The sequence below is a fragment of the Alosa pseudoharengus genome, unplaced genomic scaffold (genome assembly GCF_046254945.1).
Source record: "Alosa pseudoharengus isolate Yale_2024_CS ecotype anadromous, Long Island Sound unplaced genomic scaffold, YU_APseudo_1.1 YU_APseudo_1.1_scf_8, whole genome shotgun sequence".
Classification (NCBI taxonomy): Eukaryota; Metazoa; Chordata; class Actinopteri; order Clupeiformes; family Clupeidae; genus Alosa; species Alosa pseudoharengus.
The window spans coordinates 1,299,123-1,371,211 of NW_027468870.1; the positions used below are offsets into that span (position 1 = coordinate 1,299,123).

General features: G+C 42.3%; 3 protein-coding genes and 1 long non-coding RNA gene across 4 annotated transcripts in view; all 4 read left to right on the forward strand.

Annotated features, from left to right (window-relative positions):
* LOC143111998 (uncharacterized) overlaps nt 1-8,782 on the forward strand; it is a 20,988-nt gene extending 12,206 nt beyond the window's left edge. The window contains exons 2-5 of the mRNA XM_076274250.1: nt 6,492-6,709; nt 7,110-7,257; nt 7,372-7,481; nt 8,296-8,782. Of these exons, the coding sequence (XP_076130365.1) occupies nt 6,492-6,709; nt 7,110-7,257; nt 7,372-7,481; nt 8,296-8,604 (785 nt within the window). The 3' untranslated portion in view covers nt 8,605-8,782. The remainder of the gene's footprint in view (nt 1-6,491; nt 6,710-7,109; nt 7,258-7,371; nt 7,482-8,295) is intronic.
* A 5,309-nt stretch (nt 8,783-14,091) lies between these two features.
* On the forward strand, nt 14,092-40,884 carry LOC143111749 (carbonyl reductase [NADPH] 1-like). Its single transcript, XM_076274006.1, has 4 exons — nt 14,092-14,453; nt 39,007-39,187; nt 39,402-39,525; nt 40,184-40,884. Exons 1-4 carry the CDS (start codon nt 14,165-14,167, stop codon nt 40,421-40,423), a joined length of 834 nt encoding a protein of 277 aa, XP_076130121.1. The 5' UTR covers nt 14,092-14,164; the 3' UTR covers nt 40,424-40,884.
* On the forward strand, nt 23,540-25,712 carry LOC143111751 (uncharacterized). The gene is made up of 2 exons (XR_012984608.1): nt 23,540-24,498; nt 24,919-25,712. It is a non-coding gene; the product is annotated as an uncharacterized LOC143111751 (long non-coding RNA).
* A 3,286-nt stretch (nt 40,885-44,170) lies between the features above and the next one.
* Nucleotides 44,171-57,249, forward strand: LOC143111750 (carbonyl reductase [NADPH] 1-like). The gene is made up of 4 exons (XM_076274007.1): nt 44,171-44,600; nt 51,933-52,113; nt 52,336-52,459; nt 56,866-57,249. The coding sequence occupies exons 1-4, from the start codon at nt 44,312-44,314 to the stop codon at nt 57,103-57,105; spliced, it is 834 nt and encodes a 277-aa protein (XP_076130122.1). The 5' UTR covers nt 44,171-44,311; the 3' UTR covers nt 57,106-57,249.
* The last annotated feature ends 14,840 nt before the right edge of the window (nt 57,250-72,089 follow it).

Consider the following 72,089-nt stretch of genomic DNA (forward strand, 5'->3'; position numbering starts at 1 on the left):
GATGAGTTTTGAAAAGGCTACCATCCACAATGTCATTGAGAAATCCATCTTTGTAGCAATTTTCTGGAGGAGTACTGACCATACTGAGAATTCTTGGGTTGGACAACAGCTGCTCTAGACTCTTGATGAGGGGAACATAGAAAAAAACCTTGTTTTTCATTTCAAGAACCCTTGAAGAACCTCTCTTAACTCTACACAGTCTTTGTGATATTATGACCTCCTCAGGCTCAACTGGAGTAAAAAGTTCCTTAATAGTTTGGTCCTGCATGTATGTTGTGGTCAACGAGGAGAACGGATCGATCTGGAAAGTCATCAAATGTTGCAAGTGCCTCATTCCGGAGGTGCTCAATGTTGTCTGAATGGCCTTGTCTGTCAAAGACATCCTTCACTCTTTCCCTCAAGGTTTCTACAAGATTCAATTGAAACTGTTGCACTTCTGACACAATGCTGTTGACATTCCTCTGTAGAAAGAGGAACAAAATAAACAAATCACTTATTTAATTAGGTTTATCATTAAATCAGTAAATTCTCAAGACTGCAAACTACAAAATATGATTACAGTAGTCTACCAATATTAAATGTTTCTCTCTACTCTGTCTTTGTAAGACTGTAAAATGCTAAGTAGTATTCATGGTTAGTCTTTGTTAATATGAATGTGACAATATGGTTTCTCCTCTGTGAAGCTTCTGAAGAAAGTCTGCTAAATTACTAAATGCAAGTAGCTTACCCGAGAAAGACAGCATCTTTCACGTACATCCACAGTGAAGGCAGCCGCACGTCTAGACAAGTCCTGTCAAAACAAATACATTCAGCTGTATAACTGTGTTGTGCCCTTCAAATAATCAAACCATTCATTTTGAGAGGAATTATTATTTCCCCATTCCAAAATAAATATCTCATCAACATTTTTCCATGACTAATCCTTTTATTATATGTGCAATGGCTTATTCTTTTAAGGTGTATCAGAATAGGCCTATCGGACCAAACATGGAGTCATGGAAAAATTGTATCCTACAAATTAAATGAGCAAAATCATAGCCCATCATAAGGGCATATCCTATTTTAGCCAATAAACAAATAGCTATAAGCACCATCTCACTCTAATTGAGCTGCATCACAATAAAAGCCAACATGTTGGACTTTGTAGCCTTCAATATCAGTGCCTACCTTTTCATTGACATGTTCGTGATTGTGGACTTGGTCCTGGTTGGACATTCCCGCTCTCTCATCACCATGGAAATCATCTTCTTGCAATAAGACGCCCTCGTTGCGAGTTGCATCCTCGCTAGTAGTAACACTATTTGAGGTCGACTCTTCAATTTGGTTGCTGGTGGGTGTAATACATTTTGAAAAAATCGGTATGTCGAACCTTTCACCTCCAAGACAGCCTGACCGAAATGGCATGCACTCCAAGGGCGGACGTCCATTGGCCAAGTACGAGGCGTGCCTGCGTCTGATGTGATAGTAGAGCGAATTGAATACTCGATATTGTTCTCTGCAGTCATCAATTCCACAAATTGCCCTAAAGTTCTTACTACGTCCATGTGCCATATTAATATGGCTTAAGAGTACCTTCAACGTTAATGCAATAAATGCCCAACAAATAACACAGCGCCAACCAGCCATGCTTCGGCCTGGGCTACTCTAGCACTTTTCACATCGGAATGGCAGTGGCTTGGCGCTACCTCACGACTTTTCCCGCGCGACAATTCCATATCAAAACCGTAGGGGTGGCTTTCATAATGCAAATTACTTGCTCGTAAGGTTTCTTTACTAAATAGTAGATCTTCTTTACTAAAAAACATATATGTACTGTTTTTGACTGAAGACATCTTATGCTTTCCCTCAATAATTCGTAGGCTTTGTTTAATAATTGTATACCCCTCCCAGATCTGGGCTACTTGGAATCGCCCCCTCTTTACATCCTCAATCTATCGTTGATTTGTTCTTTTGAATAGAGGGAAGAGCAAGTGAAACAACAGCTAACAGGTTTGTATTGTCTGAACTTTTTTACAAGAAATGAATGTAATTACGAGTAAGATATTATTTTCTACAATCTTAAGAACTAGTTATAGGTTTAAAATCAACGACCGTTTGCAAGTTGTTGTTGGCCCAAGTCCGTTTGAAAAACATAGCTACGCAGTTCACTCAATCGTTAGCTAAGGCTAACTTAACTATTTCTCGCCATTCCTGGTCCCTAGAAAGCACACACGGTTCTTATGTAGTAAAACAAATTATATTTACGAGCTTGAATTGCTTGAACTGCCATAGGGAAGCTATGGATAGCAGGCATAAAGTGAATTATTCAAGTTGTGTAAGTGAAGTTCAAAGACATACACCATCCATCACTCAACCCCTGTGTGTCAATGTAGTAGGGCACAAATTGGAAGGGTTTTAGCTTGAGCATTTTCAATGTCACTCACCCTCCCGACTATTAAGAAAGTAGCTGAGTTAACAATACTAGTACAGACAACAGGGGCCCTGCACTAATTTAATCAACAAGTATCACATGTTACACCTATGTTTCTTAGCTCAGCATAAATATAAATAATTCCTACTGCCATACATGCATGTCCTGCTTTAACTCATAAGATTGATTATTCTGAATTTGATTGATAAATGATCATAAATGAGACAAATACTGAAGCTATTTGGTCAATTCTAGCCAAGGTGTATTGTATACAATTAATTGTTTCTTATTTCAACAGAAACATGAATACTTTTGAAAAATTGGACGATGTGGCCATCGCGATTTTAACAGGTAAGAATGATGACATGATGATTATTGTTGAGTCCTTTGTGTTTAACCCTTAGCCCTTTGTCCTTTGGTCTTAACTGAAGTTAGTGTGGAGATATTTTATTGGCACCTTTTTGGTAGGCTTACTTTACTATAAGTTTTAGCCACGCAGGGAGTATTGTGCTGGGCATGGTAGTCATGATTTTAGGTCTAGCTATTCATGGGTTTCATCAGGTCCCTTTCCACAGGTGTATTAAATCAAGCACCTTGATTATCAATACAGACTGCATGATGCTTGATTAATACGCCTGCGGAAAGGGACCTGATGAAACATATCAATGGGTGGCTCATAGCCTGGGTGAACCCAGGTAGTTGACAGCACACTACCTGCAAATCACACAATCACACTCAAGCTTTAATTGTACAGCATGTGATCTTAACCAACACTGGAGTAAATTTCAACATCAAAGCAGGTGAACCTGATTCACAACCACCTCTGTTACATAACTGGCCAGATCAATATCCCACAAGTGGGACTCACTTGATGCTATACTCCTATGAACCAGTGTTCCCTTTATGTTTTTGAGGAGTGTATTTGCAATAGTGGTGTTTGAAAGATGCATTTATCCACTACTTAGGGATAATAATCAGGGATTTTGTGCAGCTGTGTCTACCCAGTCAGTAAAAATGTCTGCAAGATGTCTTTGGATGTGTTCGGAAGGTCGTATACGTATCCGAGACGTCTTGTTAAGATCTTCAAGCTTAGGCTTCAGCTGGAGATGTCAGTACGGAGAGCTTATGGATTATCTCTATAGTTTTATCACGGTTTCACTGCAGTTAAACTCAGTGTTTTTTTGTTTTTTTTTGTTTTTTTTGTCAAAACAACTTAATGAAAAAGTTAGTTATCCCTTACGAAAATAAACCATGATCGTTTTTTTGGGTTACCACGATAACCATGGTTTATCATTACATAATCTCTTGGATCATCTTAATCAGTCATTATTATTCTTTAACTGCTTCTCCTTTGTCTCTATTTTTGACACAGCGGCGCAAATTGATGCAGATGCTCTGCAGACACTCTCAAGGGATGATCTGCGGGAGCTTTTTCCAGGGCCTGAACATTTTCTCCGGAGAAAATCCATTTGGGAGGTTGTGCATCCTGTGGTACGACAAAGTCTTTGTCTTATAAGATTTTCTTAAAACTAAGGCTAGGTTCACATCAAAATGCTTTCAGCAACTCTAAGTTGTTTTTCAGACTTAATATCAAAGGTAAATTTGCCTTTCATGGATTCATTCACAGGAGCAGGCCTCATCCAGCTCCTGTACACCCAACATCACAACAACAAGCTACGACAACAACAAGGAAAAGGAAACCAGTCCAGCCAAAACAATTGAAGTGCCAAGCCACCAATATGTAATTTACATAGACAGTGAGTTGGAGCATGTCAGAAAGCACTATTTTGACTTGAAGAAACTTGGGAGAGGAGGAGAGTGTGAGCTCTCTAAAGAGCTGTCCTGTAGGCTCATAAGAAATACAGTGACAAACATGGTGTCAGTATTGAGGGCCACGGATTCCGAAGACTACATTAAATATCCGACAAAAGAAGACCTGCAATCAATGGCAAGACGACTTGTTTTGTACTACCCGATGTTATCTGACAAGCTCGACATGCAACGTCCATGGGTATGTAAGCATTTTGACATGAATGTAATAATTTTATAACAAAATTAGGGGTGGAAGGGTACAATGAAGTTGCGTTATGTATCTCTTTTTGTCGTGATTATTCTTAATATGAATTGACTACATGGATACACCTTCAGACATTTAAAGGAACCATATGTAAGATTTTGGCTCAAACTGGTACTGCAATCACTTTCAAAACATTAGACATTTTTTATCCGACATGTTTATAGCTGCAGCTGTGGTAACTAGAGCAGAGCTGGCAACCCAGATACCGAAACACTACTGACTTAGGGATTAGTAGATAGGTGGAGGGTGGCGCATCAGGCCAAAACATAACATGACAACATCAACATCAGTTGAGGGCTGCAACTTCACTTTTAAAATGACAATATCCTGGCCGGACTACTGCTGTCAGTGATATAAGTATTTGAAATTAACATGATTTCTTAATGTCAACATATCAGGGCCATTTTGTGATTAATTGATATACATTTCTTACATACGGTTCCTTTAATATGTTTGAAGGGATTTTAATTGGTTTCCAGTCCATGGATAGAATTGGTATAGATAGTAAGCAACAAAGTTTGATAAATACATCAATGAACAAATAAAAACATATTTATCACACACTTGTATTGAACATCTTTGAACTTGTGTACCCTTGCACCCCTAACCAACTCAAGTACATTGGTAGTTTATCTATCGAAGAAAGAGTTCGAGGTCAGTTGTATACTTTTATACTTTTTTCTCCCCATTATTTTTAACTTAGAAATTGTGGGTATTTGGCAGCCCTTTTTTGGCAAAATAAATACCTTGATTGTAAAAGAACCTTTTTTAAAAAAAAAAAAAAAATGTTTGTTAGTCCATGTCTTTTGTCCTCATTTTTTTTGTTTGCTCATGGTCTTTGTATTTCATGTTTTAGTTTGAAGTCTTTAAGCGACTAAACAAGAGGCTGCAAAACATCAGGACTCCACGCAAATCCCAGGGGGCTACTCCTGCAAGGGGGAAAAAGAGACGCCTTGAGTTTGCAACCACAGAGGAAGAAGACGAGGGAGATTTTGACTCCAGTGCATCCACTACCATTCTCTCCTCAAGTAGTGTCAGTTCCCCAGAGGCAGGGGTTGACCCACTGATAACCAGCACACCAGTGAAACAGGCTGATGCTCTTGGTAAATGTATTACCATTTTCGCAAGATTTGTAATGGAGGGGTGTTGATGTTAGGGCGAATGTCATAGGGTGAAAATTATTAGTCCCCTTCCTTAAAATTGCACAAAACACAAGACCATAATCAGCACCGTACATAGTTGTATTTTGTCCAAAAGGGCACAGACAAAATCTTTAGTTTTTATTTATTAAGATACAGTGGGGAGAATAAGTATTTGAATCCATGCTAAAGTTGACTAAAAAGAGAAATATAAAATCAACTTTTGGAAATTGATCTTAATGCCTTATTTAAAAAAAATTTGAGGAAATATCCAACCTTTAAGGACACCAATTTTCTTTGTGAATGAATAATGTACAATAAATAAAGAAATGTTCTTCCTTAAAATAAAGGATGCATAAGAATTTGCACCTCTATGTTAACCCCTAGTTAAATTCCCATAGAGGCAGGCAGATTTTTATTTTTAAAGGCCACTCATTTCATGGATCCAGGATACTATGCCTGATAAAGTCCCCATGGCCTTTGAAATTAAAATAGCCCCATATCATCACATACCCTTCACCATATCTAAAGATTGGCATGATGTTTTTTTCAGTTAGCCTGTTTGCATTGAGCACAATGAGCATCAAACAGGCTAATAGGCTAACTGAAAAAAACACCATGCCAATCTCTAGGTATGGTGACTACTATTAATTGTCAGGGGGCTGAGAATTTTGACATTGTCATTTTTGCCTTTTCCTGTTTCTATTCAACACAAGTAATATTAATGAATATCTTCATAAAATGTAGTGGATATTTTGTCTTTGTTCCTGTGGAAACAATAGGAGCATGAATATTATTAGCTAATAACAAGTAATGCTGACCTCAACTGTTTGTGTTGTAATGTTTTCTATGTTGAATCTTTTAGTTGAATGCAGACAGGACAGTCGGAAGGCCCAGGCTAGACATTACACAACTCTACAAGAGCTATATCGCAAGACCAAACAGAACAAAGATGATGTTGCGCAACTTCTTGACCTGGAATTTGAGGGAAGGAGGGCCTTCATTGATTCGGACGCAATAAGGGAACAAGACAGACCAGCAAAAATATTGGAGGCTTATCCATGCCTAAGAGAGATTGAACATGTAAGTAGGATCACAATTCACACTTGGATTCTGAAACAGTGAGATTTTTCTATTGAGCATTGGAAGCATACTAGTCTGGCTATCACCATACTAAGCTCAATCTTATAAGACTGAACATTAGTATGGGGAGTCTGCACTTTATTTCTGCTGCACGATAGGTGTGCTCTCTCGGAGGAGGGGCGGGACTGTCGAGCTCTATTGCCATCGTTCAAAATCAAAATTCACCAGCAGGTCAGGCAGGGTTCACCCAGCCTAGAAGCATACTGCTTTAACAAATGAAATAGCTGTTATATAGAATACCTTGCTACATATACATGTGGTCTTAGAGTGATGCTTAAACTAAACTATAATATGTTCATTTCCATAAATTGTTTGTGTGTGTGTGTGCCCCCCACCAAAGGTTCTTGATGAACTTAGACGAATAATAGAAAACAACAACTCCAACTATGTGAAGGAGCTGAGGGAGCGGTGGCTTGAGTTCAAATACAGGGTTACCTTCTATGGGGTTTTCAAGAAGGCCATGAAACCACCAATGACACTTTCTGCCGGTAAGGCCAGCCAACATAATACCAATAGAATATGTATCTTTACATGTATTTGTTACTTTTTCATGCTGTACTCAGAGAAACAAATCTCTGATTTTCTCTCCTTCTTTTTTTAAGAGGAGCAAGCGATTAATTTGTTGATGGTACTGCCGACTCTGTTCCCGTCCAATGTTGCCTTGCCCAAGAAGATGGCAGCCGCCTCTGAAGCTCTCATCCATGTGCTTCTGGTAAATCATAAACTTTTTCTAAATATAAAAATAACCTGCTGAACTTGCTCCAATATAGCTGCTGGTCCACTATTCAGTTCATTTTATATCAAATGTTCTCATTATTCTACCTACTGACAGCACGCAGTGACCTTGAACAACTGAAAACAATGCCAGTCATACATGTAACAGACTGAATGTTTGATTTTTTTTAAACAAGAGGTGTGACTTTAACCACCATAGCTGTTTTAAATAGCACTTTAACTCACTGCTTGTGTGGCTTAAGTCTTCTCTATAATCGTTAAAATCATTCTTTCAAGCTTTTGTAAAATGAAGACACGTAGGGTTCCTTTATTAGAATGGTTGACATGCAAAAGCATAGCCACTTAAAAGGAACTGTATGTAAGAAATGTATTTCAATTAATCAAAAAATCATGCTCATTTCAAATACTTATATCACTGACAACAGTAGTCCGGCCAGGGTATTGTCATTTAAAAAAAGTGAAGTTGCAGCCACTGATGTTATTGTTTACATGTTGGCGTTTTTCGGCCTGATGCGCCACCCTCCACCTATCTTCTAATCACAAAGTCAGTAGTTTTTCGGCATCTGGGTTGCCAGCTCTGCTCTAGTTACCACAGCTACGGTGTACATCGCTCTACAGTATTTTGAAAGTGATTACAGTACTAATTTTGGCCAAAATCCTATACGGTTCCTTTAAGTGTTGATTGGAACAGTAACATAGTACAAAAAAACTATTAAAGCTGTTTGTTGTGTGTGGGTGGGGGATGGAGGGTTAGGGTTGCTGATCTACTGATGTTGTGTGTTTATGTTCAGCCCACAGAGGACCCTGACACATTCTTGAACAGAAGGCCACTTGCCACACCTCTCCTTTTGGTGGATGAAAACAAAGACTCCTTTCTCTGCCTAGGAACAGAAGCGATATCGTTTCCCAAAAGGTGCTTAGGGGATGCAGCATTATACATACTTGCCTACTACTATGCACTACACATGACTTATCCGAAATGTGTGGCCACTGTTCTGTCGATGTTACAAACAGAGGTCCTGGGGGACTCCATCCATGAGAAGGATGCCACACCGTCTTTCAAAAGAGCGAGGGCTGACTGGAAGGCCTTTCTTGAGTAGTTGTGTAATGCAGCATCCCCTAAGACACACACACACACACACACCTACACACACCTGACTATGACCCTCTAATGCGTGTGTGTTAAGTTCAGTTTTGAGCTTCCAGTTTAAACAAAATGTTCAAAATTAGACTAAAAAGAAGGTCTGTTGTAGACCAGTGAAGTTGTTTTATTTTTGTTTTGTTTGTGAATGTCCAATGTAATATTGATTTACTTTTCTTGAATATCAAATGATATATTTTATTTAATTTTCTTATTGCCGTACAGGCAACAGAGTTAAAACAAAACATGTTGACCTTACACCTGTATTGTCATTATGCCCAGAAAGGCAGAAAGGTTTGTGCTTTGTTTAGCTTGTGTCCTTTGCAAAAAAAATAAAACTTTTGCATTAAATCTATGTGTATCTGTTTCAACCTCAGGTAGAAGGGATGCCATCATGCAAGGTGTTAAGACCGTGGTGACTCATCATTCGGTCTCATAGATCCATAGTTATGTACATTACTCTACATTATGGTATAGTATACCTAAACTAGACAATTTCTTAAAACAAGACTTCCTAATCTAGGCATTATTTACTTATAAGATTTTGATTTTTTAATGCACTTAATACAAGCAAATTCATCTTGTTTTTGTCCTCTTGCTGACTAGGTAATAATTGTTAACTTATTATGAGATTTTTTAATGCACTTAATACAAGCAAATTCATCTTGTTTTCATCCTCTTGCTGACTAGTTTTAAGCAAGCTTGCACTAACCCAGTTGATTTCTAAGTAATTATTCTCCATAACAAGACCAAATATCTTAAAATTAGACTAATAAATCTTAACAAGAACACTAAATATAAGTATTTCCTACTCAAAATAAGATTTTGAGCTGTCTTGTTCCTCAGGTATTTTTTCCTTGTTTCAAGAAAAAACAAGTGCCATTATCTTGCTGCACTGGCAGATAATTTTGCTTGAAAAAAGTAATTTCCCCCAAATAATGGTTATATTTTCTTGTTTTTTTAGAGGCATTTTTTGCAGTGTAATTCGAGAGATACTCTGGGACGTATATGGAGAAAAAGAACTGTCCCTAGCTTTACATGTTGCAGAGAGTGAGTGCAAGAATGTCTCCTCCACCCAGCTAGACATAACTCTGGAGGCATATGAGTTTATGCTGACCCACTTAGAGAAGTTGGTACTCAAGGCAAAGGAAGCACACCAGAACTGGAACCGCTGGGCTCCGCCTGCCGAGCAAGGAGACGCTGATGGCCGTCTAAGACTTCCCTCTAGGAAATCTTCCCGGATGTTTCCCTCAAGGACCTTGCAAGACCAAGTGAAATACAACTCCTGATCAGCCACAAAGAAGGGCAGCTGGTGCTCTGGGACGGCCCACTCGGCAAAACCATTGGAGGCACGCACCCGGACCTCTTTGAAGAAGTCACCTTAATGGCCCATACGTCAAAGACACACTTCGCAAGATCCATGAGAACTGCAGCAGTTAAATACACTGAACTCACCTGTAAAGATCCAGTCTCCTGCCAGTCCCCTGACTATTCCAGCACCCAGTCCAATACAGCCACTAGCAGCAGAGACTTTCTGAAGTGGTGGAAATGGGAAAGCATCGGAGCCGCTTGTGAGCCGAGATGTGGAGGATGTCGCTGCGGGAATTGCCAACCCGGGGGGAAAGAAATGACGCTGGCTGAAGAAAGAGAGATGGAGATAGTGAGAAATGGCTTGACGTATGTGAACGGAGATCACCACAGCCCTGAACCACACTGGCACGCCAAGTATCCTTGGACAGAGGATCCAGCATCTCTACCCAACAACAGGAGAGCGGTTGAAGCCACATTCCACAGAACAGAGAAGCAGCTGGCGAAGGAAGCAGAGTGGAAAATGGCTTATGCTTCGCAAGTCCATGAAATGGTTCATCGCAAAGCTGCAGTGAAGCTGTCCAAGGAAGTTCTGCAGAGCTGGACCGGGCCAGTGTGGTACATAAGTCACCTGATTGCACCAAATCCACATTCAGTCTCCACCCCAGTGAGGCTAGTATGGAACAGCAGCCAGAAGTACAGAGGCCTGAGCTTGAACGACATACTGATCAAAGGTCCTGATGTTCTGAATCCGATCAGAGCTGTACTGCTGAGGTTCCGAGCTGGTGTTTTTGCTGCCCTTGGTGACATCTGCAAGATGTACAACTCTGTCTGGCTGGAAGAAAGAGAGGTCCACCTGCACAGGTTCCTGTGGCGCGACACTGAAGATGCAGCGATAGAGGATTTCACCATAACAAGAGTCAACATCGGGGACAAACCTGCTGGTTGCATAGCCCAAGTCGCCATGCGAGAGACCGCAAACTTGCCTCCATTCAGCCACTTCAAAGAAGAGAAACGTGTGCTGGAGGAAGACGCATATGTCGATGACATCCTAACCTCTCACAACAACCTCGACCACCTGAAACTCCTCACATCCAACATCGAGCAGATCCTTAAAGCAGGAGGATTCTTCATGAAGCCCTGGGTCTACTCCGATCAAAGTGGGAGGAAAGGGTCGAGAGGTGAGAAGATCTCAAAGACCATGATCCTGCCAAACCAGCTTACTGAAGAGGATAACAAAGCCCTCGGCCTCGGTTACACCATTGTTGTCCCCCCCCTGTTGGCAGCCGCTAACATTGCAATTTAACAACAAGCAGAACTATTCAGAGGTTTGGGGCTGTCCAGTTTACCTCCACATAGTGTGTGGATGTGCTTATTGTCCAAACGTTTGCTTTCTTCTGAGTGACTCACTATTAAACAATAGCTAATTAAACACCTCCACCAAAAACGTCACCGCGGTGGGTCCGTTTTAATAAGACAACGTTCAACTTGTCAGTTCTGACAGCTCACGTCCTGATATCAAACATCTGGAGACATTAAAACGATAAGTGAGTCACTAATATAATACAAATTGGAAATAGTCTATAGATGTAGTAATAGATGTAATGATGTTAAAATAAATAGTTGTGTTGTATGACACGGAAAAGTTTATTTTTTAATAATTTGGGCTACACAGACGCACAAAGGCCACACGACCTAAACGTTTGTTACCCTTGTTGCTAAATGTGAAAATTAGCAAAAAGAAGTGCAACCATTTTTTTAAATTTTCTAACGAATTAGGCTACAGAATGCTTAGCCTAGGCCAGGGGTGGGCAAACTGCGGCCCGCCGAGCATTTTCATCCGGCCCGCCGAGCATTTCATTTGGTTATCAGGCTGCTCGCTATTTTTTTCCTGCGATAGAGACGACGTTGGTTAGCCTTACTGCAAACTGCTTTTCAGTCTCCTTAGAGAACGTTTGCAATGTCAATGTCAAAACATCATGTTAAATCGAGATAACATCATGTTAAACTAAGTTAACTCCTTTGCAGCAGATCTAACGTGAACATTATGTGATCCATTTAATTGGGAAAGCGTCTGCACTCACGAGAGGGAGAGAGAGCCGCAGGTTCCAGCTGGCTTGTCATTGTTGATAATTGATATCTCCTTCTTATAAGAAACTTTTAAAAGGAAATCATGAAGGCAACAGTAGTTCCCACTACTGACCATTTAAAAACTGTGAGAGGGCCCAGCCGTAGGTACAGCACTAGCCATAGCGGAGCAGGCAGAAGATCATTGAGAAATTGAATTAAAGCGACAGTGCACAATTTATACATTTGTTAAACTGCATAAAATTAGCAGCATTTTTAAGCAATTAATATTTTAAAAGAAAAATAGGACTGTCATTGCATTGTTATGACACATGCTGTAAAAACGTGTTATGTGAATAAGTTAACACTGTTGGTTATTCAAATATAATGAATCATTATTTGATTAATAATATCCAAATAACACTATATACAATATGGTAGGAGGGTTAAACTCGCTAGCCAAAGGATAGGCTACAAAATGAATGAACCACGTTGTATGCAGGAAAGACAGCATCAAACCACAACAGATGGATGGCAGGTTGAGGAAACAGCATCAGGGCTTCAGGTGAGGTTCTAATTAGCCTATTAGCCTATGTCAAATTGTCAATTCAGTTGGATTCAGCAGCATTGCTGTACAATATAATGAGATGGAGTAGATTCACTTCTGATATTCTGTAGCCTATTGCCAACAGTCTGAAATAACAAAGGAAATAGCCATTAAGGCACTGGTATCTTACAGCAAAATAATTCCAATTACAATTAAGCAAATATAAATATAATTTTGAGTCTCATAAATTCATAGACATATTCAATCCTAAACTATGGAGCATTTCCATACTCAGTAACATAAATAAAATACTATGTAACTATATGACTATATGATATGACTTTATGCTTAGCTTCTGTTATCACGAGAAACAAAATTGGCATCTAGTGGTCAAACATTTATTTACGTTTAAACAATTGTTTTCGTCTGCACATAGCCTATTTCTCTCCAGTCGGAGATGCTTTAGCTAATAACTTTAGAGTACTATAAATAATTAAAGAGGCTATTGTCTATTGACAGTCTCTCTTGTCCCTAAAAGTCCTTGTCAATTATTCGTGTAGCCTATAATCCATCTGATATATTGTGGTTTTTTTTTACTTCGTTCTTTTATAAATTGTGGTGTACCGTTTTTTTTAAATGTACTCTGTTCGACATTAGATGACCATAAATTTAAGAAATGGGCACAGTCTTAGGGGCTGGACTTTACATAAGATTTCTTCACATTGCTTAATCCAAATTCTGTTATTCTTACTGTATATATCTTGTACCAGAATGGAATTTATTATCAAAAGTGAAATGGTTGCTGGCATAAGTCAGCGGCGTTCGTTTGAGCATATAATTTAGCCTACGTATTATTTTGATGTGTTGAATGGAAGTCAATGGGAGCCGTAAATCGGTATAGCGGTGACGAAATAATATTTTGTCTTTTAGCGTCGTTTGTTTAAAGTGTCAAAGTAGCCTGGGCTATTCGAAGTGTCAGTTTATTGCACGCCATTTTGAATAAATAGCCTACGTCGAACTTGGCACTGCACTTAGGCCTACTCTTGCCCGTAGCACCTGCCACGTTTGAAATCAATCGGATCGGTTTGAGAGATAGGCCTATGCGAATAACAGATATACACACACACACACACAGATAAACAGACAGACGTTCCTGTCATTTATAGATAGTCTAGACCTATATTTGGGGCTTCTATATTCTTTCAGGCCAAGCGTTTAGTGTGCAAGTAGCGTGGCTATCCACTTTTATAATTGAGGCACATGTGTATTCAATTCATTAGATTGGTTCTGTAACCTGTATATTAAGGATCTTTGCCTACACGATCCCAAACATTATCATACTTCATCATGACTTGGGAGTTTTGGTTTGCTGAAGACCAAAAATGTCAGACTGAGCAAACCTGACACTGAATTTTTGATTTCACTCTAGACAACGAATCATGCGATAATACCACCAGTTCAACAATGACGGTGCACTTTTTCTGGAAGTGTGTGTGTGTTTGTGAAGTAGTTCGGTAGGCGGAGTTCTGCGACCGCGACTGTGCTCCACCAGCAGGCGTTTTCATTGCTTCTCCCTCGTTTGAAGCTTAAGTACAACATGTCGAAAAAAGTTGCAGTTGTAACAGGTGCGAACAAGGGTATTGGACTTGCAATTGTGCAGGGGTTGTGCAAAGCTGGCTATGCTGGAGATATCATACTCACTGCGCGTAACGAGAAACTCGGACAGGAGGCTTTGCAAAAACTGAAGTCCGAGGGATTCAATAACGTGCTCTTTCACCGTCTTGATATCTGCGACCAAACCAGTGCCGAAGAACTCCGGAAATTCCTAGAGAAGAATTACGGCGGTTTGGATGTCTTGATCAACAATGCTGGGATTGCATTCAAAGGTTTTTGACTTTAATTAAAATATCTAACTGCACGTTTCGATATCACTTTTTGGCAGACCTGTGTGACTCTTGGCGGAAGTCTGTTCATTGCGTAACGTGGTATTTTGTTATAGGCTGCAAGTGCAAACCTTTTCAGGAAAATATTCAGTCTTAACGGCCACGAAGCTTATTGCATTGCATGTAAATGCAATGGTCTGTTATCGCTGTTCAATTTTAAATATTATTATTTTGTTTTGTATTTATGTGTCGCTTTGGACAAAGGCGTCTGCTAAATCCATAACCATAACCATATAATTATTATTCTTCTTCAGACCAAATTTAACGTTCAAAGGCTCTAAAACCACTGAACCGTTTGACGTCATTCAAACACTCTTACAAAGGTATTGTAACGGACAATTGTACAATGTCTTTTTACATTTGTGAACTTTATACTTTTTGAGATATTTAGAAAATTATCATAGAGTTAACATTGACCGCCGTGGCGGCAACTTTTAGCATTATGCCATGACCTCCACCTGAAATCAATCAACAGTAGAGCTACCTGGAGCTGTGAATCTGCTGAACGTCTTCAGCTGCTGTGCCGTGGTCACTTTATTTGCTCGTGAAACTTCTCATTCAGAGGCACGTTTCTCTAATTACAGACAAGGTAAGTGTTTTGGTATTTGAGTCATTTATGTCGTCAAACATTATGTAACGTTAGTGTTATGTATGAATGTATGAAACATATTAAACTACACTTACGTTATAACGTTAGGTAACGTTAACGTTTTAACATTAGTGAAATAGGCTAGTGGACGTTAGCACCTTGCTATGTTGATTATGTAAGGAAACCCACTGTTAATCAACGTTAATATGTCGTCAACGTTAGTGACCGGTTAGCTGTAGGTTTCGATAGATAACGACAATCAAACGTAGGCCTAATGCACTAACGTTAACGTTACATTTGTTCATTAGCAAGGATTAAAGTTCTCCGTCATAGGACGGATTTCCGTCAATTTGATTTTAGAAATGTCATATTTGAGATCGATGCAGATCCGATGAGAAAAAAAATAGGAGGGGGGGGGGACTGTCACCTTTGCTTTTCCTTTTTTAAGGCAACTACAAATATTAGGTAAATGTTTAAAGACCTAATAGTGTTCTTGAGAACTTTCTGTGTCTCAATCCGTGACCGCTCAAGAAGATACGTCCTATACAGCCTACGTCAGCCATGAGTTTCGCTTTGTATGTTGTAGCTACACACTTGTCTCGGGCGTTTGCTTAAAAAAAAGAACACGTATGGAGGACTATAACGGTCTAAAAGTTGGATTATAGTGACACAATCGAGACAGCTGATGAGGTTGGCCAATCCGTTTAACTTTTTTGGATATGATATTGTGAGCTCTATGTGCGAATTCGGAGGCTTTGTTCTTTCCGTGCATCAATGTAGACACTTACTATCGCGAACTCTTGTCAGGGGAGGTCATTCATTTTGGGTGTCACCTATGACTTGAACAGATAGCCTGCTATGCCACCCGATGTAGGCTACTATTATTGTTACAGTTTTTAATCAATGCAACTAACATTATGTGTAAAGCGACGCAATATAAACCGTAGCCTATGCAATTTATTATCCCGTCTGTTATGACATACAACAATGTTTTTCACAATTTGCGACGGAAGGTTTTGACTGAGCGTGTCGAGTAAGGGGGTCAGTCGTGTTTGTGACGCACAGACAGCCTTGTAGCCTATTTTGCTTAGGCCTCACTTTTAACGACAATAGGTTGTGAGTGTATGTTGACAAAAAATAACCATACAATTAAAATAGTCAACTTAAAACTTTGCTATAAAATATTATTAATTTATAGCACAAAACCATAACCAGTGGGCCTACCAGAACCTCGCATATTAGCGTCATGATTTGTGTGCGTCTATTTGGCAAGGCCACTAGCTGTCATGGATGCGTTGTTGCTAAAGGAAGGCAGGTGTCAAAAGTTAAAAAATAAATGCAGATGGGCAGCTGATGAAAACGGGGGAGAACTAACAAGCCATGGTGTAAAGAAATTAAAGTGCCAGGAGTTTGCTTTTGCGCGGTTCGCTGCAAGAAAATTGTTTATGGATGCAATAGGAAAACGTTTTAGCACGCCACCAATCAGAAGACCGCCATAAGGTTAACGTTCGTGCACTTCAGGACATCTTCCCTACCTGGTGCAACTAGCCACCACGACAGATGTAGGCTACGTTTATCTATGGCTGACCGTTTTTACGTTTAGAAAGTAGGCTATGCATGTTCTTTCATAGCGCAACACGACCTGTCCTTAACCATATCGCAACCTCTTGTCAACCTTATACAATCTGTTGCTGAAGACAAAAGCGCCGTCTCCAGATTGTCGTTACAAATGCGCAGACCTCCTGCATGAGCACACACAGTATTGCTGCTCATTGGAAAACTGAGTTGTCTGTAAAACTCAAAATTACCATGTTTTCATTAAATGCGGATGAGGCAACAAATGGAAATATGAACAATATCTAGAATGTTCTGATTTGTTACTTTGATGAGGAAATGGCAAGTCTTGCAAACTTGATTTTATAGATTTTACTTGGTGTTGAATTGCATATTAACAAGAAAAAAATCTCCCCTTTAAACACTTTTGGCCTGAAGTAATTAAATAAGAGTGTGTTAAAGCCTTTCTACAATATTGCTGCAGTAGAAAAGAACAGCAATGGCTAATCAGCAATGGTCAGGGATGGTACTAAAATATATTTTTGTTCATCAGGAAAACTCAATCTCAATCAATTACACTCTCAATTCGCCTTATTCACATGGCGGCCATTGGCGGCTAAAACGAGGCTACAGGGTACACAAACCATAGGATTGTTATGTTCTATGCATTCACCTGTAGGTGGCATTAATTATATAGTAAGTGTACCCTGTAGCCTCGTTTTGGTTTAAACAATGGCCGCTGTGTGAATAAGGCGAATACTCCCTTTACTTTGCTGTTTGCATCTTTTTGTACATTAAAAACCAATAGGTCGCGACCGCAAAAGGGGTGCTATCTCTATAGGTAGATATGAACAACGTATGACTTATGGCCTGAAAAAAGTTCAGTCAAACGATTTTTTTTCACTTTAATCCCTGCATTAGGCCTACTAACCAGCAGCGTTTTAACTAGAACGTCAACATAAACCAGAGAAGTAAGTAGGCCTACAGATACTGATTATATTCGACATCAGGTCACTTTACACGGGTGTATAGAATCAAGCACCTAGAATAGATTATGAATGCAGACTGGTGCTTGATTGCATGGGTGTCATGAAGGGCATGAATAACGTGACTCATTGTTGATGGTCATAACGTTATAGCTTCCACCGTTCACATTTTAGTTAAAGCTAACACATATGCTCCTGTTTTTATTTTTACCAAATTTGTAACGTTGTTCACCGCTTGTTTGTGTATCAAATAGGCCATGGCTACGTTTTCATTCTATGCTCCTGATTCTTACGTAGCCTAAGTAAACACTATCACGGTATGCTATCATAGTTCGTCTATTGATGGGTTTCATCAGGTCCCTTTCCACAGGTGTATACAATCAAGCACCTAGATTATGAATGCATTTGGTGCTTGATTATACTCCTGTGGAAAGGGACCTTATGAAAGCCATGAATAGGCTACTGTTAGGACAATTGCAGACATTCCTTGTATTGTTTTGGCATAACTGTTAAACTTGTTTTGCTTTTGTCTTTTAGGTTCCAGACCAGACCAGTGGTGATGACCATGTATGACATTACGTGTGTGCCTGTCTGTGTGCACACCTGTCAACCATACATCTCTGACAATGTTGCTAGCAACATACTAACATACATTCTTACAAACATGTAACCATATCTGTGCACATACCATTTAACCATACTGAGACTTATCTGAGATCTACACTGAGACATTCTGAGAACTATATTGTTGTGTGAGGACTATACTCACTAACTATAGGGAACATGTATACCCAGGGCCTGAACTTTTTTGGCCACCAGCCAAGGGCGTCATAGTGGGGGGACAAGTGGGAATAAATTACCCGGGCCCCAAGTGGGGGGAGGGCCCCTAAGGAGTTGAATTATATTTTCCTTAATAATAAATAATTTCCTTAATTTAAAGATCTTAATAAATATTATTAACTAATATAGATGCAAATATTTCGGGTAAATGCATCAGTTGATTGATGTATTAAATTGTGTCCAAGCCAACATTGTTTGAGGGCAGGCACCCTCTCCCTTGCACGAAATGGTTCAGTCCGCCTTCCCCTGCTAGGCGCATTTTTGAAGTAACGTTCATTCTGCCGAAGCGGCAATGCAGACGGTCACAGTGTGAAGATGTCTAAGTCTAAGAAAGCTAAATCCGGTTCCCAGAAAAGAAAAGAGAGGCAAGAAAGGGAGAAAAAAAGAAATGAGGGAAAACAAGTGTTAACAGCCGTCTTTCCCAAGAAAGGTGAGTCCAATGTGAAAGCAATAGTCTACAAATGAAATGAACTCCTGAAAACACTTCAATACTACCGCAATCCGCGATTATCAGTGCTAAAACAGCATTAACACAAAATTAGAAATAACATGATGCCTGATTTATAGCCTACCACAACATTTCAATAGCCTACTAATTCGAAAATTATTATGAGCTAATAGCTTAACTTAGTAGGCTCAATGTTATATAGGTTCATGAGGAAAGGCTGTCAAATTAGTAGCAAAGCTAACTTGTGAAACGCATCACACTCAGTTAGCTATAGATAGCTGTTCTCTCAGCCAAAAGTGTTTTCATTCATTTCATGTTCTAGCTTTTGAAATTCAGTGAAGTCTTGGGTAATAAGATTATTTTCTGTTATTAACGGCTCTTCACAATGCAAGTAGAATGCTCCATTTACTTGAATACTTACAACCGGACCCGCGTCACACAGAGCAGGTTGTTTGCGCCATGCCCCTTTTGAGGGGAAAACATTCCCTCAGAACAAGCCAAAGTGAACCGGTAGACATGCCGAAAAGTTGCAGGTGGGTTAGGCTACAGCTTTGCTGGCAAATAAATATTAGCCTAGTTATTAAATATTTATGAAATTATAATATCGTTCATTAGTCTTCAAAAGACAAACAACTAACGTTACACCAAAAATGAATCAGACCAAAGAAAACAGAAATCTAGGCTAACACTTAACGGCTATGACAGTAATGATCATATCTCGGAATGATCTAACTAACATACTTTACATCTGAGCCTGTGAGTCAACTACACTACATTAAAATTCAAATATGAAAGCAAAAATACAGGAAAAAAATTTAGTTACTTACCTGGAGACTCGATGAGAGTCATACCCGGACATTTACTCGTAGCCTGAGTGGGGTTGTTGCACCACTTCGTACTCGGGAGACTGAAGGGACATGTTTTTTATATTAATTGAATTAAGCTTTTGTAGGTATCTTTCACGGTCAACGACCGGCAAAGTGGTTATGTATTGAGTGGTCATATTGATTTGTGGTATTTTTTGTTATTATATTTACTCCTGCGATTTCTGTACGAATTACGTTTATTGACCCTAATTTGCGTTGGAGTTAATGAGAGGGGTTGTTTGTTTTCCCCCCGAAAGGGGCGGGAACGTTTGTCACGAGTCAAGTTCCCGGATGTGCCGGTCTAACGTATGGGATTTCCGAAAGTTCTAGCGGTCATTATTTCTTGGGAAAGGACCTCTGAAAACAAGAATGACCGCTGTCAATGGCAACGGAGTTTGCGCTTGGAACTTCATTCAAAAGTGAAAGCAGACGGTTGATCAGCTGTGTTCTAAAGAATGTTTGATTCAAGTTCAGTGTGTGTTGCGAACTATTTGTTTCTCAGCAAAAGCCACGACGAAACGGTAACAAATAAGTGTAAAGAGACATATCATGGAGTTTATTTTTTCGTTTTGGCAAGTAGCCGTATAATAAGCGGGATAATGTATAGAACGCCGGTCATTATGGGAAAATAAGTCCCTTCAGGGCGAAACAAGACCCCTCCGCTGGCGCGTCGGGGTCCGGTTCGCCCTGTCGGGACTTATTTCCCCATAATGACTGGCGTTCTATACATTATCCCTTACAGTACATATAAGAGTTGTTAGATTAATTCAATGTGTGATTAGATAGTAGTTAGTTGTGAACCTCATGCTTCATTCTTACAGCCGGTGGTTGGTTGGGGGGGGGCCCATGGCCACCACTTGTGCATAGGGCCCAGAATTTGGTGCTACGCCCCTGCCACCAGCCACTGTGGCAGGTGAATTTTGAAATCCACCTGCCACAGTGTTTTTTTTACCAGCCAAAATTATTTTGTGCCCAAAATAAAGGTGAACGGCTCAGAAAATGCATAAGAATGGTTCTTGAACTTGTACAGAATACACATTACAGTATTCAAGTAAAAGTAAAAAAGTACTTTGTTAATAAATTACTCAAGTAGGCCTAACAAGTTACTTTTTTGTAGGCCTACATTTTTATATTTTTGATGGACCTTTAAAGGGATACAAAAGTATCCTTTATGCCTATTTGCTTTTTTCCTCCTGTAGGCTAATCATATAGTTAAACATATTTTAAAAGCCCAATTCAAATATATTTTATTTAATATACTTTGTCATAGCCAGAATAAACATTACGTGGCTATGGATTGAAAAGCAGTCTTTTAATACATTGCAGCTGATTCTTCTGCTTTGCATTGCTAGAAGTCTGGTTATAACTTCACCGCAGAAAAACGGAAAACGCAGACTTTCAACTTGGTTTGGCCTCTCATTTACACGAAAACCACAAAAAACGATTTGGAAAACGCCAGTTTCGCAGTTGCATGTAAATAGGGAAACTGGCGTTTTTGCATTGTGACATGTTGGTCTCTCCTTTGTTTTCGAATCTCTGATTGGCTGGGAGACTCGGAGTATATCAACCATAAATATAGCTGCAAGCAGCAATGTGGGGGCCAAGCAGTTGAGCAGGAGTTGTCATGGCAACCCAATGTTGTTACATTATACACACACACAATTAACCCCCCATCCCACACACACACATATACACAGATAAACCTCCTCTCCCACACCCCAATAGCCCCCCACACATACGCATGCCTCAAACATCACCAAATGTATTGTGCGTCCTCAGGTTGTAGTCACAAGTCCACATACCAAGTTTGGTGTTGATACGAGAAAGTGTTGATAATTATAGTGCCTCTAGTGGTCAAATGTCACTAAATATATTGAGCGTCTTTAGGATGTGGTCCTGAGTCCTTGTACCAAGTTTGGTGTCGATACGAGAAAGTGTCGCAAATTATAGCACCCCTAGTGGTCAAAGGTCGCAAAATTGATTGTGCATCCTCAGGATGTGGTCACAAGTCCACATACCAAGTTTGGTGTCTATACGAGAAAGTGTTGATAATTATAGCACCCCTAGTGGTCAAAAGTCACCAAATTTATTGTGCATCCTCAGGTTGTAGTCACGAGTCCACATACCAAGTTTGGTGTTGATACGAGAAAGTTTTGCAAATTATAGCAACCCTACTGGTCAAAGGTTGCTAAAATTATTGTCTGTCCTCAGGATGAGGTCCCAAGTCCATATACTAAGTTTGGTTTCAATATGTGAAAGCATTGCTGAAATATGAGCCCACTTCTTGTGATTATAGCGCCACCTATAGGTCAAGTCATCAAATTGATTGAGCCTCCCCCTAATTGGGTCCTGAGACCCTGTACTGAGTTTGGTGTTGATACGCGAAAGCCTTGCTGAGATCACTTCACTTCCTGTCATCACAGGCAACCGGTTTTGAATATGTCTCCAAAAAGCAATGCGTTTATGAGTCATGGTCTGACGATCATCTGCGTCAAGTTTCATGAAAATCGGAGAAACTTTGTGACCTTTGATGCCTTTTAAATGTTTTTGGTGAAATCCAATATGGCTGTCGAATCAATTATGTTGGCGTCACATGTTGGCTTGTGTCGGCCTAAGGACCTCTCAAGGTATTAACAGATATCACTAATATGCTTTAATTCCAAACACATGACCCGTTACAGGCTAAAACGTAATTTTGCTAATTATAGCGCCACCTATAGGTCAAAAGTCATCAAATTTATTGAGCCTCCTCCTAATTGGGTACTGAGACCCTGTACTGAGTTTGGTGTTGATACGTGAAAGCCTTGCTGAGATCACTTCACTTCCTGTTTGGCGGCTTTGCCGCCAAACTTGATTGGTCACGACGGGCGATGGGTTTTGAATATGGCTCCAAAAAGCAATGCATTTGTGAGTCATGGTCTGAAGATCATCTGCGTCAAGTTTCGTGAAAATCGGACAAACTTTGATGACTTTTAACTGTTTTTGATTAAATACAATATGGCGGAAGATCCAACATGGCGGAAATTGACGTCATGGGGTGCGTCGTGTTTGGTCTCATCCAAGGATTCCAAATATACCTTAAAGGTCTCATTCACTGAGAAACCGTTTAATACTTGTTACTTTCGAAATACTGTAGCGATCTCACCCTCAGACAAGATTCACCTTTGGCCAGGACGGCCATTTATTGGAACAGGAAGACTCAGACGGACACAGACATCTACATAGGGCAACACAGGGGTAGTCTCAGCCGCACATGCTACACACAATAAGGGTTTACCACACACATCAACACGAGGATAAACACATGAGGTACAACTAAAGAGACTAACACGCTAACAAATACACAACATGGTAAACGTAACTACAACTATTATAATCGACATTACACATTCTAGCATTCACTCGCACTGCATTCTGGGAGACACTCATTCAACGTTAGACATGTACATCCACCGACGCTACATAACTATAGCTCACTCCAAGTTGCATATGCATGCTGCACGTGAAAATGATCTTCTACCCCCATTGCCCGCATTAGCCAATGAAAGAAAATACACGGAAAAACAAGCCCTTCCCAATGACGCCGAAGGGAAACTGATTATTCATGGCCTCGCCCACCTTGGCTTGTGACCGCCTACAGGAAGACTGGAAGATTTTGCGGCTAGGGGATTGTCTCTCTGCAGCTATTAGGAGCTAACAGCAAGTTGCTAACATGGCGGAAAAAATCGTGCCTGTTATTTGTGGCAATAACACATCAATGTTGCATGTCTTGCCTTAGAAACAAGAGTTGAGGAAGAAATGGTTTGGATTTATCGTTGGAACACCACCACCGAAGTAGTGCAACATTAGTTCTGTGTTCCAATCATTTCGACCACACTCACTGCCTACGGTTAGAAAGTGGTTTTGCATCAATTTTCTGAAAACCTGGTTTTGTACCGTCATGACGATCGACCACCAGCTCACAGGCTGTAAGTACAAACAAACTTTTCCACCTAACGTCTGTTACAAAATAGCATGTTCATTTTCTTCACGTTAGCATGCATGAAAAGGGTACAAGCTAGGCTTAGGCTAGCCTATATTACAGGAAGCTACACCAGGCACGTAACTGAAGTGTTCTGTTCGCGACGTGTAAAATCAGAGAATGTCTAATAGGAAGGGCTCTGGCAAAATCCATTAGAGGAATGGTCTATTTTCCCGAACGTAGCAGGCCACTAACACGCCAGGTGTAGCTACTTCCATTGATTACGCCTATTAAGCTATAATTGTTGCAGTACATAACGCGAATGGAATGCTTCAGTTACGTGCCTGGTGTAGCTACACTCATAAGAAACTGACCACACTACCCAGAGATTTAGCTTGTTGAACCTATAATGTTCTAACCTAAGCGTTAAACCACAAATAATAATATTAGCAACAATATCTTATGCTCAACTAAGTACGGGTATTGTTCTTGTCTAAACAGGGAAAAAACACAATACCCGTGCACTATTAGGCAAAGTTGCTATCACTAGAGCTCAGGTTTTTTACACTTCAGTTTAATTTATGTCTTCTTGCCATTATTACATTGACCTTTGTAGGCCTACAATGATGTTTTGTTTGATTACTTGCTGTTTACTTAGTGTTTTGTATGTCTTCCAGAACACATCCTCATGTCAGGCTACAACAGCTTTCTAGCCTACATTAGGTCATCACGTTAGAAGCAAAGGTTTGTGATCTAACTTTTATTGTTGTGCTAGTTAGTTTCTAGAAGTCTTTTTCTAGTAGGCTAATACAGGTTCTTATGTGCTCGTCAATGTTTGGGAAAGTCAATTCATGGGTTTCTTCAGGTCACTTTCCACAGGTGTATAAAATCAAGCACCTCGATTATCAATGCAGACTGCATGGTGCTTGATTAATACACCTGTGTAAAGGGACCTTATGAAACCCATGAATTGCATAACAGATAGAATTGATATTACCGAATGTCTTCTTGTGGGTGTGCTACTTAGTACATCATACACCTTACCACAGTCACTAAAATATTTTTGTTTCCATTGTGCCAGTACAGTTTTGTGTGAGATAGTGAATGTCCTGTGTACTGTTAGTATCTTGTAACTTGACAGTAATACACATTTATTTACTTTAGGTACCCAAACAGAATACTTCATGAAAAGTATGAGTATTGATACAAGCACTTTGGATACACCATGGGCATGGGGGCCTGCTACCTCTACTGCCATCAAGCCTGTTCATCCAAGGCCAGCTAGAAGACCTCGGGTTGATCAAGATGAGGAGGAGGATGAAAGCGACATCTCCACAATAACACCTGATGGCTCCACCTATGGCCCAGCGCAATCAAAGAGCAATGTAATAGAATCATCACAGCCAACGAATGTGTTTTGTGTGTTGTCCCTTCGGATACCCAGGACAACACAAGCCGAAACAACAACTTAGACCTTTTTCACTAAATAATCCCAGCACCATCTTACAAAGGATCTGTAGGCCAGATGTCTGCATCGTCTGGCAAAAAGAGGACATTGTTAATTCTGTGCATAGTTTGGATGTTCTTGTTTTGTGTTTGCATTATTTTAATAGACTGCAATATTACTATTTGTCAGTGTTTCACGGACCACGTAGCAAAAAAAAAAACAGTAGACCTACTTCAGCAGTGTATTACACAATAGGCCTTCTCACTGAACCATCTTGCTTATTGTCTTTGCACCTTGCTTATGGTGTAAGAGGATTCATATGATTTAAACTGGCATAGGTTACATCAGTTGCAGAACTGTTTGGATTTACATACAAGTTGGTTCAATATTGCAAACAACTCATCTATTATATTTTACCACGTCTATTTGTGGAACACTTGAGAGAGTTTGCGGACCACACTTTGAGTACCACTGCTGTATGTAAATATAATAAAGTTATTTATTAAAAATTGACCTGTTTTGTATATTTGTTTTAGGAGTTTCATCAGTTTTTGTCCCTTTTAAAGGAACACGCCACCCAAAATCAGTAGTGATATATGTTCTTACCGTAACTTTCACGAGTTGAGTCGTACCTCTCCCGCCTCGGTAGGTGCACTCCAACGCTCTGTCGCGCGGCGCGAATGTGTTAGCATGTTGCTATGCTAGCGGGCTCTGCCGTGGCCATAGAGAGAGGCACATAGCAGTATTCAAACACCTCCACGTTTTACCTACTTAAATACAGTTGCACGAGTAGTTGATGAAAAATGTTAGGGCACACAACATGAAACGTGACGATTTTCCAAGCGAATAAACATGAGAACTACAATGTGTGGCGCAATAGCACTTGGGAGTACTTCGACCTAGCGTGGTAATATTATTAACACCTAATTGTAGATCCTATCCACCACAGAGTTTAGAATCCATGCTGGATCGACCCTCAGCCTCTCCCTCCCCTCTGAGCGAGAGAGGCACACACACTAGAGATGCGCTGATGGGCTATTATTTCAACCATAACTGCATAGCAAAACGTATCATCCATCAGCCATCCATCAGCACCAAAGTTTGTTGACCAATTTTCAAAACGGCACCTGCCCACCATCCGCTGGTTGTTTTAATGTAGGCTATATGATGCAGCGCTGCTGACGTGAGGCTAGAAAGCCCTTGCCTGTTCTAGAAAGACTGATCTAATGCAGCAAATATATTAAAAGGCAAAAGTCGTACATTGGCTAGGCCTATCCCCAGAATATCAGCAGCAAACTCAGTCTCTGTCGCGCAAAACAGTCTCCAAATAAAACGCACATCGGCCTGTTGCCTATTCTGCCAGCTTGTGACAATATATCGTCCAAAATGCTTGATTGCATTGCATTCTCCACATTTTTAGCTACATTTTCATGTACCACATCAGCATTTTTGTTCAGTGAATCTTTTGTAAATTGCTTTACAATTACCGTCGGGCCCTTGTCAGCAGACTTCGGCTTGCCTCTTGCCATATTCACTCCTTGTCTTCCGATGTCATTTCTGAGTCATCTATGTTCACCTCCCTAAATAGAACCAACTTCAACCTGTGTTATATCCTAGATGAGACTGCCTGGGTTATTTTGTTTAGATATTAGCCTATATATAAAACACATAATTGTAGCCTACCAGGCATTTAAAAGAGAGACAGAGAGTGATATGACTAAGAAATGACATCGGGCGATGGCAGTGCGAGATGTTCAGAACGGAAGAGCTAAAACTTCTACAAACTCACTAACATCCACAGCGGAAAAAGAAGGTAAAAAAAATAGTCGGAAAACTTAGATGTGTAAGGCAAGCAAGCAAGTTTGGCGGTTGTTACTAAAATGTGAACATGCACGTTGCATTGTTGTGCGGTGGACTTTCAGAATGAATGGAGTCGGAGTTTCTTTAATATCGAGGCGTCATATTTGTCCGATGGCCTGCTATAAAATGAATTGCGATGTCTGTCTGAAAAAGACGCGCTCGTGCAGTCAAAATGAATGGGAGTCTTCAGAACAGGCTTGTCAGTCAACCTGACATAACAGTGTGTAAAGTAGCCTATAATGTGAATGACTTGTTATTTTATCAAGGATTTCTTTCTTTTTGCAAAAAATAAAGTACAATAGGCATTAATTAGTAGGCCAGGAGCATGCTGAAATTATGTGGCAAATTGCGTTTTTTATTACAATGATAAAATTGTAAAAGGACGTGACCGAAGCTCTGGCAAGCCAGGCATAGGCCCAGAGGCCCGACGGTAATTGTAAAGCAATTTACAAAAGATTCACTGAACAAAAATGCTGATGTGGTACATGAAAATTTAGCTAAAAATGTGGAGAATGCAATGCAATCAAGCATTTTGGACGATATATTGTCACAAGCTGGCAGAATAGGCAACAGGCCGATGTGCGTTTTATTTGGAGACTGTTTTGCGCCGACAGAGACTGCGTTTGCTGCTGATATTCTGGGGATAGGCCTAGCCAATGTACGACTTTAGCCTTTTAATATATTTGCTGCATTAGATCAGTCTTTCTAGAACAGGCAAGGGCTTTCTAGCCTCACGTCAGCAGCGCTGCATCATATAGCCTACATTAAAACAACCAGCGGATGGTGGGCAGGTGCCGTTTTGAAAATTGGTCAACAAACTTTGGTGCTGATGGATGGCTGATGGATGATACGTTTTGCTATGCAGTTATGGTTGAAATAATAGCCCATCAGCGCATCTCTAGTGTGTGTGCCTCTCTCGCTCAGAGGGGAGGGAGAGGCTGAGGGTCGATCCAGCATGGATTCTAAACTCTGTGGTGGATAGGATCTACAATTAGGTGTTAATAATATTACCACGCTAGGTCGAAGTACTCCCAAGTGCTATTGCGCCACACATTGTAGTTCTCATGTTTATTCGCTTGGAAAATCGTCACGTTTCATGTTGTGTGCCCTAACATTTTTCATCAACTACTCGTGCAACTGTATTTAAGTAGGTAAAACGTGGAGGTGTTTGAATACTGCTATGTGCCTCTCTCTACGGCCACGGCAGAGCCCGCTAGCATAGCAACATGCTAACACATTCGCGCCGCGCGACAGAGCGTTGGAGTGCACCTACCGAGGCGGGAGAGGTACGACTCAACTCGTGAAAGTTACGGTAAGAACATATATCACTACTGATTTTGGGTGGCGTGTTCCTTTAAGCTAAAGGTTTATCTTACCTTTCATATCTTCTGTCTCACAGAGGGCCATAGTCGTCATAGTCGAATGTTTAGTGCATTTTGAAGGGAGTACATTATGCTAAGGCTGACTGGTTCTAATCCTGGGTACAGGGTCATACAGACAACAGGGGTACTGGTGTTGCCCATTTTTCTAACCACATGAGCAATCCACTTACGAAGAAGTAGTATAGGAATCTTATAGTATTTGGGACAAAATATTATAGTAATCTTATAGGAATAATTATTATAGGAATAATTGGGACATACTGTAGAAGTACTACTAATAACCCTATAATATCCTGTAACTGCTATAGTTTTTCTATAGTAGTCTTATAGTACCTATAGTATGTCCAAATACTATAGTATTCCTATAAGATTACTGTAATATTTAGTCCCAAAATACTATAAGATTCCTATAGGAGGCTACTTTTTCTGTCATACGTGACAGAAAACAACTTGAGTAGGCTAACCTCTGCCAATGTCAGGCTATCAAAGCCATAGTTCTCATTACCGGAGAAGTCTTGCAGCACACATTCTCTGCTTCTGTAGGCATTCTGGTACAATTCCAGCAAAATATAGCTAGGTAGGTGTGTTTGCATTTAGATCTATATATATATTGGGCTATGACCAAGTGGTCTTTCAATGATAGTATCATGGAATTCAAACCATAATTATCTATTCCGATAGCATTAGCAGGCTAGGTCAGTGGCTGAACTGCATTTAGGGTGCTTACCTGTGTTGTGAAGTAAAATATCTACTAGGAAGATTGCAAAGACTTTTGACTGTGTAAAGAAATAGGTCTTTATTTTAAAACGTTTCCAACTGTTTATTACTTGAAAGCAAGATGACGATTGTCACAAACGTTTACCTCTTTTAGGAGAAATTTTAAGCTGACAGGCAATTGTTACCATTCTATTAAACCAACGTTCACCGACAAACGATCAGGAAGCGGTTCTTCTTCCTACTCGGATACTAGGATCAAACACATGAAGTTGTATCTCCGAAGACATTTTGTGCAACAGTTTTGACTCGAGTTTTAGCCAGGTTTTAGCACTGTAAAGTTGAACATGGAGCCTAGCACAGGCAGAATCGGATGAGGACGCACTGGAGGAAGCGTCACAGTATTGTTAGCCAATCAGAGGTGAATTGATTAGCATGTCATTAATATTCATGACTAGAGGCGAAATCGTCGAAGGCGTTCCTCCCCGCCCACCTTCCCCACCAAACTAGAACAGCATGAAACAGACGCAGGACAGCATTTTTTTCACCAAAACCGCCTCACAGAGCATTCATCAATACTACAGACCACTGCAAAATGAATGAAAAAACGATGAGATGAGACCTTTAATGTTCAAAATGTGATGTACGGTAAATGCATAGATGCAATTCAACATTTGAAACGTTGGTGGCGCTAGAGCACTCCAGGTGCAGACTTGAAACTTTGATAAATTAAACATATGACTATACAGAATCAATGTGCCAAATTTCCCAACTTTTTACTGTATGGTTCAATGGCGAATGAGTGTTTTGTTATAATAATAATAAGAACACATAGAATCACTATGGGTTGCCTCGCAGCTTCGCTGCTTGGCCCCCAAATAGCTTAGTGCTGTGAACAACAGCAGTCTACCTTAGTTGAATATTCCATTACATTTAATCATAGGCTACTGCAATTTAATACCATTGCTAGCTATGTTTATGTTGCCACCATGCCATATCAGTGTAAAATGTAGCTCAAATGAAATAATACTAATAAAAAGACTCTGTTTCTTTGCATACATAGCTCAAGTTGTGAACAAGCAATATCCTACAAATAATTTAAAGTTATCAAACTATGAGAGTTTTATGAAGTGCTGGCAAACACATCTGAAATGACCACCATTCTAACTTTCACTCACCTGATGAGAACTTTGAACTCTGTATGAACATTTGAACGTGTGAATAAAAAATAGAAATAATTATCCCAGAAATATGTCCCAGAAATATGACTTGAATAGAGGTTAGTTAGTTATTAGCAAATAATTGATAAACGTTTAGAATACTTTGAGCACTGATGCAGTCAGCATAGGCCTCTTACATTGTTTGCAGGTAGGCCTACATTTCATTCCGTTTTCAATGGCAAACGCGAAACAGCGCCAAAACAACCACCAGTGGACAAAAAGGGTATTACATGTGTACTGTTAAGACTCGCCATAGAGAATGAATGGGGAAATTACGGAGGCTATAGTTTGACGATGTCGTACTCCCGTGTGGGCCAGATGCTACCACGGACATGTTTTGGGGGGCCACCCAAAATGAGTTGGCGGGCCGTAGTTTGGGGACCACTGCTATAGCCTATACAGTTAACAACAAAATTATTCATACCCCTGGCAAATATTGATGTAATGTTGATTTTCTCTTGACCAATATGTTTGTTCTGACTGAAAATTACACTGCCATATGCCAAAAGGTTGTAAGACAATGTGGTAGAAACATAGAATCAAGATTTTTTTTATATAAAAAAAGTTTTTATCTTTTTTAACATTTTTATGAAAAATGCCATGTCCAACATTATTCATACCCTTTTTAAATAATCAATGGAAACATCTTTATTTACCATCAAAGCTCTCAAAATGGTTCTTATAATACCTACCAAGCCTCTCCATGTCTCCACAATGATTGTAGACTGCACCTTTTTAGCACCAATCTGGGTTTTGAGGAAGGAACGATTATTTGCCATCACTTTGGCTAACTTTTTTGACTGATTTAGGTCTGGACTCTGGCTGGGCCACTCTAAAATGTTGACATTGTTCTCTGTTAACCATTTATTGCCTTGTTTGGCTGTATGTTTTGGATCATTGTATGGTTTAATGGTCCAATGATGCCTATTGGGGCAGGTCTCTTGGCACACTGCCTGATCTTTTCCTCCAGAATCTCAGTGTAGCCTCTTGCTTTAGTGTTACCGTTTACTTTGAGAAGGTCACCAGGTCCCCCTGGTTGAAAAACATCCCAAAAGAATACTTTTCTAACCCCCACAATTGAAATGGACATGGTGTCATTGGAATTTAATGCTTCTTTTTTATGCCAATCTTAGGCCATGTCCCTGGGTCAAAAAGAATTCCAACGAAAGCTAAATTCTTTGTTCAGGTGTGCCCTTATACTGTAAAGGTTTAGCTGAGTTGTGCATGTTTGGAGAAGTGTGGTCCAGGGTTTCCGTTGTCCGGTAATTACCGGACATTGGCCAGAAAAAAAACTAAATGTCCGACAAAATTAAATCTCTCCGGTCAAATTGTCCGATTGAAATTGGCTAATAATCACGTCCCCTAACGCAATCTGAATTTGAGAATAAGCCTTAATATGTAAGCCTATATTATACATCCTCTGGCTATGTTTTTTAATGAACAGGCTCTACCATTTGAAAAGTATGCTATTAAACAACACGCATAGCCTATGCTGCATTTCAAATATGAAGCGCACGCTTAAAATGTCCATGTTAAACAACGAACAAATGAGTGAGGCGGTTCAAACATGGCCAGGCCCAGGCAGACTAGCCTTTAAAGTTTTTTCAGAGGCCAGACGCGATGGATGATGATAAATTGGTAACGTCTGAAGCCTGTCCAGTCAACTCCACCACCCCCATCTAAAAAGCAGAAGTGTCGGGCGTAGGCCTATCTGTCGGAATCAGTGACGTTGGAAGTGGAGTTGCGGGGGTGCGGCCGCTCCAAGACATGTCATTCTCCGTGTAGCTACACTGGACATGCAACTGTGTTCTTTACCCAAAGCATACAGTAGGCCTATATGCTTTCTCTGTCTATAATCTGCAGAGTTAGGGCCTCCTCGACGAGGAGATTGCTGGTCCGCTGATAATTTCAGGCACAATTAAACTGTATCATTGAACCGCGGGCCGAAAGAAAAAGAAACTAAACATTTCTCAGAATAAGCAACATTTCTTAATTTATTGTTATCAAATAAAGAGGCATAGCTTAGGGGGTAGTGGTGTGAGCACTCATTCTTGTGTGCGCATCTGTGCAAATTAAACAGTCACCACTGGAGATAACGTGGGTAGCAGAGACAACGCCTTTTTAAAACAACGAACGGAGCGGACTCTTGCTGTCCATGAAAACATAGATACTGGCTAGATCTTGTTAGGCATGTTTAAGTTAGGCTAATGAACATGTTGCATTCTATACAGCCTGATTATGTCATTCTTTAAGCTACATAGCCTGTCTCCAGTTTTCCTCAATTTGACTAATTAAGAAGCGATAATACGATATTTGACCGGCATATCATCGAAATGTCCGGAAAAATAAACCTCTGCCGGTCACTTTGACCGGCATCATTTTTTTTCTAGCGGAAACTCTGGTGTGGTCCATGATCAGCATCCAAGATGACCAAGTGATCCATTTTGAGATGGAGTGAAAATTTCAACCACCAAAACACCATCCACAATGTGGAGAATAGCTATAGAAATGTATTAGTTTTGGGTGTTTTTCAGACAATGGAACCTGGTGAACTTCTCAAAGTAAACGGTAACGCTAAAACAAGGGGCTACAGTACATTGAGATTTTTGATGGAAAAGATCAGGCAGTCTGCCGAGAGACCTGCCCCAATGGGCATTATTGGACCATTAAACCACACAATGAACCAAAACATACAGCCAAACAAGGCAAGAAATGGTTAACTGAGAACAATATCAACATTTTAGAGTGGCAGAGCCAGAGTCCAGACCACAATCCGTCAAAAAAGTGAGCACAAGGCCAGAGTGATGGCAAATAATCTATATTAAGAACCATTTTGAGAGTTGTGAATGCAAATAAAGATGTTTCCATTGATTATTTAAAAAGGGTATGAATAATTTTGGACTTGCCATTATTCATAAAAATGTCAAAAAAGATCAAATCGATTTTTTTTTTAATTCCATGTTTCTACCATATTGTCTTACAACCTTTTGGCATGTGACAGTGTATTTTTAGTCAGAACACACATATTGGTTAAGAGAAAATCAACATTGCATCAATATTTGCCAGGGGTATGAATAATTTTGTTCTTAACTGTATATGCAGAATAACAGAAGTAGATATTTTGCCAGTGATCTTCACTGCACTTAATGATGTTGACCTCTTAGAGTGCTATCAATGCTATAGATGAGTTCCTCATGCCCAGAAACATGGAAAAACATATTTAGTTTATATCTCTATCACATTTAGATCCTAAGATACACCCATTTCTAATTTCGAGCCTAGAAATTTTATAGCACAGAGGTCCAGGTGAACTACAGGATAATAGAAGTAGATGTCCATAAAGCCCTCTAATTCTTTTCCCATCGTATATGACAACAAAATGAAAAAAAAAAAATTGAGCCTGGCTTTATCAGACAATCTGATTTTGTTTTTTAAAATGTATGCAAATTAGCGCATTTTTAATGAGAAGGCCTAATTTGCATATTTAAACATTAAAATATAAAAAACTTCAATACATTTCTTTCTTAGTTTGACATGAGTAATCAACTGAGAAAGTTGCATGGTGATATCTATTTTTTATTTTTTTTTACCCCATTCACCTGTAGCGTCACAACATATTACAGAGGTCAGTGACCTCTATCTGACCTCAGAGGTCAAACTGAGAATGCGTCCAGATCTGAAATTAAAGCTTAGGTCATCAAAAACAAACCATCAAAGTTTCATGCTTCTTTCATAAAAAGCAAGATCGTCCTTATTTTAAGAGCTTAACAGCACCACGAAATGTAGAGTTACGAATAAGAACATCTTTATTGTAGCCAAATAGGCTACTACAATCTTTCAAGACTCTCCCAAATAGGCTACTACAATTTTTCAAGACTCCCAAATGTTCAAGACTCTCCCAAACTCTCCCTGGTGTAAGGATGGTTTAAGTCCCACAGGGTTAGGATAAAATAAACACAATCAATTATTTCCCAATGTTATGATAACTGTTTGTCCTTCATATTCAGTTATTTTGCCAATGTTAACATCTGTTTGTCCTTCATGTTGGCAAATGGTCTGGCCAGGTTGAATCTAGGTTATTTGACCCGCCCACCACCTGCCCGAGGGAAATGTCAGGACAGATTGGATGAAACTTTCCGTAAAAGTATTGTCAGATTAAAGCTGTAAGAACAGTATTGTCAGATTAAAGCTGTAAGAACAGTATTGTCAGATTAAAATTAAAGCTGTAAGAACAGTATTGTCAGATTAAAGCTGTAAGAACATGATCTAAAACACTTGGACTGATAGGCTTACTTATGCGTTCACTTCAAACTCAAAGGTCAGCTTGTTATCATTTTCAGAGCAAAGACAGCACAACTGTTTAGTGTGCAACCTCCACTGCCATCAGGGCCAGGACCTTTCCATGCTTCCTCTAGGCTAGGCCTCGGGGGAAGTTTCAGGACCTTTATCCAAATGTACACTGTTCAAGTTTTCATGAATTTCCCCTTGGGGATCAATAAAGTATCTATCTATCTATCTATCTATTTGTTTCAAGAGCAGCATTTTTGAAAACTGACGGTGCCTCACTAAAATCATGGATATTAAAACTATAATGATTTAGGCTGTATGCCCATGAATGTGACTCATTATACACAGATAGCAAGAGGCTGGTGGACCACTGTCGGTCCATTGGGGGCATAGCTGTCGGTCCATTGGGGGCATAGCTGGCGGTCCATTGGGGGCATAGCTGGCGGTCCATTGGGGGCATAGCTGGCGGTCCATTGGGGGCATAGCTGTTGGTCCATTGGGGGCATAGCTGTCGGTCCATTGGGGGCATAGCTGGCGGTCCATTGGGGGCATAGCTGTTGGTCCATTGGGGGCATAGCTGGCGGTCCATTGGGGGCATAGCTGTGGGTCCATTGGGGGCATAGCTGGCGGTCCATTGGGGGCATAGCTGTGGGTCCATTGGGGGCATAGCTGGCGGTCCATTGGGGGCATAGCTGGCGGTCCATTGGGGGCATAGCTGGCGGTCTGCTGGCATTTTGCTCATCGGTTCTCTGGCGGTCCGCTGGCGGGTTGCAGACAAATTGCCCAATATTTTGCCACTATTGATCTAAAATCTTTTTTTCTATTTCTCTATAAGTATATATACTCTTTTGATCCCGTGACAGAAATTTGGTCTCTGCATTTACCCCAATCCGTGAATTAGTGAAACACACTCAGCACACAGTGAGGTGAAGCACACACTAATCCTGGTGCAGTGAGCTGCCTGCAACAACAGCGGCGCTCGGGGAGGGGTTAGGCGCCTTGCTCAAGAGCACTTCAGCCATGCCTACTGGTCGGGATTTAAACCGGCAACCCTCCAGTTACAAGTCAGAAGCGCTAACCAGTAGGCCATGGCTGCCCCAAATATCATATAATATATAATTTTATTACCTTTTCTTAATATTCATGTCTATGGTGGTTCAACGGCGGACCACAAATGGCACGCCACCGGCGGCGTACCACCAGCATTCCGCTATCTGCCAATCTGATTTTGCTATCTGGGATAGTTATATTAGCGTAACCACAACCATATTAGTATGAATCGGTATGTTGTTTCCCCTGTAAGAAATGACAACTATGTGTGAGAAGAACATGAGATTGGTAAATGCTATGGTTAAACATGACTTCCCAAATGGCAATCTCATCATGGTAACAAACAGAAGTTCCTGCTCTGGCATCACTTCAGACACCTGGGGCCAAGAAGCAAACTGAGGTGTGAGCGGCAACGCCCATCAACTGTAGTATGGGCCTGGAGGATGGGCCACTGAGAACCATGCCAGGGAGGGGGATCAGTTAGAGAGATCAACTTATCATTTAGAACGACCAAATTCCTACTTCCTTAAAATCCCAATTCCTTAATATTAAGACTGTAGGACATACAGGGCAGTAGTAGCGTTGTGGTTATAAGGAGCTGGGCTAGCATGCAGTGGTAGCGTAGTGGTTAAGAAGCTGGGCTAGCATGCAGTGGTAGCGTTGTGGTTAACGAGCTGGGCTAGTATGCAGTGGTAGTGTAGTCAAAGTCAAAGTCTGCTTTATTGTCAATTTCTTCACATGTCAAGACATACAAAGAGATCGAAATTGCGTTTCCTATAGGGCTGGGATAAACGATTATTTTTTAGACGATTAATCTAGCGATTATTTTTTCGATGCATCGATTAATCTAACGATTCATTTTTTACAGTCCGATTCGATTTCGATTCGATTATCGATTATCTCCCCATTAATTCACTAATAGCAACTTATACATGTTTATTTACACATCTGATTGAAAAAAACATGAATTCTTTAACATTGCAATATATGTTTATTGCTCTTAAGATTCCAAAATAAAAGACTATACAAGTGCAAAGTAATGCATTCTTAGGGCCCGTCCCAATACCTCCCCTACCCCTAGATTTTTGCCCTAACCCTCGTTTTTGCGCGTGCACGTGTAGGGCTAGGGTGTCCCTTTACTTTAGGGAGCAAGGGGAAGTGCTATTTTTCCCTTAAAACCAACCCTCAAAATATAGCCAGGACCGATGCAGGCTTAAAACAAAGTGGGAGATGAAATTACCCAGGATACCGTGCGAGCTCAGCATGCCGGCCAAATTTTTCATATATTTTCGCAAATAAGCATATTAAAATTTCGAAATATGTTGGAATATGTTTGATGCACATCTGATGGGCTGTTAAGTTTTAAACACTAATGTTAGAAAATATCTCACGAAGCTATCTGACAATGTTCATGATATCTGCTGAGAGCTTTGAGAGAGTCTGCTCATCAAATAACGTTATATATCTGATCTGGGTAGTTTCGTCAATATTTAGGATCTGTGTTCTGGCGTTCACATGAACAGGAATATCTTTGTTGATTAACCAGACGTAGATAAACCAGCACAGCCCACACAACAATGACCGCTGGATCGGGCATGTTCCTGAATGAAAATAGTAGCATGCTACTACCAGTAGACATGTCGGCGCTGCGCGTGACGTAGGTGAGCACGTTCGCTACGCTAATTTGCATATAGTGGTGTCCCAATTCATAGGGAAAGATCTTCACCCCCACTTCCCTTGTCGAGGGGGCTTTAATGTTGAGGGCAATCAAAACCAAGTAGAAGTTTTAAGGGGTGAGAAATGGGACGGACCCTTAGTCAGAGGTAGCATTCAATAAAGTTCAGTAGTGTATGTCTAATTGAGTGCCTGTCATATTAAGACGTTCGTGTGGGAATCCTTGCAATTAACATTAACACAGTTAAAAGGCTGCTGATGTGTGGATGCAATTCTTTAGCAGAGTTTACTTTAACTTTAATTCAGCAGTTTTAATGCTACAAATTTGCGCAGCATGGTCACGATGCTAAGCGGATTTAATAGCAATTTAGCCCACTGTGTTCTATGCAGTGCTTCTATTCAACAACAATCCTTCAACAATCGTGATTTTGTTAAATGCACATGCAGAGGAGGAGCAGCGGGCTCGTTACGAGAGAGAGCAGGCGGGGCGAGGAAAGGCTGTGTGAGTAAAAAGTGCAGCTCAATGAAATTATTTTATCTTCAATTAAATTATTTTATCTTATCTTTAATTTAAATAGTAGGCCTACAACATAGAACATCAATGTGTGGTGGCCGGTTTTGATTTGGTGTAAAATTTAAAATATTTAGCTTGACGAACCGACGCTCATATTTTGCGTCGACGTCATCGTTGTCCCAGCCCTAGTTTCCTACTATCTCACGGTGGAGACAAGACATATTTTACCAATTAGGTCCACAGACAAACATAACATTCAAGTAAACAATATAAAAAGTCAAAAATAAGGCACATACAATGAAGAAATTAGAGCAGCAAAATTTGGTTGAAATTGTGCAATTGTGCATACAGTAGACAGTCAATATAATAGTGCAAAAGTCAGGCCAATAAATGGCTGAGGTAGTTCTGTTTGACCTAAGTATGCAAGTGGCATAGTGGTGCAAGTTATGTAAGAGCAGCAGAAGTGTGTTCAGAAGTGTGTAGTGGTTAAGAAGCTGGGCTAGCATGCAGTGGTAGCGTTGTGGTTAACGAGCTGGGCTAGTATGCAGTGGTAGCGTTGTGGTTAACGAGCTGGGCTAGTATGCAGTGGTAGTGTAGTGGTTAAGAAGCTGGGCTAGCATGCAGAGGTAGCGTAGTGGTTAAGAAGCTGGGCTAGCATGCAGTGGTAGTGTAGTGGTTAAGAAGCTGGGCTAGCATGCAGTGGTAGCGTTGTGGTTACGGAGCTGGGCTAGCATGCAGTGGTAGCGTTGTGGGTAAGGAGCTGGGCTAGCATGCACTAGCCTGAAAAGTTTTGAGTTCAATTCACGGCTTCTACTGTTGTGCCTTTGAAAAAGGCACTTAACTTTACTTAAGGTTAAGATTACTTAACTTACGTAATTTAACTCGTTGCTGAAGGGAGAATGGCCCTTGTAATATAATTGACATTTGTAAGTCGTTTGTATAATACCTCTGCATGAATAAATGTAAATGATATGGTTAGAATTTGAGATGCTGGTTCCACCACTGAATCCAGTATGTTTCACTGCTCCGTTACTGCTCCTTACTGACATTAAGACTGAATATCAACCAATAGAAACATCCTTTTTTTCTTGCACCCCTGTGAAGTGGATGCCACGGAGCCGTTCGGAGAGCAGGCGGAGGTCACCATGCGCACCAACTTCTGGGGCACCCTGTGGGCGAGCAAGGCCCTGCTGCCGCTGCTCCGGCCCAACGCACGAGTGGTCAACGTCTCCAGCTTCGTCAGCAAGCGCGCTCTGGACAAGTGCAGCCCAGAGTTACAGGCAAAGTACGCTGGGAAACCATTTTTACAGGAGCCAATAGGCTGTGAGATTGATGGATGGAAATGTTACTGTTAATGGTGTTTGTTAATATGATACATGTTGAACTCTTTTGCTGTCCTGTGTTTATTGTAAAATGGGAAAACCACATTCCTATATTTGTTTGTAACCGTAGTGACCACATTCCTATATTTGTTTGTAACCGTAGTGACCACATTTCAGGTTCCGCAGTGCAGATATCTCAGAGGAGGAGCTGTGTGGACTTATGGGAGAGTTTGTGGTGGCAGCTCAGAATGGAAACCATGAGGCCAAAGGATGGCCAAACACCGCCTATGGGACCACTAAGGTAACGGCAAACACCGCCTATGGGACCACTAAGGTAACGCTGAATAACGCCTATGGGACCACTAAGGTAACGCCAAACACCGCCTATGGGGCCACTAAGGTAACGCTGAATAACGCCTATAGAACCACTAAGGTAACACTGAATAACGCCTATGGGACCACTAAGGTAACGCTATACACCGCCTATGGGACCACTAAGGTAACACTGAATAACGCCTATGGGACCACTAAGGTAACGCTATACACCGCCTATGGGACCACTAAGGTAACACTGAATAACGCCTATGGGACCACTAAGGTTGGCGTAACGGTTCTGTTGGTCTATCTAACCGCTACTGTGTTGTCCTCTGCAGGTTGATGTAACGGTTCTGTTGGTCTATCTAACCGCTACTGCGTTGTCCTCTGCAGGTTGGCGTAACGGTTCTGTTGGTCTATCTAACCGCTACTGCGTTGTCCTCTGCAGGTTGGCGTAGCGGTTCTGTTGGTCTATCTAACCGCTACTGCGTTGTCCTCTGCAGGTTGGCGTAACGGTTCTGTTGGTCTATCTAACCGCTACTGCGTTGTCCTCTGCAGGTTGGCGTAACGGTTCTGTTGTCCTCTGCAGGTTGGCGTAACGGTTCTGTTGGTCTATCTAACCGCTACTGCGTTGTCCTCTGCAGGTTGGCGTAACGGTGCTGTCCCGTATCCAGGCGCGTGTTCTGGCCCAGACGCGGGCGGCTGATGGGATCCTGCTGAACGCCTGCTGTCCTGGCTGGGTGCGCACAGACATGGCCGGCTCCAAGGCCCCCAAGAGCCCCGAGGAAGGGGCCGAGACGCCCGTCTACCTGGCCATGCTTCCCCCAGGAGCCACCGCACCCCACGGACAGCTGGTGTGGGACAAAACGGTGCAGGAGTGGTGAAGGCACAGGGAGGCCATGCAGCACAAATACTGACCAACAACTCGCAAAACTGACTAATGACCTACTCTGCTATATGAAATATTTTTTACTGTGATTATGGGAACATGCATAACGTGAAGAATATAACACATAATTTCCATTTCAGTTAAAATACTGGTAATTACTGTATGTTCACGTACGTACGTACACATTTTGTACTTTGCATTAAAAGTTTTGAAGGACATAAAAATGTGTATGTTTGCAGAAATCATAAAAGTCAATAAGCTTTTTGCTGTTTGCTGCTTAAGCAATGTCTAGAATCAGAGAAATGCACTAGCTCCAGTTGTTTGTTTTGTTTTTACAAAATGATTATACACATATACAAACACATTCCAAAATGAACTGGGTTCATACATTGATTATTTGTTTGAATGAAAGGATGTTGCCCTGCAAGTAAAATTAATAAATTGTTTATTTTGTCATTTAGACTCGTGTGTTTCTAGTGTGAAAATGTTACATCTCTATCGTGCAAAAACAAACATGGCAATCTTATAACCGATGGTATGTCAAACGACATGCGTTTTGGTCTTAATATCTGATACATAGTAAAGCTTCATGATCAAAATCTTTCATAAATGACAGTACCATTAAATAAATGATCAAGCATGGTTTGTACTAAACAATTACAGTGTTTTCTTGTGGCAGTCATTTGACTCATTTCTGTCCTTGTAAAATAGCACGGTAGCAGAACGTTGAAATAAATGGGAGAGGTCATTTGTAATGTCTTCAGGTCTACGTCATACCTCCTTGCTTCACCGTCATCTTATGAAGATAATAAATTATGAACAAACTCACACGGAGACGCTATGGATTTTTTCTTAACACGGTTGAAAAGCAAGAAATTACCGCAGTATACAAATCATTCATAACAAATGGTGCAGGTTCCATTTATTTGACCATAACAGAATCCAAACTACTTAAATCTCTCAGTGAAAAGGTGAAGTTGTGACATGACACATGGAACAAAGTCCAAAGAGACAAAAGCTCAAGTGCAGGAAAGACTCCAATTACGCATCCAGATGATGCCCATTTGATCACCATTAGATCTGAATAAAGTGGAGTTTGCATTCACACCACCCAGATGTTTTGTAGAGAAGCCTGGCTGTCTCCCATAACATCTGAGGAGGTTATGAACTGGCGATGGAAGCCATTACGGTCCACACCTCACCGCTGGAAAACAAGGATGACTGGTGAGTTCACATTCTGAAGAGCTCTCCATAACACTTGACACATTCAAGGATGTTTGGTGGTTGTGTAGCATATGGGCAAGTGGTTTGATAACCCGCTACAGTTTGCATACCAGGAGAAAGTGAGCGTGGACGATGCCATCACTTATCCCCTACACAGGACACATTCTCACCTGGACAAGGGGAAAAGGGCTGTGAGAATCATGTTCCTTGATTTCTCAAGTAGTCCAGTCATTTTATGAAAAAAGGTTGAACAAATTGCACCAGAAGAAAACATAACTGATTTTGGATCCTTAATATGTCCTGAGTAAGGGAAAAAAAAGCCCCGAAGAATCCCAATAGGGGAAAGTTTAGAAAAAGACCTAAATATACTCTATTCATGCGCCTATATAGTATTTTTCTCATGCAAATAGGGGGGAAAATTAACCTTCACATATCACCATGAAAATTACTGAGTTGATTACTTACATCAAGACAAACAAAAAATGTATTATAAGTATTTTGAAATTGTTTGTTAACATGGGCAAACAGGGCATAATGTAATTACGTATAGCTAATTTGTAAATACCACAACGGAGCTAATAGTCCAGGCAAAGTAAGGTCTGATCCAAAACTAATTGCAACAGAATTTATTTTCACATTTTTATATTTCAATTGGTGATCTAAACACCATAGTAAAAGACCATGAAAATCCAGTTGGCGGAAATATGTTAAAATGAGGGTTGTTTTATGCATTATTCTTCAGCAAATACTGACAAAACTGTAATTGTAGAATACACATTCTAAAGAATATCTGACCCCATCTAACTTAACATGGTATTTTGGAATTTTGCATTGTTGAGGAACATTCTTTTATTTTCAGAGTGAATTTCAGACTGGTTTGTTGCAAAATTGGTGTCTATTTTTACATTTTGGCTCTTTGAATCAATGGAAATGGTTGTTGACTCTTTAAATAGAGCCAGTGTGTTTTTGCATGTAAGTGTTCCACAATATTCAAGCTGTACAAACACATAGTTGAGCATTATTCAGCCTAGGTAAGTGGTTTTGGTCTGATTTAGAGGTCACTGAAACATACAGTATATCACATTAAAGTATCAGTCCATCATTTTCCAAGACTTATAGTAATTGATTTCTTGCCCAGGGGTTGACTGATATACTGTCTGTCCAATCAGAGGGGCCTGTATGATGCCCCTTTACTTTGCACAATTTTGTCTACAACAATAATCAGACAGCACAGTATGTTTATGTTAGTGAATGCAGGAAAATTGTGAAGGCAAAGTTGAAGATGGACATGATAATGTTCAAATTCGACAGAAGGGTGCAGATGGGATAACTGCAGTTAGCCTCCAAGTGACTCTATTGTTGTGACATCTGGCAAAAAGGTGCATGCTATACTAATAAATATAGTTTAAGATTAATAATTAACAATGCATGACTATGCATGGGTCATGGTTTTACCAAAGTCATAGAACAGTCAAAACTATACATATACTAAAAGCATATGCACTGTACATGAAATTTTGCATCAATCAACTTATGTCCCATCTTCCTCCATACCATGCATAACACATACTCCTCTATTCTGTATAGGTGAATCAAGTGAACAGCTGATACCATTTGGCCTGCATTATTAAGGAAAACAAATTAAACACCTAAACTATATATTTTCTGAAAGCATATACCCTCTGGAGGAGATATAACACCATTTAAGACATTTCCCATCTTCCTCCATGCCATGCACAATACATTGCCCTCTATTCTGTAAAGGCGAATCTAGTGTAAAGTGGATACAATTTGGCCTATCCAGGGAAAACAAATTAAACAAACTATATATTTTAGCATATACCCTTTAGATGAGATATAATACCAGTTAAGACATGTATTATCTTCCTCCATGTCTTGGACAATTTGTTTGTCAAATGTTGCAATTAGTTTTGGGTATACATTAGCTATACATAATTACATTATGCCCTGTTTGCCCATGTTAACAAACAATTTCAAAAAACTTATAATAAATGTTTTGTTTGTCTTGATGTAAGTAATTAACTCAGTAACTTTCATGGTGATACAGTATGTGAAGGTTAATTTTTTTCCCCTATTTGCTTGAGAAAAATACTGAATAGGGTATATTTAGGTCTTTTTCTAAACTTTTCCCTATTGGGATTCTTCGGGGCTTTCTTTCCCTTACTCAGGACATATTGAGGATACAAAATCAGTTAAGTTTTCTTCTGTTGGAATTTGTTCAACTTTGACCCCTATTTTGGCTTAAAATGACTGGACTATATCTGGTCTTGTAGCAGCAAAGACGTTTGCCTCAGACCTCAGTCTTTTGAAAAGTCGGTGTGACTGATCCTCCATTACATTGCATTTATTCATTTGGCAGACGTGTTTATCCAAAGGTATGCATTGCAAGGATACCTTCTATGCTACTGTACCAGCTCTTACCACCGGCCACGCCTATGTTTAATCTTTTCATCAACTGTAGAGTTGTCAGTATGACTGTGCACTTTTTGTTTTGTTTTATGAAGGTATGTGTAGGGCTATGTGCGCGTGTGTGGAGTAGCCGGTAGGCGCGTTATATAAGTGAACCTGCGCTTTTCTACAGTACATCATCCATCATACTTCCACGCACATACGCTGGGATTTTCAGCCTTCGAACGAAATGGCTAAACAAGTTGCTGTTGTCACCGGCGCGAACAAGGGTATTGGACTCGCAATTGTGCAGGGGTTGTGCAAAGCTGGCTATGCTGGAGATATCATACTCACTGCGCGTAACGAGAAACTCGGACAGGAGACGTTGCAAAAACTGAAGTCCGAGGGATTTAACAACGTGCTCTTTCACCGTCTTGATATCTGCGACCAAACTAGTGCCGAAGGACTCCGGAAATTCCTAGATAAGAATTACGGCGGTTTGGATGTCTTGATCAACAATGCTGGGATTGCATTCAAAGGTTTGTCCCAATGAGTAATTAAAATATGAGTGCGTAATATGAACGTAACTGCATGGTATGGTTTCGGTGTGACTGATGCTACATTACATTGACTTTTACATTTATTTATTTGGCAGACGCGTTTATCCAAAGCGACTTACAGCAGTAGAATAACATTTAAGAGTGATGTGCGGACCAGGCGGGGATGATACATACGTCAGCGATTTTGATGACACTCGGCCAGTTTGAAGGGTCTACCTAAAAACTCAAAAAGCCAAAATTGTACAACATTTGAAACAACACAGTGGGGGTTAGGACCCCCTCCTTGTTCTAGGCCAAACAAACTCAAAAAAATGCCCAAAATTGCATAACATGTTGACGTCCCTCCTGCTGTCGGATTTAAACACAGCAAAGTAACAATCAATGCTATCAAAGGTCCATCCAAGCAGGCGCGCCTGCAGGTGTACGCCCGTACGCACTGTGCGTACTATCAAGCTACTCAACAACAGAACATTTCCCTTGTGTGTGTGTGTATTCACACCAAATTGGCCTACCATACCTTCCCAACTATGCACAGTATCCCTTTAGCTGCATGCCTTTAGGCTATTTACCATTTTCTATTACGTAAAGTTAGTGAACACGTTATCAAAATTAACGTGCACGCATTTTGTTTGAGCAGGAGAGAGAATACGCACGCAGACACGCAATAGGTTACTTGTTGTTTTCTTTTACTCGGCTATCTATATATGGTTATCAGCACACAATGTTGAGCTAATTCACTAACTCAATACTCATCAATGGATATCACAAGTTTAAACAACGAAAACAAAGGATGGAGGCAGCAAAGCTAGGAGTTATTCCAGATGGGCAAGAACAAGGTAGGCAATTGGTGTGCTTGTCAGAACGTTAGACTGCACTAAAGCCAGACGTCACGTTACGCTGGAACAAAATAGAACAAAACTAAAGGTAACTTTAGCCTGTATAGGGCTGTATCAAGTTGTCCAAATGAGTAGGTCATTGTAGACATTGTCGTTGTATTATTGCATGTGGATGTTGTTATGCTATGCTTGTTATTTTGCTGACCGATGCACGGACCTAAAACGGACAAATATTGTTCACGAGTGATTTTTTTTTTTGCGGGGGGGGGGGGGGTGATGAGTGTGCGTACCATAGCATTAATTCCTGCAGGCGCCCCTGCATCCAAGGCATTGGCGGAGCGAGGGGGTGGCTTCGGGGGCTCAAGCCCCGAATCTTTTTTTTTTTTTGTATTTGTTTTCAATTTCCAACGATTCTAATTTCTAATTTAACTTCCCCTCGGTTTCTCTATGTAGGCTACTATTACTGAACAAATATCCCTTATTTTCAAAGCCCAATATTGACAGATAATCTGATTTCCCACACAATGAGTTTAGGCAATGCCAGAGCCGAGATGTAGCGGTTTACGTCATAAACCTGGCAGGAAAGTTCAGAGCGGCGCAGTCAGTTTAAACAGCAAGCCGGTAAGAAAAACTATTGTCAAGACATTAGGCAATTCGGCTACTGTACCCCGGAATACAAAAATAAACTTCAGAAAGACAGAACGATTGTTGTACTGTATTCATAGAGTCTCAATGACCGAATCAGTAGATTTACCTGTTGTCAGTTGAGTTAGTTCAATTAATTTATTGTAGGCTAGTAGCCAATATGAAACGGAGAAGTAACGTGGCTACCGGCGGGATTTTGAACTTGCATGTTTCATGCAATTTAGGGCAAAAAATACCATGGGATTGATGTGTTCTTCATTTGAGGAAAGTAATAAATTGCGGACGTGCACAGATAGCTCAGACACGAGCGAATAGGCCTAGGTTAGGCTACTTTCACTTTCTAGAGTGCTGCATTCATTACGCTACGTAAAAGATGCTTCATACCAAAACAACGATCAAACATTATCAAATGTATCATGACGTGTTGTCACAAAGACTTACTCCAATTAGAAAATCGAAACCAAAATCATGTAGTGCAAGTGTTCTCTCATTGACGCCTGTATAGAAAATGCGATTTCAGTTTGTAAAATGCACCCCCCCCCAACTGAATTAGTCCCCCTATGTGAAGCACTGAAGGGGGGAATCCCCCCCCCCCCCCCCATTTTGAAAAATGATTTTTAAGCCCTGGATTAAATTTAGCTTCATGTGTTCCACTGAACATTATAATAAGTGGGCTCACACCGTGTGGGGCTGTGCTAAACCTGACCATAAGGCTACTTTGGCCAAAGTATGTATTGAGACAAGGTAGCATCCCATCAGGGTTATCTCAGCATAGTATACTACTAGCCTATAATATACAAACTCATAAAAAACGCTTAATTAACTAAGTGCATGCTGATCAGATAGGCTATGCCTATAGACAGGGTTGGGTCAGATTACTTTAAAATGTAATCCATTACTGACTACAAATAACTCAGTAACGTAATCAGTTGGATTACCAAAAACATGTAACGTAATCTGATTACTTTAGGATTACTTTTAGATTGCTTCAATAAATATGTCCCTTAAGAAAAAGACACCACCACTGAATTGATGAAAGAATTCTCATTCTATTTTTCTCTTTATTATTTCATTACATCTAAGAAATTTCTTTGCTCTAAGTAAAGCATTCCTGTGTGAATTAACTGATCTTTTCCTCCAAAAATCTTAATGTAGCCCCTTGTTTTAGTGTTACCATTTACTTTGAGGTCACCAGGTCCCATTGTCTGAAAAACACCCAAAACTTATACATTTCTAAACCTATTCTCCACTTTGGGGTGGTGTTTTGGTGGTTGAAATTTTCACCCCATTCCAAAATTGATCACTTAGTCATCATGGATGTGATCATGGATCACTATTCTCCAAACATGCACAACTCAGCTTAACCTTTATAAGGGCACACCTGGACAATGCATTTAATTTTCGCTGGATTTTTTTGACCCAGGGACATGGCCTGAGATTGAATGACACCATGTCCATTTCTATTGTGGGGGTGAGAAAATTATTCCTTTGGGATGTTTTTCAACCAGGGGGACCTGGTGACTTTCTCAAAGTAAACGGTAACACTAAAACAAGAGGCTACATTAAGATTAGGAGGAAAAGATCAGGCAGTGTGCCAAGAGACCTGCCCCAATAGTAAATAAGTTAGTACGTAAGTATAGATACTCTTTTGATCCCGTGAGGGAAATTTGGTCTCCCAATCCGTGAATTAGTGAAGCACACAGTGAACACACAGTGATATGAAGCACACAATGAGCACACAGTGAGGTGAAGCACACACCAATGGCACTTCAGCCGTGGATGTGGGCATGGGAGAGCAGTGCTCAACCACTTCCCCCGCCCACATTTTTTCTACTGGTCGGGGATCAAATCGGCAAGCCTGAAGCTTGTCAAATTAAAAGATAGCTAGGCTATAATAAAAAAGTTGCATTGTTTGCATGATAAAATGTAATCAGGTAATCCCCAACAATGTAATTGTAATCTGATTACACATTTTTTTTATTGTAATCTGGGTTGATTATAGTTACTTGATTTTTGTAATCTGATTACGTAATCCAAATTACATGTAATCCGTTACTACCCAACCCTGCCTATAGACCCCCCTTGAAAGACCCAAAGTGCCAGTCAGATACCTTGAGTCTCACATTTTTAAAGTCTCATTGTGTCCATTAGTTTACACAGAATTCACTAGAAGTCATTATTTAAGGGGTTATTTTTCAAAATGTTCTGCCGGTGGGGCATGCCCCCGGACCCCCCTAGCCTTCCTGTGTGTGACACTGGGCTAAGCCCCCCAATGTTTCAAATGTCTGGCTCCGCCCCTGATCCAAGGTTAGTTTAAAACTGGAGTTACAAGGCGTAAGGTGTGACGGGTGTCAGTCCAGGACTGCACGTGTCCACTATGTCACATGTTTTTTGGCGAAAACCCAAAAAATAGCAACATTCAGACCTGAATATCTCCGATGAGAATAGCAACATTCAGACCTGAATATCTCCGATGAGAATAGCAATATTCAGACCTGAATATCTCCGATGAGAATAGCAATATTCAGACCTGAATATCTCAGATGAGAATAGCAATATTCAGACCTGAATATCTCCGATGAGGAACCTCCTTTTTTCAAAATTCTCTTTGCACATGAAAGAAAAATACCATGGGATTGATGTGTTCTCCATTTGAGGAAAATGTTCTCCATTTGATCTGTAGACTTATAAATCAAAAGAAAAATGCTCGGCCTTTTTATTATTTTTGTTGCTGTAACCACCTAAATAGTGTGATCCAGCCAGTGATCAGTCAAATACATATCTACTTCAATGATTGGTTGAAAAATAATGTTTAGGTCATTTATGGTGGACAAATTGAGATATATTATCATCAATCATGTCTACTGATCAAATGCAAGCTAAATCTAATTTCCTGAATGCAATATATTCCTTAAGGTAGCTCAAAGTGACATCATCGGGTGACATACACCAGTATACCCGAAGGTCCAATTTTTGCAAATGTGATATCTCCAACATATCTCAGGGCAATCATTGAAGCAGAAAGAATTTTGAAAAAAAGAGGTTCCTCATATTGCTATTCTCATCGGAGATATGCAGGACTGAATATTGCTATTTAGGGGCAGCCGTGGCCTACTGGTTAGCGCTTCGGACTTGTAACCGGAGGGTTGCCGGTTTGAACCCTGACCAGTAGGCACGGCTGAAGTGCCCTTGAGCAAGGCACCTAACCCCTCACTGCTCCCCAAGCGCCGCTGTTGTTGCAGGCAGCTCACTGCACCGGGATTAGTGTGTGCTTCACCTCACTGTGTGCTGAATGTGTTTCACTAATTGACGGATTGGGATAAATGCAGAGACCAAATATACTTATACGTACTTATTCTCATCTGAGATATTCAGGTCTGAATGTTGCTATTTTTTGGGTTTTCGCCAAAAGGCATGTGACATAGTGGACATGTGCAGTACTGGACTGACACCCGTCACACCCTACGCCTTGTAACTCCAGTTTTAAACTAACCTTGGATGGACCTTTGATGGCATGGATTGTTACTCTGCTGTGTTTAAATCTGACAGCAGGAGGGATGTCAAAATTGTATGCAATTTTGGGCCCTTTTTCGGTTTTCTTGGCCTAAAACAAGGACGGGGTCCTAACTCCCCCTGGGTTGTTTCAAATTTTGTACTATTTTGGCTTTTAGAGTTTTTAGGTGGACCCTTCAAACTGGCCAAGTTTCATCAAAATCTGTGACGTAGCATGTATCACCCCCCGCCTGGTCTTCTCATGGACACACTTTTAAGCTAACATTTAAACATTTTAACAGAGCCTTTCTCTTGTAGGCCTATACTCAGACAGAGCAGGGGGTATATGCCATAAGTATTGTAGCGACCGGCTGTCAATCAGGCGCTATGCATAACCCCGGGCACGCTCATGGTTGGCAGCCTGGTGAGAGGGGGGCGGGACCCCCGGGGAATATAGGCTACTGTTCAAGAAAGTTCTGTCTCTTTCAGTTCTGGGCCTGACACGGCCCGCTGTGTGTTACTTGCTGCATTGTGTGCTTTGTGACAATAAACCAGTTCGTGAAACTCTGGCTCTTGGTGAAACGCTACAGTATGTTTGTCTATGGAGAAAATGAATTGCTTGAGATTAGACAGTTGACAGGTGGCAATAGAGGCCCAGTTGGGACATGTTAGGTCAACAGCAGGTGGCAGGAGGCATCAGAAGGGCAGGAGGCGTCAGGAGGGCTAGAGGCGTCAGGAGGGCTAGAGGCATCAGGAGGGCAGGAGGCATCAGGAGGGCAGGAGGCATCAGGAGGGCTAGAGGCATCAGGAGGGCAAGAGGCATCAGGAGGGCTAGAGGCATCAGGAGGGCAGGAGGGGGCAGGAGGAATCCTAGGATCGCTCTGTGGACGCTGCTCAAATATGCACCCAAGTTCATTCATCATCTCAGAGCTGTCTCCTGCTATGTCATCATGTCAGAGCTGTCTCCTGCTATGTCATCATGTCAGAGCTGTCTATGTCATCATGTCATAGCTGTCTCTTGCTATGTCATTATGTCAGAGCTGTCTCCTGCTATGTCATCATGTCAGAGCTGTCTATGTCATCATGTCAGAGCTGTCTCGTGCTGTCATCATGTCAGTGCTGTCTCGTGCTATGTCATCATGTCAGAGCTGTCTCCTGCTATGTCATCATGTCAGAGCTGTCTCCTGCTATGTCATCATGTCAGAGCTGTCTCCTGCTATGTCATCATTATGTCATCATGTCAGAGCTGTCTCCTGCTATGTCATCATGCCAGAGCTGTCTCCTGCTATGTCAGCATGTCAGAGCTGTCTATGTCATCATGCCAGAGCTGTCTCCTGCTATGTCATCATTATGTCATCGTGTCAGAGCTGTCTCCTGCTATGTCATCATGATGTCATCATGTCAGCGCTGTCTCCTGCTATGTCATCATGTCAGAGCTGTCTCCTGCTATGTCATCATGCCAGAGCTGTCACCTGCTATGTCATCATGTCAGAGCTTACTATGTCATCATGTCAGAGCTGTCTCCTGCTATGTCATCATGCCAGAGCTGTCTCCTGCTATGTCATCATTATGTCATCATGTCAGAGCTGTCTCCTGCTATGTCATCATTATGTCATCATGTCAGAGCTGTCTCCTGCTATGTCATCATGCCAGAGCTGTCTCCTGCTATGTCATCATGTCAGAGCTGTCTATGTCATCATGCCAGAGCTGTCTCCTGCTATGTCATCATGTCAGAGCTGTCTATGTCATCATGTCAGAGCTGTCTCCTGCTATGTCATCATGTCAGAGCTGTCTCCTGCTATGTCATCATGTCAGAGCTGTCTATGTCATCATATCAGAGCTGTCTCCTGCTATGTCATCATTATGTCATCATGTCAGAGCTGTCTCCTGCTATGTCATCATGTTAGCGCTGTCTCCTGCTATGTCATCATGTCAGAGCTGTCTACTGCTATTTCCATATTTCTCTATTTGGTCTGCATACATGACTGAACTGACCAAGGCCACTGAATTCACTTGATTTAGCTACTCAAAGATAATTGTAACTAGTCTGAGTGTAATTGCGCCTGCTTGGAGCAGAGGGAAGTCCATACTGCATACACAGAAGACTGAGCCCTGGTGACTGCTGATGTACGCAGTATGCAAGGGAATGAGCACTGGTGACTGCTGATGTACGCAGTATGCAAGAGAATGAAGGAGTGAACAACATTGGCACTGTTGGACTGGCCTTGTGTTTAGGAAGCCCAGGAGCCTGATGTGTGATTTCATGCCCAGGAGCCTGATGTACGATTTCATGCACATTTCTGTTGATCTGAATTGGTGTGTTGATCCCTCTGTGAAGCGGATGCCACGGAGCCGTTCGGAGAGCAGGCGGAGGTCACCATGCGCACCAACTTCTGGGGCACCCTGTGGGCGAGCAAGGCCCTGCTGCCACTGCTCCGGCCCAACGCACGAGTGGTCAACGTCTCCAGCTTCGTCAGCAAGCGCGCTCTGGACAAGTGCAGCCCAGAGTTACAGGCAAAGTACGCTGGGAAACAGTCACCATTTTTACAGGAGCCAATAGGCTGTGAGATTGATGGATGGAAATGTTACTGTTAATGGTGTTTGTGTTAATATGATACATGTTGAACTCTTTTTCTGTCCTGTGTTTATTGTAAAATGAGAGAACCACATTCCTATATTTGTTTGTAACCGTAGTGACCACATTCCTATATTTGTTTGTAACCGTAGTGACCACATTTCAGGTTCCGCAGTGTAGATATCTCAGAGGAGGAGCTGTGTGGACTTATGGGAGAATTTGTGGTGGCAGCTCAGAATGGAAACCATGAGGCCAAAGGATGGCCAAACACCGCCTATGGGACCACTAAGGTAACGGCAAACACCGCCTATGGGACCACTAAGGTAACGCTGAATAACGCCTATGGGACCACTAAGGTAACGCCAAACACCGCCTATGGGACCACTAAGGTAACGCTGAATAACGCCTATGGGACCACTAAGGTAACGCCAAACACCGCCTATGGGGCCACTAAGGTAACGCCAAACACATCCTATGGGACCACTAAGGTAACGCTGAATAACGCCTATGGGACCACTAAGGTAATGCCAAACACCGCCTATGGGGCCACTAAGGTAACGCTGAATAACGCCTATGGGACCACTAAGGTAACGCCAAACACCGCCTATGGGACCACTAAGGTAACGCTATACACTGCCTATAGAACCAGTAAGGTAACACCGGGATCACTAAGGTAACGCTATACACTGCCTATAGAACCAGTAAGGTAACACCGGGATCACTAAGGTAACGCTAAACACTGCCTATAGAACCAGTAAGGTAACACCAACTATGGGATCTGTGGCACCACTAAGGTAATGTCGAACACTCCTGTATGGGCCAAGTAGCTGTATTTTGTATTATGTATATTTTGGGTTAGCATTATGTCGTCTGTTTTTTGTTACATGCCAGTAGAGGGCGCTCTTTGTAATTTAGTATAAAAACACGCCCCTTCTGTTCACCTGGTGCTTGTTAGTTGAGTGGAGAGGCATACAGTTTTTCTACCGTGCAGTGCCTAACAAATTTCTTTGTATGTGCTATCGTACAATTTGCTGCACCTATTTGGAATAAATAAAGAAAAGAATTTACCGGTATGGATTTTTGACATTCAGTTCACGCGTAGATTAAGTTTCATTCACTCAACACCAAAGGGACCATACATTAGTAGAAAAACTACCCTCGTGGATTCTACGCACCACCGTTGGAAGTAAGGCCTTTGAGCTGTGTGCACCGCATTGACTGTGAGTAGCCTAAGCCGCGCATGTGTCTGGACAAGCAAGATCTCCCACTGTGACGACGCTTGATTGAACATTAGCCTACAGCGCTAACGTTGATGTGGGGACTTTGTCGGGGTTTGTTCGTCGAATATAGCGTGTAAGGTCCGCTTTCTGAACCAAGTGAACCCTCTAGTCAGAGCCGCTATGGACGAAAACCATGGCGAGTACACACGGGAGAAAAGAACCGAAAAACCTACAGTCAAGTGGTTGGAGGACTCCTTACAAAGGAAAATGAACAGCAGAAGAGGTAAATTAGGCCAACTTACTCTTAGAAAGAACGAGCTAGTGCTTCTAATGGAAGTTGACGGCAATCTGGAAATAGTTAAAACTAAGCTGGTGATAGGATTTACTCCATGTTTTGAGGACTTCCGAGAGGCCAATAATGAAGTTAAAGGAATTATCCGGAGTAAAATGCACTTTAGATCAATTTACGGATGATTGGGAGTACATACGTTGAGTTGACATCCAAATCATGTCATTCGGATGTGTTTTAAGAAAGTTCGATGTTACCGTTTTTAGTCAAAACTCGTTAGCGTGGAAGTGAGAAGGGCATATTATTTCGCCGCTACAAAACGCTATTTTTATACCTCTTCTACATTTCCAAATAACATTACACTTACGTGGTAGTGAGTAGAGGGTCCCTAAAGCCAAACCGAAGTATCCCGAGGTCTTTATGTGGTCGGATAGAGAGTCCAGAATGAATTTCATCAAGCCAGTACCTTTCCGGAAATGTTGTCATCTTTGCTGCCATCTTTAGGGGAAAGTTCACAATTTCTTCGCCGTTTAAAAAAAAAAAAAAAAACATAGTCCAGTCCATACAACTTCATTTCAATGAAGCAACAACCACACACACTGCTCCTTCGTCACGGGGAAGGCCAGAGTTGCACCGCTCAAGCTTTCCACCATCCCGCGCCTAGAGCTTACTGCTGCAACCACGGCAGTCCGTATGGACAGGATGCTGAAGAGACAACTGCAGCTACAACTCAAAGACTCTGTGTTCTGGTCTGACAGCATGGCAGTATTAAAGTACATCAACAATGAAACTACAAGATTCCGGACCTTCGTGGCCAACAGAGTAACAGAGATCCTCAAACTAACTACAGTACCCCAATGGCGACACATCAGTACACATCTACACCCTGCTGATTATGCATCAAGAGGGCAGAAGGCGGCACAGTTTGTCCAAAATCGAATCTGGGCCAATGGACCTCACTTTCTCACTAAGTCACCAGAGACTTGGCCACAAATCCCAGACCATCTCAAGGTGCTCCCATCGACAGACCCTGAATTAAAAAAGAACGCTACAGTTAACATACTTACCTTGGACGACAGACCAAAGGTGATGGAGCAGCTGGTGCAGCACTTTTCCTCCTGGAGTCAGCTGAAGAGGGCGGTGGCTTGGATCCTGAGGGTGAAGAACTTCTTGCGACAGTCAGCCAGTGTAAACAAGGCCATGGCGAACAAAGACACAAAATCTCTGCAGACCAGAAGAAAAGTCACCAGAAGCCAAACAAAGATCCAAAACAAGCCATCTCTCACCGTGACAGATCTTCAGGAGGCAGAGCTGGAAATTATTCGTCACTGCCAAAAGGAAAAATTCTCGGACGAAATCAGAGCTCTACAAAAGGGAAAGGACATTAAGAAAACGAGTCACATCTTTAAACTAAATCCAATCCTGCAAAATGGCATTTTCTTAAAGTTGGGGGAAGACTGAGCCGTGCAGCCATGCCAGAAAAAGGTAAACATCCCACCATCCTCACCAAAGACTTAAGCGCGAGCTGAAGAACGCAATGCAAGACTGGAACACGGCAAAAATAGAACACATCTTGCTACAAAGAGGAATCCAGTGGCACTTCAACCCTCCGTTGGCATCACATCAAGGTGGAGTGTGGGAACGACTTATCAGATCCGTAAGAAAGATCCTCAATGCCACCCTAAGCACCCAAAGTTTGGATGAAGAGGGCCTTCAAACCTTCCTGTGTGAGGCCGAAGCAATACTCAACAGTCGTCCCATCACCACCCCTTCCAACGATCCAAATGACGTAGAGGCACTAACTCCAAATCATCTACTGCTGCTAAGGTCAAAACCATCATTACCCCCTGGCGTGTTCCAAGAAGAAGATCTCTATGCTCGCCGCAGGTGGAGGCAGGTCCAATACATGGCGGATCTCTTCTGGAAGAGGTGGCTTAAGGAGTATTTGCCAGAGCTCTAAACACGACAAAGGTGGTCCAAGATCAAAAGAAACTTTTCTCTTGGTGACATCGTCCTGCTGGTGGATGAATCGGCGCCCCGAAACTCCTGGGTCATTGGCAGAATCACCCAGGTCGTTCCAGACGAACATGGTCTCATAAGAAGCGTTAAAGTAAAGACTAAAACCAGTGAACTCCTCAGGCCTATTACAAAGGTCTGTCTGCTGGTTGAGCAGCCCTAGGGCTGTAAAGACAAAGTAAAAAAGAAAAAGAAAAAAAAAACTAAAAAAAAAAAAAAAGGAAGAATAAATTGTGTTGAATATTGAATGTAATTGTTTATTTAGTGTTTTGTGATAAACAATTAGGGGCCGGAAATGTATGGGCCAAGTAGCTGTATTTTGTATTATGTATATTTTGGGTTAGCATTATGTCGTCTGTTACATGCCAGTAGAGGGCGCTCTTTGTAATTTAGTATAAAAACACGCCCCTTCTGTTCACCTGGTGCTTGTTAGTTGAGTGGAGAGGCATACAGTTTTTCTACCGTGCAGTGCCTACCCATGTCATTGTATGTGCTATCGTACAATTTGCTGCACCTATTTGGAATAAACAAAGAAAAGAATTTACCGGTATGGATTATTGACATTCAGTTCACGCGTAGATTAAGTTTTATTCACTCAACACCAAAGGGACCATACAACTCCCTATGGAACCACAATATGGAACCACTAAGGTTACGCCAAACTCCGCCTATGGAACCACTAAGGTAATGCCGAACACTGCCTATGGAACCACTAAGGTAATGCCGAACACTGCCTATGGAACCACTAAGGTAATGCCGAACACTGCCTATGGAACCACTAAGGTTACGGCAAACTCCGCAGGTTACGCCAAACTCCGCCTATAAGACCACTAAGGTAACGCCAAACTCCGCCTAAAAGACCACTAAGGTAACGCCAAACTCCGCCTATGGAACCACTAACGTAACACCAAACTTGACTTGAAACTCCGCCTATGCAGACTTGTGTAACAGTTCTGTTCCAAATCCAGGCCCGACTATCTAACCGCTACTGCGTTGTCCTCTGCAGGTTGGCGTAACGGTTCTGTTGGTCTATCTAACCGCTACTGCGTTGTCCTCTGCAGGTTGGCGTAACGGTTCTGTTGGTCTATCTAACCGCTACTGCGTTGTCCTCTGCAGGTTGGCGTAACGGTTCTGTTGGTCTATCTAACCGCTACTGCGTTGTCCTCTGCAGGTTGGCGTAACTGTGCTGTCCCGTATCCAGGCGCGTGTTCTGGCCCAGACGCGGGCGGCTGATGGGATCCTGCTGAACGCCTGCTGTCCTGGCTGGGTGCGCACAGACATGGCCGGCCCCAAGGCCCCCAAGAGCCCCGAGGAAGGGGCCGAGACGCCCGTCTACCTGGCCATGCTTCCCCCAGGAGCCACCGCACCCCACGGACAGCTGGTGTGGGACAAAACGGTGCAGGAGTGGTGAAGGCACAGGGAGGCCATGCAGCACAAATACTGACCAACAACTCCGCCATGCAGCACATTAGAAATTACAGTACCATTGAATAAACAAGTAAGCATGGATTGAACTGTACCATTGAATAAATGAGATTTGGAGGTTTGAACAGTACATTTTCTTTTCAGTTGTTTGCTCTTGTTGGCAGTCATTTGACTGATATCTGTCCACGGCTTTGGGCAGCCGTGGCCTACTGGTTAGCACTTCGGACCTGTAACCGGAGGGTTGCCGGTTTGAACCCCGACCAGTAAGCACGACTGAAGTGCCCTTGAGCACCTAACCCCTCACTGCTCCCCGAGCGCCGCTGTTGTTGCAGGCAGCTCACTGCGCCGGGATTAATGTGTGCTTCACCTCGCTGTGTGTTCACTGTGTGCTGTGTGTGTTTCACTAATTCACAGATTGGGATAAATGCAGAGACCAAACCAAGTAGCAGCAACTGGAATCCATGCATTTCCACTGAATTATTTTTGGAATCTGATCCCTTATCATACCTGTTCATTCTTACTCGTAGCTCGATTTATCGTGACTAAATTCAAGATGGCTTTAGCGTTTGGCTAAACTTCGTGAAGATACTGTCTGTATAAATCATCTTTAAGTAAACTACCAGTGCTTTTTCAAAGTTCTCAATGTCTCGTTTTAAATGTCAGGGCCCTCGGAAGTCTACCAATGAAGTGTGGAGATACATTGAGCCTCGTAAATGGTGTAAAACAGTGATTTATTTGCATAGCTAGCCCGATGCCGAAGCACCACAATTGAAAAAGCTGTTGGTAGCATCGGCTAACTAGCGCCAGATTTTGGAGTGCAGGGGACAAGCCGAGATGGGCTATGAGACATACGTTCACACTCGGTATCATGTTTCAATACACTTTAGGTCAATATCACACCGGAATTCTCCTTTAATCTTTGCTTTTCTTGATGCTTTCCTTGACCTGCCATGTCATTCTATTGTCTACCTTAAGAGAAATTTGTCTTGGAAATAATCTTATAATAGTACAGGCAACACAGTACACCACTAGGTGTCATAGGCATGGGTAGTTGAGTAACAGTAGGCAAAATTAACAAACAAAAGAATATAAGGTACAAACAAACAGACAAACCACGGATGGCCCTCTCACAGCCTGAACTGATACAAAAAACAAATAACTCAAGGAAAAACATTGCTCAAACACTAAACCATGTGCATTTGCTCTCTTAAAAAGCAACGGGTTATCCACAGCCAACAGGCCGGGCGTGCGAGAAGCAATGAAGTCTTAAAATTAAGAATAAAGCCATGTTCTTCCAACAACAACAACCACAAACACTCATGCGGCAAAATTTTCAAATGACCGGCATTGTTCTCCCAGAGAGGAAGCTACGTATATGATCACCACCCACGGGTGGGCGTGTGCGCCAGTGCTGCAGGTCAGCCTTTCCACATACACACCTGGATTAAAGTTCACCGTCCTGGTAGCATACAGTACCTATCTACTGCCAAGGCCTGAAGGGGACGGGGAGAATATTTACTTCTACTACACTGGCAGAGAACTCATGTGAAACAGACTGTGGGAGGTGGAAGGGGTTTGAATGCTGTCTGGCAGTATTATGAGTGGAACTTCTTAAGGGGGCCCTCTTTCCCATACAGCCTGATCTTATAGTGTGTGCCAATTCCATCAAGACACTCCACAATTTCATACTTGGTAGACACCCATGTATCCTGGATTTTGTGGCGACCGTGAAAATGGTTCTTGCAAAAGAGCTTACATGTACATTATATTTAGCAGACACTTCTTGACTAAAGTCACTTACATACTGTATGTCAGCTATATTACAAGGGATCACATTTTCCCCGGAGCAACTTGGGGTTAAGTGCCTTGCTCAAGGGCATAACAGTGAAAGCCGGGAATTGAACCGACAACTTTCAGGCTACTGCACACTAGCCCAGCTCCTTAACCACTACACTACTGGTACACAGTGGTATTATAGGCAAACAGGAGCTGAGGGAGCAACTGGGGCCATTTACGCTTCTTTTCAGGGGGTAAGGTCCTGAGCAAGTCATGAAGTATCTTGTTGAAACGTTCACATTGACCGTTCCCCTCTGGAGTATAAGTGGTGGTTCTAGTCTTTGTTATGATGTAGGTGTCACACAGGTGCTTCAACAGCTCCCCCTCAAAGCTGCGCCCCTGATCAGAGTGGATTCTCCTTGGCACGCCATACACATAGAACCATCTCTTAGTTAGAATCTTAGCTACGGTGGAAGCTCTCTGATCAGGGGTAAGAAAGGCCTGGGTAAACTTTGAGAAAACATTTGTGACTACCAGAAAATTTGCTTGTCCTGTGCTAGCCCAATCCAAGAGAGTAAAGTCAATGGAGATTATCTACAAAGGCTTAGTGGCTAACATATTTCCCAAAAAGGTTCTGGCTTGGGTTGTCTTGCTTTAGAAACCACACAGTGCTCACACTCAGATCACCACTTTTGCACCTCATGCCACATCTGGGGCCAGTAGCACCTCTGTCATATCAAATCTGTGGTCCTGTCCACCCCCAGATGGCCGTGGTTGTTTTGTAGGCTAGTGAGCACTTCGACTCGCAACACCTTTGGCAGTAAAAGCTGCAGCACTGGATCCCTGGAAGGAGGAGCCTGGATCGCTCGGTGCAAAGTCCCATCCATTTCCTGTATCTGGGACCACTGCTTTATCAACTGCGGACTTCCCTTGGTTCACTCCACTTGTCTTAACGGGTATGTGGTCGTCCCGGTCACCAAAACCACAGGTGTCTGGAAATACAGGGAACAGTCCCTTGTAGGACTTACAGGTCTCTTTTGGTTCGCCCAGGGATGGTGTCCACCATACAAGATTCTGTCATCCAAGAGTCTTGGATGTTGGCATCAGATCAGCTCGAGATGTTGTAATATAGAGGGCAGGCTGAGAAACCCACCAATGTTCCAGAGCGCCCAGTTTCGCTGACTGCAGATATTGGAGGGGATTGTTGTCAGTGTACACGGTGAACGTGTCACGGCACTATAATTTGACATGTTCCTCTCACTTGGCCGCAAGCCCCGGCCAGCAAAGGCTATTGGTCGATGTAACCCATCCTTCTCCTGTGACAGAACTGCCCCCAATCCTGCATGGATTGCATCCGTCTCTAAGATAAAGGGACGACTGAAATCAGCATAACCTAGGACTGGCGCTTGAACAAGCCATTCTTTTAAGGCTCTGAATCCAGAAAAAGTTCTGAAGGCAAACCTGAACGTGACTACATTCAATGTTAACTATCCAATATTCAGATGTCTGTAATTGAAATGTATGCAAATTAGTGCATAATTAATGAGATATTGTTAAATTACATCCCTAAACATATATTTTCAGAAAACTTGTAATGCAAAAAAATATTGTCTCTACATTAATAATCAACTAGTAAAGTTTCATAAGAATATCAAGGAGTTACATTTTTTACCCTATTCACCCGTTCTATGTTGCCTATGGAGGCCAGTTTTAGGCCGCAAATGCTAATTAGCAGGTTTAAAACTAAAAAATCAGCTAAGTAAATATGATATTCAGAATCAGCACCCAAAAATTAGGCAGAATACCCTCTTTACCAGTGTTTTCTCACATTTGACCCCCAAGTGATAGTAGTCCCAGTCTTAATTATGCATTATATAAATGATGATGTCATCTAAGTGTGAAAATGGATCGTGAAAATTTGAAGACAAAAAAAATCTTGTTCCTTAGATTCTATACTAGCAAAATATGGAAAAAAAAAAATTTACAAGAAAATCCAGCGGAATTACACAAGACACCGTACTACCTTAAAAACTGCCCCGGTAGCAGCCCACTGAAATAAATGGGACAGGTCATCTGTCTCCAGGTGTACATCACACCTGGTCATCTGTCTCCAGGTGTACATCACACCTGGTCATCTGTCTCCAGGTGTACATCACACCTCGGTGGTTCATCCTAAGGGACTGTACAATATTTAGCGGGGGGGGGGAGGGCCGGTCGCCAGACGATCGGGTTAAAAATATTCTGCCTGGCCCTCCCCCCTGGTCAAAATGTTTTTTCCAGGGGCCTCCCCCCAGCTCAAAAAAATTCTCCTAGGCCCTCCCCCCTACGTGAATCAAATAAAACTGGTCGAAAAATGACGTTTACAAGGTTAAAAACAGCCAGCAAATGTCATAAGCACACACACACACGGTTAGGCTACACACCAGTGTTGCGCGGGTTTGGTCACATACACACACACACACACACACACACGGTTAGGCTACAGTGTTGCGCGGGTTTGGTCACACACACACACACGGTGGCTACAGTGTTGCGCGGGTTTGGTCACGCGGCTCGCAGTCGGCCGATATTTTAATCAACCCGACCGCAACTCGGACCGCAAATATTAATTAGGACAAAATTATACCCGAAGTGTGACAGTAGTCCATTTCTGTAAAACAAACTAATTTAGATCAGCCCTCTGAGTTTGGCAACATTTTTGAGGTGGTAAAAAGCTGATTTAGTTATCGCTTTCATGTGGCTGTTGTAATTTAGATCACTCAATTAATACACCAAGATTTTTAACAGTATCCTTTACCTTCAACCCTTTTGTGTCAAGGAGAGTGGCAACCCTAAGTCTTTCCTCATTTTTACCAAATATAATTACTTCAGTTTTTTCTTTGTTCAGCTGAAGAAAATGTTGAGACATCTAGGTGTTGATTTGTTCTATACACTGACACATAGATTCAAGAGGACCATAGTCGTTTGGTGATAGAGCTAAGTAAATTTGTGTGTCATACATTTTTTTGTATTTTTTGTCTAGTTAAATGTATTCTCTCTTTATTTGCGTTATTTTTGGGTAGTTTTTGTGTTATTCTTAGTCAGTGTTGGGCAAGTTACTGAAAATTAGTAATTAGTTACAGTTACTAGTTACTTCTTTCAAAAGTAATTCAATTACGTTACCAATTACTGCATATCAAAAGTAATTAGTTACTAGAGAAAGTAACTTTTGAGTTACTTTTAAGTCTGCTTTTAAAATGTCAATATGAACAGTACTGAACAGTCACACACACAATAAACCTAATGTTTGGACCTATTTATTGTAGTTTCAACGGGCCTTCAAATCAATAGCCTTGTGCATGAGTTCTCAAACTTTTTCCGACCACAAAACATTCTACAATGCATGGCCTCCCTGACCTTGTTTTGCGCCACCCTCACCATCTAGCTGGTTTGATAGATATGTACAGTACACTGCCTACTGCTTGCCTTCTACTAGTATGCATGGTGGTGCACTGACACTGAATTCTGCATTATAGTAATAAGTTATTATTATCATTATTATTGCAATCCTTAGGCTACATGGAATTCGTTCAATGGGATAATGTGAAACAATGTTAAATGGCCTATTTTCAAAGCAGTTCTACCAGAAAGACTCAGTAGACAGAATAGAATCAGTTAACAATTTAATGAGTAATGGAACGGCTTGGATACAAGCGTGATAGAGTCCTGAATAGGTAACAATCTTTGGCGTAGGCCCCGTCTCGGATCCGTCCAGCGATGAGCGGATCTCGTCTCCTGCCGATGGATGAAGGCAGGGGCGGGGAGCCTACCCCCAAAAGGATGAGTGATGACCGCCAGGGCGGTGACTCAGTAATCTGGTTCTGAGAGGAGCAGAGACATTAGTATACATACAAGATGAATTAAACGGCATGACTGGGCCGGGGTGATGACGTTGTGCCAGGACGCCGACAGAATTTTAAGGTAGCAAGGTGTTAACCATAAACCTAGGGTTGTAGTGGGGCCCGCAGCATGCTTTCGCTTTAGTGGGATTTAGAAGCTTGACGAGCTGGGCAACCAGCGTCTAGGGCAACCTAGACCAATGCGGCGGCCGGGCAACCGGCGTCCAGGGCAACCTGGACCATAAGCACTTCACGATCTGGGCGCCCAGTGACTAGCGAGCTAGTACATCGTGACGAGCCAGGCCACCGGCATCCAGAGCAACCTGGACTTTAGTGCTTATGCGAGCTGGGCAACCAGCGTCTAGGGCAACCTAGACCACGAGACGAGCCGGGCTACCGGCGTCCAAGGCAACCTGGACCATTAGCTGGGCAACCAGCGTCTAGGGCAACCTAGACCAACGTGACGGCCGGGCGACCGGCATCCAGGGCAACCTGGACCGAACTGGGCAACCAGCGTCTAGGGCAACCTAGACGAGCGTCACGAGCCGGGCAACCGGCGTACGACGCGACCTGAACCATGAGCTGGGCAACCAGCGTCTAGGGCAACCTAGACAGACATGACGGCCGGGCAACCGGCATCCAGGGCCACCTGGACCAAACTGGGCAACCAGCGTCTAGGGCAACCTAGACGAGCGTCATGAGCCGGGCAACCGGCGTCCAAGGCAACCTGGACAGTGAGCTGGGCAACCAGCGTCTAGGGCAACCTAGACCAACGTGACGGCCGGGCGACCGGCATCCAGGGCAACCTGGACCGAACTGGGCAACCAGCGTCTAGGGCAACCTAGACGAGCGTCACGAGCCGGGCAACCGGCGTACAGTGCGACCTGAACCATGAGCTGGGCAACCAGCGTCTAGGGCAACCTAGACTGATGTGATGGCCGGGCGACCGGCATCCAGGGCAACCTGGACCAAACTGGGCAACCAGTGTCTAGGGCAACCTAGACGTGCATCACGAGCCGGGCGACCGGCGAGAAGTGACCTGAACCATAAGCGTCGAACGAGCTGGGCAACCAGTGAAAAGGGCAACATGCCCATGGCTGAGACTAAATCACCACAAGCTACTGGCATGCTGGGCCCCAATATGTTTCAGCGATTAGTGCAAGGCGAATGCCAGAATTTCACCACCGCCACCAGGATTTGTGAAGGTAAAATGAGGTACCTGAGTTAACATGGGAGAGCAACTTCTGAGCATCGAAAATGTCAAGAGGAGTTAGTTTGATGCATCCTGATGGATGACGTGGATAGCCCTTTTGGCCGGCAGTCTTGGCTGCGCCGATGCGGAATGAGTGAGAAATTACCCTCTTTGGAGAGAGGTTACATTTAAGCAGCACATTAGCTAGATGGCTGCTGAAAATCAGGTAAAGTGTGAGCCGTAGTTTAAGGTAGTGAACGGGGACCAGGGAAGCAAAACATGGTTAGGGTTAAAAGGTTAAACATGATGTACTCAGGATCAGCAGGGGAATAGAGCTTGTGGTTGCAGATGCTTGGGACCTGAGCAATGAGTTAGTTGATATCGGTGCTTGAGTATATTCGCATTGAAGACATGTGGTTTAATATTTAGGATAGATGAGCATTATGACTAGTTTTGTAGAAGACTAGTGCTTGTGAAGCCAGATGTGTGTTCTGGTTCGATAGCTCACCTGCAGCGGCTAGAGTGAGATGAATGCATTGAGCTGCAAACCCAAGGCCAAGATGGATGCGTGTGAGCGACACCTTAGCACCTGCTCTTGGAAAGCCCCCCAAAATAAGATGAGCAGCATCAGTCATGCGAGGGAAGCATGACCTTGCGACGTAGACAAAGGACTTCAGGACAATTCATGCCTGTATGTGACAGGAGGAAGAAACATATGTAACTGAAATATGACAAGACAACAAACAGATGAGTGCTGGGGTACCACCATGGTGCTTATGCATCTGAGTGTAGAGGAGCTCTGATCTAAACGGATGACAGACGTAGTGTCATCCAATCGCGTCGAAGTCCGGAATCAGGCAGTTAATATTGACCGTATAGCGTTATCCTGAACCATGAGCTGGGCAACCAGCGTCTAGGGCAACCTAGACCACGAGACGAGCCGGGCTACCGGCGTCCAAGGCAACCTGGACCATTAGCTGGGCAACCAGCGTCTAGGGCAACCTAGACCAACGTGACGGCCGGGCGACCGGCATCCAGGGCAACCTGGATCGAACTGGGCAACCAGCGTCTAGGGCAACCTAGACGAGCGTCACGAGCCGGGCAACCGGCGTACGACGCGACCTGAACCATGAGCTGGGCAACCAGCGTCTAGGGCAACCTAGACAGACATGACTGCCGGGCAACCGGCATCCAGGGCCACCTGGACCAAACTGGGCAACCAGCGTCTAGGGCAACCTAGACGAGCGTCATGAGCCGGGGAACCGGCGTCCAAGGCAACCTGGACAGTGAGCTGGGCAACCAGCGTCTAGGGCAACCTAGACCGACGTGACGGTAAACAGGTTAAAGCTAAAACAATCCTCCCACAATGCCAGTGCAATTAAAAACAATTTAGAAGGTAGAGCACAATAACGAAAAGTGCATCAGTGAGTGCCGGTTTTACACAGTCAAGAGTCAGTTCTAGACAGGTGATAAGTGCTTGGATTAGGAAGGCTAGTTTTAAGCCGTGCTACGAGAGGAGATATCCTCGAAAGCGCTGGCCTTCGGGAGATTTGTGAAGACGGAGGGATGACCCCCTCCAGTATGAACTGGAAACATGATCCACACGATGGCGTGATTCCGTGAACTGGCACTGCCATCCCTGTAAGAAAGTAGATGTTAGTGTGATATGTGGAACTGCCTCTCCATTGACGAACTGCATCCCCTCAACAGAAGAGGGGAGGCATGATGCACCTGCAGGGGTTAGCAAATTAAAGATTGGGAGGAGAATGTAAAGAACTTGCACGTCCTCCCTGGCGCGATCACTTCGGGTGAGCATATCTGCCAAAAACAAAACAGCCAAGGCAAAATAGGAGAATGGAAATTAGAGTATACATTATTTGCAGAGGATCCTGCTAAAACGGCAATTCGGGTCAGGAATCAGTGTGACTGATGGCGTGACTAGATGGGCTGAAATCACATGGACACGCAGAGACCCGTTGTGTTTAAAGAGAGTGCATGAAGGGCGCAGCGTTGGCCTGGAGGAGACTTGAGTCTGCCAGTGATGATGGACCGCTCCGTTTGACCTGCGAGAAGGAAGGAGTGGTTAGACAGGTGACATGTAGCATCGTCATCGGTAAAACAACCAGCCAACGGCTACGTTGGTAGTCGTGATCAACGAACTTCCAGCATAGGCCACCACTTAAACCACAACTAGCGAAATGTAAAATTGCCGACATACTCATGAACAGCCGGTAACAATTAACACAAATATATGGAGTGCTGAAGCGACCCACTGGTGGGCAGTGAGCAAAGGGAGGCCTGCCATAGAATCCCCAGGAACCCAATACACAATACGGAATCAGAAAAGACATTTTAAACATACAAAAGACGCTAGAAGGATACGTTAAATACACGAATGGCACAGCTTCTTAATTAAAAGCTCAACCAACACCATGTGGGCATGAGCCCATCACTGTGGTGTCAGCTCATGAACACTGACATAATACGGGCATTGAAAAGACCACCTATTATTGCCTAGATAATAGCTTGTGTGACATACTGGCAATTGATGACCATGGGCCGGCGTGCCGTCATTTTGGTTCGAGCTTTGGTGTAAGACCCCCCAAAATTGAGAACCCAGACAGCCGAGAACGTCGGGGACGTCACGGCATACCTGGGACATGACAGATCAGCGGTAGCTGAGAGTAGTTTGAGCAACGGCAAGTGCATGCAGAGAATCACCCGAGGAAGGCCGTGTAGACTTCCTACCAGAAGGTATGGGACGCAATCCCAGATGATTAAACCAATGCAACGATGAACTGGCTTCCCGCAGCCATGCACAAGGAGTGATACCTGAACCGAAGGTCCAGCAGACGAGTAGCCTAGAGCATATGCAGCCCAACGAGCCGCGAGGCAACCGGCTACACAAAAACACAACTGGTTTGACGACGCTCAACCAAGGTAGACATCGAGATAACCACAGTGAGTGTAGATCAATTAAACAGGTCTTAATACAGGGTTGGGTTCAACGGCAGCGTGGTGCAGGCTAGCAATTAACAGCACAAATCGCAGGGATTATAAAATCAGCAGGAATTATTGTAAGGAGGCTTAAGCGAAAGTTAAACCGTGTCAGACAAGCCAGTTTGTTTGCTGCCCGCCGAATATCGTTGGCAAGCAGGTTGCATGACTGTGGGTAGAGTGTAGCCCAGCTCGAGGAGCTTGGGAAAAGAGAGAGCACGATAACCTTACCAACCAGACGCTGAAGCTTGAGAAATCGTTGCCGAAAACGACATGGGCCTGCAACAGAGTTGCGCGAGGACGGCGACCCGGCAGTAGGTTACCGTGAAGTGAAGGCTGCAACAGCGTGAGCGTGACTGGCTCCGATATGCAGAGATTAGCGATGAAGCGACATGCAGCGGCCCTGACTGAAGGACGCACAGGTCTGAACAGCGCAGCGAACGAGCGCGGTAGGATTGTAACAAGTAACGCCACTGAGGGCGAATGTAAAAATGCAGAGAGCCCAGGTCCACGCGGAAGCCTGAGCTAGGACGTCAAAGTCGGCGTACTGAGAAGCAGAAGCAGTGTTAGGTGGTACATATTTAAAGAGCCCACTGAATTCCTATAGGCTAGCGCTGATTGAATGAGTGAATGATCAGATGCAGGGCTTTCCCGAAGTAGGCAGCTAAGATTGGCTCCGTGTAAGCATGGGAGGAGTAAGGCTACACTACGAGTCTTCCTAGTAGAACTTTCGCTGAAGCTATCATTTATTGTCTGCTCACACACACATAACCTTAGGTTATCATCATCCTGCTTTGAACACAGTTGTATTATATAGCATTTTAAGCACCACCAGTTTGGGAAAAGCCTGCGCTGCACAAGTGCTGACCTACCGAAATAAGTTCTAATGCATCCGAGAGTTTGGGATTGTCGCGCACTATGCAGAAGGTTACTCTTCAGCTGATAAGGTGTTCCAGAGAGAAGTTGCATGTTCCGTCGCAGACAAATGAATCCATAACACCATGGACGTCAATTCCGATGTAAACATAGCCTACTGTGCAAATAACTCAAGTCGCTGTTACGTACAGTAGGCTATTTGGAGGTTTCTTTATCTGGTAAGTGAAATCTGATTTTACTCTCGAGTTAAACGTGTGCTTGCTTGTGCCAAGGCTATATATAGGCTACCGTAGCCTATTGGTGTTGTGGCGTGTCTATGTTGTAAGAATGAGAAATTGATATAACGAGGCTTTTGCGCAATAGGAGAAAAAGAGTGGAGATAAACAACAATGCGCTTTTACTGTAGTGGAGCTTACGAGATGGAAACGAAAGGGAAAAGGCTTTTAAGATGCCCATTTAAATTGTAGCGTAATGCACTCTTGTGTGTTTTAGCATAAATCCGAAGGAGCAATGTGAGGAGGCTCCTATTAACTGTAAAGAATGCATCTGCAATCTAAACATGAAACACAATCGCTGGAAACACAGCTAAGGTCGGGAGACAAAGCAGCAAATGTGCATCTTGTCTGCAGTCGTTCATTCAAGATCAACAGAGTAACACTCTTTGACATTTCAGTAATTGTAATTGCGTTACTGGATTTACAAAAATACTTCGTTACATGCTCGTTACCACTAAAAGTAGTGGAATTACAGTAACGCGTTACTTTGTAACGCATTACTCCCAACACTGTTCTTAGTCCTTTATTTGCTGACAAGTCTGTTGATGCTGTGACGTTAAGGGCTGAGGACCTAGCCATGGCTAACGTTGGCGTTGGCTTTTGTCCTGGGCCTCTGGTGTACTCCATCCGTGAACGGCGCTGCGCTTCGGAAAGGGATTTCTCCGCTGCCGCAACCACTGGATTGACCTGCGAGCTGCCATGCTCTGCTGCCTGGAGTCTGGATTGAGTAGGCTAACGTTAACGTTAGAAGGAATTGTAAAGAACTCTGACGACAGCGATCTCACCGAACAACAAACGGTCGCTGTCAATGTTCACCGAGTTGCTGATCTGTAGGATCACCTACGACTTCAGACTGTTCAGTGCTTCCAGTGCTCTCCAGACTGCCAGGAAAACGTTAAATCCTCCGGGTTGGACACAGCTGTGCGCCTTCATCATTGCCCTTGGACTATTTCAGCCGCTTAACTAGATGCAACCAACTGGACTAAGTTAACATGAGTTTTCTTTTTAAAATGTCTTAATTATTTATTTTATTATTTGTTTTTGTTTGTTTGTTTGTTATCCGTCTTGAATGTTTCACATGTTGTATGTTTCACGTGTGACGGGTACGCTGGCGATTACGCCGCTCCGTTAGGCATTTTTGTTATTTGTTTGTTTGGGTCTTGTGTGTGAAGCACTTTTGTTGCACTTTGTGCATAGAAAAAATGCTCTTCATGTTCGTCTGTAAGCACTTTGTGCTCAATGCTTGAAAAGTGCTATATAAATAAATACTATTATTATTATTATTATTATTATTATTATTATTATATTATTATCTGCATAGCTATGATCTATGATATGAAATCAAATTATTTTGAATGATTTGTCCAAGTGGGAGCATATAGAGGTTGAATAATAGTGGCCCCAAGATCGACCCCTGGGGAACACCACAGGTCAAGGACGTTGGTGTTGAGGTACAGTTTCCGATGGCAACAAAGAAGCTCCTTTCTTGTAGATATGATTTTAGCCAGTTGATAACTATGCCTGTAAATCCAACCCAGTTTACTAGTCTGTGTAGTAAAATATTGTGATCAACAGTGTCAAATGCTGCACTAAGGTCCAGTAGCACTAGGACTGATGTTTTACCTGAATCTGTGTTGAGGCGTATGTCATTGGAAACTTTAATGAGAGCTGTTTCAGTGCTGTGATTTGCCCGAAAACCAGACTGAAAGTCAAAATACCCATTTGATGTTAGGAAGGTGGTTAATTGATTATAAGACTACTTTTTCAATAATTTTGCCAATAAAAGGTAGATTGGATATGGGCCTGTAATTGTTTAGCATGGAGGCATCCAGGTTATTCTTCTTGAGAAGTGGCTTTACAACAGCTGTTTTCAGTGACTTAGGAAAAGTGCCAGACAGCAGTGATACATTTACAATTTGAAGGACATCCGCCGCTATGAGGTGAAAAACAGTTTTGAAGAAATTGGTAGGCAGAGTGTCTAAGACACATGTGGAAGAGCTGAGATTCTGTATCGTTTTTTCAAGTGTTTCGTAGTCTATCAAGCTGAACTCTGACATCAAGTTTAGTTTCCCTCTGTTTGTTGCTGGAAGTTCAGGTTGTTGAATTTGTAATTGAGCAGATATGTTGAGTCTGATTTTGTCAATTTTACCTTTAAAAAAAGATGAAAACTTATTGCATTTATTTGTTGAGAGAAGTTCAGGCGCTAATTGTGAGGGGGGATTTGTTAACTTATCAACAGTTGAAAATAGAATACGAGTGTTATTTGAACTTCTATTGATAATGTTAGAAAAGAAAGACTGTCTTGCTTTGCATATTTCAGAGTTATATGTGCGGAGCATCTCTTTATGGATTTCATAGTGGATCTGAAGTTTGTATTTACGCCATTTTCTTTCAGTCTTCCTACACTCTCTTTTTAGAAGTTTAACTGCTGGATTTTGCCTTGCAATCCTTTGCTTTCTGTTTGTCCTTAACTTTCTTGAATTGTAATGGAGCAATGTCATCCATAATGTTTGCCATTTTTGCATTAAAGTGATCAAATAAGTCTTCAGAGTCTGACAGTTGACTTGACTTTAGTGAAAGTGCTTGCTCAAAGAGAGCACTTGTCTGATCATTTATGATTCTCCTTTTTACCATCATAGCTGTGTTTTGAGTGTGTGGGGACATCAAAGAACACGCAGAAATGATCAGATAAGGCCAGGTCTTTAACAGCTGTAGAGACATCGAGACCCTTTGTGATAACAAGGTCGAGGGTATGGCCGAGAGAGTGTGTTGGCCCCTGTACATACTGTGTTAAGGAGAAAGTATCGATTAGTGCAATGAATTCCTTGGCATAGTTGTTTTCAGGATTATCCACATGCAAGTTTAGATCCCCTGATATAATAAGACAGTCAAACTCTATGCAAACAACTGATAGCAGTTCACCCAGCTCTTCAAGAAAAACTTTAGCTGAATGTTTTGGAGGCCTGTAAATTGTCAGTAATAAAATCTGAGGAGAAGACTTAATGCATGCACACAGATATTCAAATTAAGTAAAGTCACCGAATGACGACTGATTGCACTGAAAAGACGTCTTGAAAATTGTGGCTATCCCCCCACCTCTTTTATTTGCTCTGGTAGCACTTTTGGGGGAGCTGATTCGATGAGAGTAGCAGCACTGTTTGCTTGATCTAACCATGTCTCAGTCAAAAGTAAAAAATCAAGGTTGTGTGTGCAAATTAGATCATAAATTAAGAATGATTTGTTTGAAAGAGATCTGATATTTAGGAGTGCTAGTTTTGCTGTAAGTGTTGGGGAAATATGATCCATGGGGGAAATCTGAGGTTGATGTGGTACGGGTAGGAGATTGGACTGGTTCACCCTGTAAGCTCGATGCATTTGTGTTCTATTTCTTGTCAATACAGGAATAGAGAATGTCATGGGCTTACTGGGTCCCGGCATGTTCTCAAAACTACTGTCAGTACCATTTATATTGCAGGGACCCTGAGAATATCATGCAATACAGTCATCATATACTGTAATTGTCCCCTGCTGCTGCCATCTGTATTTTCCACTGCACATTCCATGCTATATGCCGGCTGAGAAAATGAACTAAGAGGTTGCTGCTGCTTAAGAGATCCTTCTAAACGGGGAGGGGGAGGGCGAGGGGGTGGAGGTGCCCTTCGTTTCTTTGGTGCTAATGATCTTGGGCTAGTAAAACTCTGCATGGCTACTGGTAGCAGTCTCTCCATTCTTGCAGGGAACATCATGTGCTTGGGTGGGGATGGTGATGGGTATTCAGGGGATCCTGTGGAGTTTGAGTGGGTGGTGGGATGACGGGGTGGGGATGGTGATGGGAGATTAGGGGGGTTTGTGTGGCCTGGGGAGTTTGATTGGGTGGGGACGTGATTGGGTGTGGGTGGTGATGGGAAATCAAGGAGGTTGGGGTTGAAAATTGATCCAGAGTCTCCATCTGCCTGCTGAGGTTCTGGGAAGTTTG

Bases quoted from the DNA above. Each gene is read 5' to 3' on its own strand.
- LOC143111749 (XM_076274006.1), top strand. From the start codon at position 14,165: ATGTCGAAAAAAGTTGCAGTTGTAACAGGTGCGAACAAGGGTATTGGA. The intron at 14,454-39,006 runs GTTTTTGACTTT...ACCCCTGTGAAG, and splicing joins TGCTGGGATTGCATTCAAAG to TGGATGCCACGGAGCCGTTC. The intron at 39,188-39,401 runs GTACGCTGGGAA...ACCACATTTCAG, and splicing joins AGCCCAGAGTTACAGGCAAA to GTTCCGCAGTGCAGATATCT.
- LOC143111750 (XM_076274007.1), top strand. From the start codon at position 44,312: ATGGCTAAACAAGTTGCTGTTGTCACCGGCGCGAACAAGGGTATTGGA. The intron at 52,114-52,335 runs GTACGCTGGGAA...ACCACATTTCAG, and splicing joins AGCCCAGAGTTACAGGCAAA to GTTCCGCAGTGTAGATATCT. The intron at 52,460-56,865 runs GTAACGGCAAAC...TGTCCTCTGCAG, and splicing joins CCGCCTATGGGACCACTAAG to GTTGGCGTAACTGTGCTGTC.